At 51.3% G+C, this 71,848-nt stretch overlaps 2 protein-coding genes across 2 annotated transcripts; both read left to right on the top strand.

Annotated features, from left to right (window-relative positions):
• Window positions 1–10,986: 10,986 nt before the first annotated feature.
• Window positions 10,987–15,940, top strand: LOC122374780. The gene is made up of 2 exons (XM_043353758.1): window positions 10,987–11,772; window positions 12,342–15,940. Exon 2 carries the CDS (start codon window positions 13,954–13,956, stop codon window positions 15,484–15,486), a length of 1,533 nt encoding a protein of 510 aa, XP_043209693.1. The 5' UTR covers window positions 10,987–11,772; window positions 12,342–13,953; the 3' UTR covers window positions 15,487–15,940.
• An 18,903-nt stretch (window positions 15,941–34,843) lies between these two features.
• On the top strand, window positions 34,844–54,394 carry LOC122374778 (zinc finger protein Gfi-1b-like). Its single transcript, XM_043353757.1, has 5 exons — window positions 34,844–35,126; window positions 50,533–50,766; window positions 50,977–51,464; window positions 51,736–51,886; window positions 53,532–54,394. Exons 1-5 carry the CDS (start codon window positions 35,015–35,017, stop codon window positions 53,765–53,767), a joined length of 1,221 nt encoding a protein of 406 aa, XP_043209692.1. The 5' UTR covers window positions 34,844–35,014; the 3' UTR covers window positions 53,768–54,394.
• The last annotated feature ends 17,454 nt before the right edge of the window (window positions 54,395–71,848 follow it).

Here is a 71,848-nt window from a genome sequence, read left to right as displayed (position 1 = left end):
ACGCTTGGAAAAAGTGAATGAATTGGTGTCCAATCGTCGTTAGGTATCCACGCCACCTTTTATCACCAAATACTCACGTGAAAATAACGACCAATGATGATCGCCAAAAAATAAGGATGGAATAAGTACCATCCGAATGACAGTGGGAGTACGTTTCTCTGAGTTTGCTGTCGATTGACGACGGAATGCTGACAGGTAGAGGGGAGACGTGCCGTTGGCTGCCGCTCGCAGCCTGCCCTGCGTCGACACCTGCGGATATGTTGGCTGTTAGTGTTGGTTCCGTCCGGCGCCCGCCCAGTTCACGCCAGTCTCGGGAGGTGGCTGGCGGGCGGGCGTGGCGGACCGCTCGGTCAGTTACTGACGACACGGCGGGGTCGGAGCTGTCGGGACCAGGTGTCGGGCGGCCCGAGTCATCCGACGGCGTCACGGCAGACGCCGGTGACACACTCAACACTTCCGGAACAAACAATGGGCTGCTGGCAGCCGGGCCGTCGTCACCCTCTCCCTCGACGGGCGGCCGAGAGCCGTTACCGCCGGATAGCGGCCGCCAGACTCGGAGACAATCACCAGACCATCAGCCGACAATGATTGAGACACTCATCATCTCCGGCACGCCCACTGGCGGATCCAGGGGGGGGGCCACGGGGGCCATGGCCCCCCCCCCCCCCCAAAGGCCTAAAGTGGCCTGTTTGGCCCCCCCCCCCAAAACGTAAGAAAAATTGCTAAGAAAATATACCTTGATGGAGGTTTTTAGCCACTTGGTGAAGTAAAGCTTTCCACAGCATAATATGGAAGCAATATGGTAGCAGTGAGGGTCAGTCAAAAGTTGCGCGAGTGGAGTCGACCTTCAAAAAAGACTTGTTGGCACGTGTTTATGGCGCGGTAGCTGGGAGTTGGCGGTGTTTCGCGTGGTGTGCCATCACTGGCGGATCCGGGGGGGGGGGGGGGCACGGGAGCCTGAGGTGCCCCTGACAGACCCGTGGTGCCCTTGGTAGGTCTGTGGTGCCCCTGGACCCTGGCAGGCCTGTGGTGCCTCTGGCGGGCCTAGGGTGCCCCTGCTAGGCTGCTGATGCCCCTGGGACCTGACAGGACTGTGGTGCCCCTGACAAGCCTCAAGTGCCCCCAACAGGCCCGTGATGCCCCCGACAGGCCCAAGGTGCCCCTGCGTGATGCCGTGATGCCTGCGAGGCCGGTGGTGCCCCTGCGAGGTCGGTGGGGCCCCTGACAGGCCCATGGTGCCCCTGCGAGGCCGGTGGTGCCCCTGCTAGACCGGTGGTGCCCCTGGCAGGCCTGTGGTGCCCCTGCTAGGCCGCTGGTGCCCCTGGGCCCTGACAGGACTGTGGTGCCCCTGACAGGCCCAAGGTGCCCCTGTAAGGCCTGTGGTACACCTGCTAGGCCTCTGGTGCCCCTGACAGGCCCATGGTGCCCCTGCAAGGCCGGCGGCGCCCCTGGCAGGTCTCTGGTGTCCCTGACAGACCTGGGGTGCCCCTGACAAGCCTAGCCTGTGGGGCCCCTCACAGGCCCGTGGTGCCCTTGTTAGGCCTGTGGTGCCCCTGGCGGGCTGGTAGTGCCCCTGCTAGGCCGGTGGTGCCCCTGACAGGCCTGTGGTGCCCCCGGGCACCAAGGGGGGTCATGACCCATGTGGCCCCCCTTGGATCTGCCACTGGTACCTATTATATTGATTTGTAATGGCGTTATGGCTTATGCAATATGCAATTGCAGGCACTTTTGGTATCCCTCACTTATCCCTCATTGGGGGCTCTGGCGGGCTCCTGAGGGCCCACGTCTATCTCCGGGAGCCCTAGACAGGCTCCTTTGGGTCCTTTCAGTCCACTATAGCATAAGAGGTCTCCATGCGAGTCCTATACATCTGAGGACGTACCCTGACGTCTGAGGTACTCAACTGCAGCTCCAATGGTCTCTTACACTGGCGGATCCAGGGAGGGGGCATTTAGGGCCATGCCCCCTTCCCAGAGGCCTAAAGTGGCCCGTTTGCCCCCTCCCCCAAGCGATAATGAAGCACAGTTCAATCAGTGCCTGGCCCAGGAGCCGAGTTAGACCACCTCCCGTTTTACCACCTCCCGGCCCGCAAAGGGACCCAAGCACTGACTCGAAGCGGGTTAACTGGTCGACAAAAGCAATAGTAAGTGTTTACAAAGTAATATAAAGGCATGGGTCGGGTGGGCTACCATTTATATATTTTTTTTAGTTAAAAAAAAATATTCATAGTGTCAGGGCTGTGACGAAAAATAAGTGGCCTAAATCCGATGATAAAACAGGATTTGGGGGTACCCTAGGTTTGGCTCCTGCATGAGTTGGCCCCCCCCCAAAACGCAAGTCTGGATCCGCCAGTGGGCACGCCCTCAAACAAACCGCTGCCGGCCGCTAGCGGAGCGGCGCCGCGCGCCACTTTGGCCGCGTGTTGTCCATTACGGCGGCGTAAACAGCGCGGGATGACGCGGCGCGGCGGCGGCACTGACGGCGCACCTGGCGGCCGCCCTAAATCAGCCGCGATCGCCGCCGCCGCGCCGCGTCCGTCGACAATGCGCCGCGCGCCGCCTGCCAGCTGACTCCTGCGCGTGGCACGTGCCCTCGGTAATTAATATTTTCAGCATGACTGGGTCGGGCCGGGGCCGCAATGGCGGCCGATCGGGCGGCCGCGCAGAGCCACGGAGCTGTTTGCGGGGAGGATCCGAGCCGCACGCGCCGATTGGTGGGCGCCGGCGGTGACGTCAGCGGCGTGTCACCGGAGGGGGCCGCTGATGAGCTGATGGAGAGGGGTGAGGTCCGCTGAGTGACGCTCCCCGGCCCCCGCACAAATGATAGGATGAGAGGCGGCCGGGTGGTACCGTGAAGTGGCCCGCCGCGGCTAAACGGTGATTAGTCGGGCCGCTGCCGACCTCTGGTTACCGCTCCGGTGGTTTCTGGGATTAGGTGCCGCCAGCTAGACTCGGGTTAACCTGCGCCCTGGTGGGGTCTGTTTATAACGCGACCTGGTGGGGGGGGGGGGGCTATTTTTTGCCCCCCCCCCTCGTATCTCCGAAACTACTGGACGGATCCGCAAAATTCAAACGGCGTTCGAAAGGCCTGTCAAATTTGTCGAAGGAAACCAAATTTCATTGACCTCGGGGTCACCGATGACGTCACAGGTCAGGTCAAAGATGAAATGTTTCACCGTTCACGGGTCTTCTAGGGAATGCGCCTATAACACCGAGGAAAACGCATTTTGTCGAGAATCAGCGATAGGGCGTCAGTTGCCTAGTAGATATGTTGCTATTAGAGGTCACTGACAATACCAGGTCAGGTCACAGGTCAGGTCACATGAGCCCAACTTTAGGTACTAAGGTTGTGTGATGCATGTTTTATGGCCAATTTTTCATTTCCAACTCAATGGTGTTGGTTATAAGACTATCAGGTACGGCTTAGGTCACTTTCTGGTGAAGTGCAGGTCAAGGTCAGGTCAAGGTCAGGCCAAAAAAGGTCAAATTTTAAAGTTGATAGTTTTGCATAAAATGGGTATTGATTCGATGCAGCTCGTCACGGGGAGTCTAATGGTGGTCTTTGTTTTGCGCTACGGGGTCTAGAATCGCTAAAAATTGAGTTTGAAAATTTGACGTCATCAATTTTGAAGTTTTTTCGCTATAACTTCGCCAAAAAAAGAGGTATCAATCTCAAATTTGGTATGTGGATGGAAGGCGGTAAGGACTATCACATATATTCCGGTTTTTGCGAAATTCAAAAAACTTTTTGGATTTTTTAATTATTATATCCAAAAAATTATTTTTTGATTTTTGGGGTCAAAATCCAAAATTTTTAAAAATCCGAGATAGCAGTTTTGTAGCCCTGTTCATTCTACAGCTTTTATGTCTTTATCATTTTTCTGTAGGTATTTGCAAAGCTATAGACCTGACAGCTCTTCCCGCGAAACCCTTTTTTGGGTCGAAAACGGCAGAACATGACGTCACTCTGACGTTATTTCCGGCCAACCTATCATAGCCTTTGGAAAAAATTTTTGGTCACAATGTGTAAAATTGATGTCCGGGAGGGTACTGAAAGTTTGGTGACGATCGGCGCAGTGGTTCTGGAGATATATCGAAAGGTCTGGAGGGGGACAAAAAATAGCCCCCCCCCCCACCAGGTCGCGGGTTAACCTCACAGTGTGATGGGACGAACAAATTGACAAGGCCAACGCCGTGGACATGCGTCGAGCGACTGCTGAATCCATGCGCTTATAGCGTATAGAATCACTCGGAGCGACTTTACTGACCCCATCTATTGCTTGACTTACCGAATCGATGACTAAAGAAAGATGTTCCCATGTTGGTACGCAGACATGTGCATGGATCCGAGTGATGGATCTATGATCTCAGTGGATCTCGAAGCAAAGTACAGGTTGGGATCTATGATCCCACCGGATCCGGCGTGAAAAATACATCTTGGATCTATGATCTCATATGATCTGACGATAAATTAAGAACCTGAGTGAATCTCACCATGCACCACATTTAAATCATGTTTTATAGGGCTTCTATGCTAATAAGTGCCACAAAACTATGGATTATGACGTGCGATCACATAAAATCACTAAAACAGTATGTTTGTGAGTTGAAACAAGTGTTTTTTTTTTTTTGATATATGTGTTGACCAAAAATAAGTGAGGATCTATGATCTCACTGGATCTCAAGCAAAAAATGACACTCGGATCTGTGATCCCTACGGATCTCTCGATAAATTACAGAGCTGGATCTATGATCCCGTCGGATCCGAGATCAGGATCCGTGGGATCAGATCCCAGATCCATTTTCTCGGATCCATGCGGCATGCACATGGCTGTTGGTACGTGCCTTTTGTTTACATCTAACTTTATTTAACCGAATAACGCTGATGCCAAAATGTTTTGGATCGTCAAGTTCAGGACACAATACTATGGCGGCCCCAATTGACATTTGCAGCCGGGTTTCTTTCTAGTGCTGTCGTTGCTGTCGCTCGCTCGCAATTGACCGTGGTTAATCAATTGTTTTCAGTCTTCGCCCGCCTAACATAATTTATATAGCTATAGGTATATAAATTACAATATATAAACTATATAATGTTAATATAATTTATAGTGATAGTTAATTTATAGTTAATATATAGTGTTAATATGTTAATATTATAATATATAAACACTATAGTGTTCCCATTACGCCAATAAATACATCTGTCTGGGGCCAAATCCCTTGCTCAATACTCAGCATTCAGCATCAAAATAAGCCCATGCATTGCTGGATTCTGCCACTATCGTGGCTGTTTTCGTTCGCCAAAGGGCAGCAAACAGTCGATCGCCGAGGTATCGCTGGGCGGTCGTGCCGACCCATCTCCGCGAGTAAACCGGCCCAGGGGAGCCCTCCGGTGCCGCTGGGGCTGCCCGAAACAGGCCTGTTTGTGCCAATACTCCCCCTCCTCTCCCCACCCCACCCACAGCTCCCGAAAGGTGAGCCCACGGCGCGGGAAGGCTGAAACCGCGACCAGAATGGTAAATAAACTGATCGGTGGATGCGTTGTCGGAACAGGGTGACTGTAGCTGTTGTTTTTTCGTTTTGTGGTGTTGTTCTTAGATCGGTTGGCAGATGTGTGTCACATATGTATAACTGCACAAGTGTACGTATGTACATACAGGCCTACCTATAGTAGGTATCGCTGGAATGGGGGTGGCATGATGAAGTCGTGTCGAACAGCAGCTGCATCTGCGACAGGAATCGTTGGTTCAGGTGTCAGGCACCACTCCTCTACTCGTATTTTCCAAAGTCTTTCTATTTACCTGTAGTTCATACATGCTGGTAATGAGATCCAAATATTTGGAGAATGATGAGTAGTGATCCAGCTACGGTAGGTAGTCGGTTCGTCGCTGCACCAAAACCGGAGTGACTATGAAGCGGTTCATAGTCATGGTACGGTACCTACTTAAACCCGCGCCCCACTGGGGGGGGGGGGGGGCTTAGGGCTATTCATAGCCCCCCTCCCGTTTTTCTGCAATAACTTCCAAACCACTTGACCTATCGACGCCAAACTTTCAGTTCCTTCGGCTGCATTAATTTGACACCTTGTGTCAAAATTTGAACTTCGTACCTACCATAGGTCGGTCGGAAATGACGTCAGAGTGACGTCGTGTTCGGCCGATTTCGAAGCAAAACATTGAACCACGGCAATCGCTCCCAAGAGCTCAGTTTTTAAGCTAGATCCAATTTCTTTGCATGAGAGGACTCAGAATAGACTGCGCTAGCAAATTGCTATCTCGGATTTTCGAAATTTTGAAAATTTTATATAATAAAATTCAAAATTTATATTTTTACATTTTTTCAAAAACTTTTTGACTTTTCGATAAAACCGGCATATATGTGATAGAACGCATTATTATGACTAACTCTAGCAAGGTTTAGCTAAATATCTTTAAAAATGGCCAAGTTATACGCATTATTGCAAAAAATTCACAATTATTAATTTTTCAAATCAACTTTTCAGCACGCATTTGACATCGTACGCCAATATAAATAGCACCATCGTGCTCCTGAGCTCAAACTGCATCCAATAGACACCTTTTAATTGAAAAATTTTAACCTTAAAAATTGACCTTTTTTACCTGAAAGTGACCTGACCTAAGCTAAATTTGACTCAAAATGACCTCGAATGACACAGACGACATCAAATTTGAAATTGTTAACCCAAATGGACCATAAAACATGTGTCACGTGACCGACGCATGATATAATATATTCGTGACCTGTGATGACCTGACCTTGACCTGAAAATCAAAGTACTAGTTTGGTACCCTCAGGGTAGCTAGAGCAACTGTTCACGAGTGTGTAAACCAAAAATGAGCCTGATCTGACTTGTAAGACGGCGGCCAGAGCCCAAAACGTGAACAAGCCAAAATGCTAATAATTTTTACTTTGACCTGACCTGTGACGTCATCGGTGACCTCGAGGTCAATGAAATTAGTTTTCGTTCGACAGTTTTTCCGGGGCTATCAGACGCTATTTGAATTTTGACGATCGGCCTAGTAGTTTCGGAGTTAGGAGGGGGGCTATGAAGAGCCCCCCCCCCCCCCAGTAGGGCGTGTTATACGCAGACCCCAGTGGGGCGCGGGTTAAAGTAGGTACAGCGGCATGGTACCATGCCGCTGCCCCGTGCCCGACTAGGTATATCTGACTGCATGAGCAGAGAGCGCTGATATTTAACATTTTTTGTGTCTTTCTAGTAATTTCGTAAAAATTTAGGACTGAACTCTGTCACACTTCATTTGGCATGATCAATAAGTCACCACACCACCTTAACCTTCGCCCCAGTGGGGGGGGGGGGGGGACATAATGTTACCACCCTGCCGCGTTTTTTTTTTTTTTTGCGTGTGAATAAAGCCGCACCGCTTGGAGTAGCTTTTTTACATCAATTTTGGACAATGTGTGAAATTTTTGACCCCAGGTCATGTCAGGTTAGGTCATCAGGTCAAGTTAACTGACCAAGCCCAAAAAAGTTTGCAATCATGTCCAGCCTGCAGTGTTTGTCAGAGAGGTTTCAAACTTTTTGGATTGCATATTGTTATGGGCGCCTATAATTTGTATATCTCGGATTTTTTTTATATCCGTGACCTAAGGTCAGGTCAGTGGCGTGAGCTTTCCATTATAAGTCAATGGAGAAAAACGAAAATGCCTCTAAATCCGTGTGTACGCATAGGAACAGTCCAAATATTTCCAAATCACAATGATTTGGACCACTCGTGACGACCAAGGTGTCGTTTTTGCTGATAGCCTCTAGAAAGGTCATCCGAGGTCATTTGAGGCTACAAGCAGCTTTTTGCCAATAACTCTCGATTGGAAAGAGATAGAACGTTGGGGAGGGCCTCATTGTGTTTGTCTTGCCGAGACCCATCGACTGATATGCAACATGACCTTTTCCGGTCAGGTCATGACCTTGACCTGAGGTCAAATTTTCAAGTTGACCTTTCAAGGTCAAATTATAGTTCATTCGACGCGTCTCGGCGAGAGGAACACGAATCTGGAAATAGAAATGTCGTGGCTTTTTTTAGTCAAAAGTTATGGTCGAAAAACACTTTTCGTAAAAACAGCTATTTTTGGAGTTTTTGTCCTCTGGAGGCTAAACCGTTGACCTGAGGTCAATTTTGATGATATGACCTTATCAAAAGAAGAGTTCAAAAGCTATCGATTGCTTTTCCATGCGTTTTTCTAGCTATCATAGTTCCTGAGATAAATACATGTTTTCTAAAATAAATATAATGACATTTGGCAAATTTTGACCGTTGATGACCTCCAGTGACCCCAATGTTGCTCTAAGATGAAAAATGACCGAAATAATACTTTCAAGCGTACGCATTGAGAGCTATCGACTGCTTTTTACCCCGTCTTTCTAGTCCTCTTAGTTTTTTGAGTTAGAGGTGTGTGGTAACATAAGCCCCCCCCCCCCCCCACTAGGGCGAAGTTGGCCGAGACCTCCACTGGGGCGCGGGTTATCCCCTAAGATAAGATTAGATAAGATTAGATTAGATTAGATTATATATTATATATTATATTATATGATATATGTATATTATATTATATTATATTATATTATATTATATATTAGCGGGTATATATTAGAGTTCAGTGGTAAACCCTCCCATGTGTGTGTGTGTGGGGGGGGGGGGGGTCGGATGGACCCCCCATGGTTTTTTCGCAAATAACTTGCGCAAAACGCGGCCGATCGCGACGAAACTTTCAGTACCCTCGAGTTGATCAATTTTACACCTACTCTGAAAATTTCATGACCCTGACCAAGTGACCTTTGACCTGTGACCTATTTCTCGAGGCCATGTTTGGCCGGAATCGCGATTCGGCGTATGTCGGCTCGCATTAGCCGCGCGTTTGCAAGCTTCTCGTGGTTTCAAACGCTCAAACATGAGATTTGATGTTACTCCCATGCATTTGGGTGGATGTCAAGGTCACCTGAAGGTCAGGTCAGGTCATTGACCTTTGGTGACCTCGGTTCACTTTTTCGAGCTGTACATGTTTCTAGGCTATTTTTGGAGCTGAATTCGAATTTAGCAACCATTTGAACATTTACGGAGTAGTTTTGGTGCCTTCGTAGCATGTTACGAAGCTGTCAGAGGCGGTTGACACGTCCCAGCCAGCCTTCCCAAGTGGGGCCCACGTGGGCCCCAAGTGGGCACCAAACTGGGACCCATCTGGGCTGCCCACCTTGGACCCAGATGGGAATGTCATGGGCGTCCAACTGGGTCCCATCTGGGCACCCCAGACGGGGCCCATGTGGGACCCATCTGGGGCCCGTATTGAGCCCGCATATGGGCTTTCCCAGTTGGGACCCACATGGGCAGCCCAAGTGGGGCCCATATGGGACCCAGCTGGGATATATGCATATATTTGGGTCCCACACGGGCTTTCCCAGTTGGGACTCGTCTCACACGGACACATGCAAAAAGCGGACATGGAATTTAATTGGGATTTGGTACCTAGCTTATGCGTCCACTATTTCCGCGTGAATCCCAAAAAGCAATGTGGTCACACGTGGGAGAACCGCGTACCCTTTGCCTATCACTAGATCCCCAGAGATTCGAACTCAAGACCTATGAAACATGATGCGGGGACCCTAATCACTACACTACGCTACCACTGCAGGTTGGCGGCCGGCGGCCAGTAGAGAACGGAAGCGTGGATGCGTACCGATTGTAAAAAGGAGAAGAGTTTGTAACGATAGTGATAGAGGCCCGCGCGGTCCGTCAGCGCCGTATTGCGTCTATTTATAGTCACCAACTGCCGGCGCGGCCGCCCCGCGACCGCGCCACCACACAACCACGGTAGATAAAAATACTAGGTAACGCCGAGAATTTCCTTCAACATGGACCCTATTGGTTCACATTCCTGGCATTCCATTAGCAGCATTTACATTTTCAAAATCGATAACTACACTACAGAATTCGCCCAAACTGGCAAAAAAGCCGCATCTTTTGATTTCATTGGTGAATTATTTATTTCTTGCCCATCTAAATTTTACTTACGCAGAAAAGTAATTAAAATCAGGCACTTAAAAAGCCTTTTTGCCAGCGTCGATTTCGTGAAATCCAAAGATTGGGTTGATGATATTAGGACACTCGTAATTTCAAAATCGCTCAGAGATTTCAATAAGGTACAACAATCCCCTCAAATAAGATGTTAAGGTTAATTAAAATGCGGAAAACCCTGGGGCACCCTCAGCCATCACCTCCTATTTTCCAGTATTTCAGCTATTTTCTTCGCTAAAGAGGTCTTGCTTTGATGATTTTTTTACTTCCACAAAATCCTCAGTTATTAATTATTTCAGCTATATGGTCAGTAACCACTCAGTTAGATGTTATCGGCTATAACTGACCCTTTCTTACAAAAATTTTGCTATGAAAAAAATGATAAGTACTAAGGAATTCGCCCAGTTTCGAGACCATGGGCTTCCGTTTGATATTTTCTCAGCTGAATCTAAATAAAATACTAGAAACAATTTTAACTGCATTGACGTTTTACCAAAGTTTAGATGTTAAGGAATCACAAATTGGAAATAAAATATTATAGAATTTCGTCAGCCGTAGAGAAAGCATGCTCCTATTGTTTTGGAGCTGCGTCTCGTGCGTCTCGTGTGCGTCATTTCCGCCGCACCGCCAAAACATGAGAAGTGGGGAGGGGGTCACGAAGCTATCAATTATAATTAAATTAACTCGTTCAGGTGAGACAGAAGTTGAATTTCGTGTTTGAAATCAGATATGTATTCATATCAGTTAAACTTTGAAATATTTTTCCATTGGTTGTGGCAATTGTGCTTGCTGTTGCGTGAAATAATAGGTATGCCTGGTTACATCGCATTTTTGACTAGGCTTTAGCTTATTTATTTTGTGATAATTTCCATACAGTGATCTTCGCATATTTAGAGGGGATCATTCTGTAAATTGTTCAGCACCATTGCCATCTTTTGCAAGATAATGGATGAAGCCAACAAGGCCCTAAAAACAGATGGAGCTTGCAACGATCTCTATGTAAACACGGCTATTGTCCTTTTAGCAGCACAAAAAAAAACAAACAATACAAACAAAGAAGGCAAATGTAAAGATAAAGTCCTAAGAAGATTTCAAGGATAATGTTATTCATATTCTTACATTATTTAACATCCTGAATCCTAAAATGATACTTACGTGTCTCGCAAATAAAAGAAAAACAATCAAACCTGACCTTACCTTACCTACTTACCTATAACCTACCAACCTACAACCTACAACCTAACAACCTACAACCTAACAACCTAAAACATACAAATCTACAACCTAAACTAACCTAAAACCTGAAATTTCTGTTGTTGCATATCAACAGTGTCACAATTGTAGTTAGGACTTCATGTTGACAAATACCAGAAAGAAAATAATAGCCGACAATGTCCTACATTTTACCAGCTACAAGAATTAGAAATGATATTATTTTTGAGAAGTGCTTTAGCTTGTGATGTAATAACATCCAAATATAAATAGGTATGCGCCCCCATATGAGGGTGCATATTTGGCTTCACATGGCTCAGGCAACCTCTCCATAATGGCCATTCTTTGTATGACACCCACACTGAAAGTGCATCTTTGCTGTAGTTATTGCTGACATGCATTCTCATGTTTGCAGGACAATCTCCTATCATTTATGAAGAAACCAGGGTTATTTTGAAAATATATCACTCAGAAAAAGCAGCAAGCCTATAATTCTGGCCAGTTATCAATGGGTAAGTTTATTAATAAGCAAAGGTTTCCTCTCTTTCTTTCTTCAAACACATGAATGTCAGTGAGGTCAGCCTTCTGGTGGTACAAAAGGAAGCAGTCACTAAATATTTACAAACTTTTGGTTGTGCTTTGCATTGTTATCATTTTCATTTAGAAGCACATGTTCACATTGCTCATTGTCATCTCAGCAAATATGAATTGCTTTAAATCATCAAATTTGAGTCAGTTAGTTGTGCAATCAGCATAAAATGTTCATGCAGTTGAAAATATGAAAAATTGTTGACTTTCCTGGATATGGTTGAGTCATCAACAATGACTTGAGCCTGGAGTACTTGGGTGGCCAGTGGTGTTGGGTTGCTGTGAGCATGTGCTATTCTTTATTATTGCAAATAATACTGAATGTATACAATATATGTTGTATGGTGCTCCATTATTCTTATTAAGCCCAATGTTAACTTTTTTGTTCTGTGTGGAATCAATGCAGGTTGTATTTTTAGTCATGACAAGGTTCACTGGCAATTGACTTCAGTGTGCATACCTTTTGAAACCACTTTTGTTTGTTTGTTTTCAGATTAGAGAAATGAGCTTATCAAACAGCACGAATCCACGATGCTGGCGGTCTAGGCCAGTAGCCAGCTTCAGCTTCTGGCGATGGAAGGGGCCTTCGGCTGATGCAAGACAGCCCTGGCCCCTGCCAGCCTGCCCCGCCACTGGTGACGAGCGCTAGCGCGTCAGCGACCGCCCGAGCGACTCTGATCATCAAGCTGTGCAAGTAATGCTCTACCTGCTGATCTACCACCGAGGGCTCCGCGCCGGCCGCATCCGAAGGAGGATGCGCCATGTACTGCGCAGCCGAGGAGACCTACTGGCCACTCGTGAGGCCTACAATCTGCATGACCATCGAGTACGTCCGAGGCGCTCTTTCTCCCAAGCCACCTGGGTATGGACGGACGGGCCGGCTGACGCAAGAGTCCGCAGCGGAGGGGCCGGGGCCTTGGCCAGCTCTGCACCAGCTAGAGCGCGGAGATGGCTGCGCTCCGCTCAGCCATCAGCGCGACCACCTGTGGCACCTGAGCGCCCCGGTCGTCTTTTGCACAGGCTCCCAGGCGGCGCTCGCGACACTGAGGGAGGGCCCAGCCACACAGAAAACCTCGATGGGCGCCGCCGTGTGGACGGGGCTGGCAGTCTTGTTCCGCCAATTCCACCTGCAATTGATGCCGTCCCATTCCGGCATAGATGGTAACAAGGCGCCGACCAGGCCGCTAAGGAGCCTCGAGCGCGAGCCTCGAGCGCGGAGGCGGCCCCGCTCCCCCAGGCGACAGTCCCGGGGGATGTTGGCACTGCCCACCGCGCGGCCATCAGATTGGCCCGCCACTGTGCCACCGCCGCCTGGCCGGACAGTTGGTGCCAGTTTCTGATGGGGGGGGGGGGGCTGCCTGCCGCCGCTAGCGGTTGCGGAGTACCGAGCATCGGCTGCCGATCTCTACCGGCTTCGTACGGGCCAGTGGTTGGGCTTCCGCCAGTATCTTCACTGTATAGAACAGAACCCTACTGACGAACGCCGCCAGCGCTCCGACATCGACTCCCCCCCCCCCTCCCCCATCACCTATTCTTTCGGTGCCCAGCCCTCATATGACGGAGCCTCCGTCGATTCGGCACCGTCTTCCTGAGCCCCGAGGCGGTCCGTGAGCCGTGAGGACGAAGAGGTGGCGGCCCTGACGACCGCCGTGAGAAACCTCGAGAGCTGTACCATTACGCCGCGGTAGCGGCTGGAGGAAGCAACGACAACAACACTGAAGGTCACAGCCGCCGCGTGGTCCCGTGCGGTGGCGTGCTGGCTGATCGTAAAATGCCCACGCCGCGCGGCGGTCCTGGCAGTGGTGGACCGGGCTGTGGTCCAGTCGTAGCCCGACTAATGTTCAGATTGGCGAGGTCTGCTAAATGCCGCCGCGCGCCGTCCGTGCTCCGTGACCGGGACCTCGTCCGCCCACTCCCTCTCCGAGCTGACTGATACGCCGATGATACTGCCACCCTCAGCGCCGGCGCGACGATCCAGACAGCACTAGCTGCAGCTCAGCACTCGGCGGACCTCATGGTGGGGTGGGCGGCGCGCAACAAGATGACGATCGCCAGCCAGAAAACGCAGATAATGGTGTTGTCCCAATGGAGTCGGGACGCCAAAGATGCCGTCATCAAGGTATCGGACGTTCCTGTCCGTGCGACCTCCACCATCAAGCTGCTTGGGGTCACGTTTGTTTGACAGGCTGCTCCATTTTGGAGAGCACTGCACCAACCTCAAGAGGAAGGCTCGCCCTCGCACCACCCAGCTGCGCAAGCTCACAGGACACTCCTGGGGACTTCAGGAGCACCACCTACGCGCGGTGGCCAACGGCTACGTCCGCGGCGCCATCGAATATGCGGCGGCCGCGTGGCTCCCCGCAGCATCCCGCTCCCACCTGGAGCTGGTGGACCGGGAGCTGCGCGCAGCGGCCCGCGCCGTGACGGGGTGCCCCAGGTCAGCGCCGACCCACGCTCTCATGGCGGAGGCCGGCCTGCCCACCGCGGAAATGCGACGCGCCACCCTCGCGACGAGGTTGCTGGCGCGCGCATCCGCACTACCCGCCGGAGATCCGCTCCGGGAGCTCGCCGAAGCCTCACGTCCCTGCCGACTCCGCAACATCACAGGATGGCGCGACGAGGGCAGACGGACGCTGGACGCCCTGGGCGTCACCGCCTCCCAGGTGGAACCCATGGTCGTTGCACAGCTCCCACCGTGGACCTCAAGTGAGGGGATCACGATTTCCTGTGCCGTTCCGCCCGACTGCGTCCGTCGCCGCGCGGCAGTGGAGGCCATGCTGGCCGACCTCCCCGGAGCAGAGCGGGCGACGTGGGTGTGGTCTGACGGCTTGGCGGAGGGAGGCACCGTGCGAGGAGGGGGCGGCGCCCTGATCGTCCTCCCCGCCGGAGCCGAGTGGACGGTCAAGACCCCCGCCGGCGCCCTATGCTCCAGCACCAGAGCTGAGCTGGTGGCCCTCCGTGCTGCCCTGGAGGAGATTGCCGAATCAGACCTCACACCGGACCAGGACACTCACCCGGACACCATCATCGTCTGCCTCGACTCCAGGGCGGCACAACAGACAGTGGATGCGGGACCGGCGGCGCAGACGAGCCAGCTAGGCGACGCTATCTGGCGGCTCCTAATGCAGCTGGCCAACCGCGGTCGCCGTCTCCACCTCCAGTGGGTCCCGGCCCACTGTGGTCTGCCGGGCAACGAGCGGGCCGACATGCTGGCGATGGAGGCCGCCGAACTCGAGCAGACCAACGCCCCCCCCCCCCCCCCTGGATGTCAAGAGCATCACCCGCGCCGCCGCCAGGTCTGCGCGCCGATCATGGCAGGAGAGCCTGCCCGGCGGCTGGTACCGCTCTATCTTCCCGGATCGGACCCTGCCTGCACCGTTGCGACTCGACAGCAGAGAGGCAGCGGTGGATATTCACCAGCTACGGGCCGGCCACTGGAGCGTATCAACACAGTACCTCCACCGCATCGGCCGCCGGCCGACCCCCGACTGCCCCGGCTGCATGGACACCGCCTGCCCTGCCGCTCGGTGTCTAGTGTGCGGGGAGGAGGCGGACACCCCGCAGCACGTCTTGCTGCGCTGCCCGTGCCTGTGCGGGGCCCACCTGTGGCTGGCGCGATGTCTGCCCCGATATGCTGATTACTCGACGTGCCCCGCTCCTCGATGGAGCATGTATGGACTGCCTCATTGCCGACTACTGGCAATCCTTGAGTCCTAATTGTCCCCTAGACAGAGGGCTGCCGTTGGGGACCGGGGTCGCGTTATGCTCCTGCTGCTAAATTAACAGGCCACAGGGTTACTCTTAAAATGGAGTGGTTGCTGGATAGCGTAGGACATATCGGGCTTAAATAATATTTATGAGATCTGCGCTAGGAGCAACATTTTTACTCGTGCCAACAATCATTCAATGCGTCAGGTACAATTATGTTGTTGACTGAATTGAATGTGTGTAAGGATATGTATGAGTTGTACTCGTAATTTTATTGTGTCCTGTATTTGTTCATGAGTTGTGTGAGGGTCAGTGAACTCTCTCCTGCGTGGCCTTAGTGATCCGAACCGGGTTTTTGACGTTCAATAAACGACCGATGATCTATATCGATTTATTTCTACTTGTGAAACTGTGTCACATTACCTGCGTATAATAAATGCAGTGTGAAGAGACATGGTTTGCTCGAATGAGTATTAAACGGAGGCGTGGGTTGCGCTCGCTACCTTCAATCATTGGCTGACTGATCCTAGTTTGGTTATTGTGAGGACATTGCTTAAGACTTCCTGGATTTCTGAAACATTTCTGATTTCCCGATCGGAAAATGTAAATGTTTCGCCACTGGTTTCAATGGAGTATACACGAGTTCACAAATGGAGTTCGGGTACGCGGCGCTTCACCGTAGGAATCACAACAGTTTCCTTTTCGTCATATATTCTAAAATCGAAACCTTCCCAAGAATCAAACCGTTTGGAGTCATGGCGTAGCAATATTTTCGGGCTATGTATAGGTATTGTAGATGTTCTTCGTGACCGGTGCTTATCCAAACTCTGGCTTTCAATCAGAAATGAAGTTGCGAATGCACATCAAAATAGATAAAGGACTAAAATATCGACTCTTCTTATTATGAAAGTAATAATCTGTTACTTAATCTCAATAGTAAATAGTTCAAGCATTCGGATCCATTCTTGTGGCATGTGATGATAGTAGGTATTATTTACTAGCCACGACTAAACATGGAAAAAAGTGAACCAAGGCACCCCCAAAGTCTGATCTAAAATTATTTTTATTATTTTTATTCTTTTAGAATGTAGATAATAAAAATTGTAAATGTGGTGAAGTAAAAAGAAAATTATCTATATGTCAATTTAAATAAACAACTCAAGAAATCCAACACTTCTAACTCCATTTCCCAAAAATATAATTTACTAGCCACGACTTACTCCGTACAGTAAGAAAAACAAGGTGTACCCGTAGATGACGCAGTTCAAAAGCAGCAAACACATAATCAGTTGGCGCTGTTTTCCCGTTGAAAATGCTCACGGTGCCCGCCTGCACACAACGAATGCCGGCGACACAGTATTAGCGACCTCGCAGGGACGCGGGCAGGGGTGTGCCCAGGCAGTTGTCAGATCAGGAGTCTGATAGGGTAGCGGCACAGATCAGGCAGAGTAGCGGCACAGTGGAGGCGCTGGCCAAGTCCAGCACGTAAAGTTAGCACATCTAGCCCATCTGGGGCCCAGTTGGACGCCCATGACATACCCAGATGTAGCCCAGCCCACATTCGCCCAGATGCCCCACTTCCAGCCCATGTGGGCCCCATTTGGGATGGCTGGCTGGGGTACTACGCGAAGTCCCGTCACGACCCCTACTGGTTGACCTGACCTGACCTGACCCGACCTGGTCTAAATGCATGATGACATCATCTCTGATCAAAACTAACACGATATTCGTGATCAGCACCCCGAAAACCCCTTAGCAGCCACACTTTACGACTTTCTAACAGGTCCCGATTTTCCCGACTTTGGGTCATTGACCTGACCTGGAAGGTCAACCAATGATCTAAGACCTTAAAATTGGTTATCAGTGGCTTCCTCTCTTCACGGGCAACACGCTCGTTTTTTTTTTTCGCGAAGCTCTAGCTCGATCAGGGACCAAACGGCAAGGGGGGGGGGTCCAACCGACCCCCCCCCCCCTACACATTAGAAGCTGGCAAACGCCGCACACATGCGAGTATTAAGACACCCTTCTCGGTGCTATTGCCTAACTAAATTAGTATGAAACTTACTTTTTCGGCTGTCGGTGTCACCACTGACCGGCCATTGCCTGTTTGTGTGTGTTTGGACCTACAAGAGTGGCCGGTCGCCGGGTAGGCATGGAAGGCCACCGGTCACGTATACCGCGTGCGGGGCCACTTCCCACACAATTATTGGTGACATAGTGTCGCACAGGGTTCCGCTAACAAGCACCGCGGTGATATGCGCTCCAATTATGGTATTCGCTGATAAAATTACACGGCAGTCGGTGGCAGGCTGTCGCACATTCCGCCTGTCAATTGGCTATGTCAATGTATGTACCTAGGCATGTGTTAAGGCCGCCCCACACTGGAACTCGCATGCGGGTTGCGAGTTTTTGGGTTTTCGGGTTTATTCAAAATCAAATGATACAATCTAAGCTGAGTGACCCACACTACCATCTAACAAGCGAGTCTGCATGTTTTTAGCTTGCGAGCGACCTTGCATCGCATTCCAAAAGTTGATTTTGAGTCAACTTTCGATTTTCCTCGCTGCGAGGTCCACTGGCGGATCCAGGCTTGCGTTTTGGGGGGGGGGCCAACTCATGCAGGAGCCAAACCTAGGGTACCCCCAAATCCTGTTTTCTCATCGGATTTAGGCCACTTATTTTTCTTCACAGCCCTGACACTATGAATATTTTTTTTTTTAACTAAAAAGAAAAATATATAAATGGTAGCCCACCCGACCCATGCCTTTATATTACTTTGTAAGCACTTACCATTGCTTTTGTCGACCAGTTAACCCGCTTCGAGTCAGTGCTTGGCTCCATTTGCGGGCCGGAAGGTGGTAAAACACCCCCTGTCTAACTCGGCTCTTGGGCCTCGCACTGATTGAACTATGTTTCATTATCGTTTGGTGGAGGGGGCAAACGGGACACTTAAGGCCTCTGGGAAGGGGGCATGGCCCTAAATGCCCCCTCCCTGGATCCGCCAGTGTAAGAGACCATTGGAGCTGCAGTTGGGTACCTCAGACGTCAGGGTACGCCCTCAGATGTATAGGACTCGCATGGAGACCTCTTATGCTATAGTGGACTGAAAGGACCCAAAGGAGCCTGTCTAGGGCTCCCGGAGATAGACGTGGGCCCTCGGGAGTCCGCCAGAGCCCCCAATGAGGGATAAAAGAGGGATACCAAGTGCCTGCAATTGCATATTGCATAAGCCATAACGCCTTTACAAATCAATATACATTATGTATCAGTGGCAGATCCAAGGGGGGCCACATGGGTCATGACCCCCCTTGGTACGCCCGGGGGAACCACAGGCCTGTCAGGGGCATCACCAGCCCGCCAGGGGCACCACAGGCCTAGCAAGGGCACCACGGGCCTGTGAGGGGCCCCACAGGCTTGTCAGGGGCACCAGAGGCCTAGCAGGGGTACCACAGGCCTTACAGGGGCACCACCGGCCTTGCAGGGGCACCTTGGGCCTGTCAGGGGCACCACAGTCCTGTCAGAGCCCAGGGGCACCAGTGGCCTAGCAGGGGCACCACAGGCCTGCCAGGGGCACCACCGGCCTCGCAGGGGCACCATGGGCCTGTCAGGGGCCCCACCGGCCTCGCAGGGGCACCACCGGCCTGGCCTCGCAGGCATCACGGCATCACGCAGAGGCACCTTGGGCCTGTTGGGGGCAGCACGGGCCTGTTGGGGGCACTTTAGGCTTGTCAGGGGCACCACAGTCCTGTCAGGTCTCAGGGGCATCATCAGCCTAGCAGGGGCACCCTAGGCCCGCCAGAGGCACCACAGGCCTGCCAGGGTCCAGGGGCACCACAGGCCTAGCAAGGGCACCACGGGCCTGTAAGGGGCACCTCAGGCTCCCGTGCCCCCCCCCCCGGATCCGCCAGTGATGCCACACCACGCGAAACACCGCCAACTACCAGCTGCCGCGCCATAAACACGTGCCAACAACAGTCTTTTTTTGAAGGTCGACTCCGCTCGCGCAACTTTTGACTGATCCTCACTGCTACCATATTGCTTCCATATTATGCTGTGGAAAGCTTTACTTCACCAAGTGGCTAAAAACCTCTATCAAGGTATATTTTCTTAGCAATTTTTCCGACGTTTTGGGGGGGGGGCCAAACAGGCCACTTTAGGCCTTTGGGGGGGGCCATGGCCCCCGTGGCCCCCCCTGGATCCGCCAGTGGCGAGGTCTGCGAGGTCTGCGAGGTTTGCGGGTTTTTCGTTGGAGTCGAATTTTGGTTCGTTGCGATGGTATTGCGACTATATGTAATTTTCTGAAGGTGTACCGGCTTCATTGCATTCATAAAGTTACCATAAGGGAACGATCTAATCACTCTATGAATTAGTATTATGCCCGCAAACTCAAAACCCGCAAACTCGCAACCCGCATGCGAGGTCCAGTGTGGGGCGGCCTTTAGTGTTTCCCTGGACATTGTCACCAACACCCCGCGCCCTCTGCGTTGCTCTGCGTTGATGTAAATAAACTTATAACTTCATTGCATTCCGGTATTGCCATTGTTATTGCTCTCTCTCTCTCTCTCTCTCTCTCTCTCTCTCTCTCTCTCTCTCTCTCTCTCTCTCTCTCTCTCTCTCTCTCTCTCTCTCTCTCTCTCTCTCTCTCTCTCTCTCTCTCTCTCTCTCTCTCTCTCTCTCTCTCTCTCTCTCTCTCTCTCTCTCTGTCTCTCTCTCTCTCTCTCTCTCTCTCTCTCTCTCTCTCTCTCTCTCTCTCTCTCTCTCTCTCTCTCTCTCTCTCTCTCTCTCTCTCTCTCTCTCGAGTCGACACTATACCCCTCCTTCGAACTTCTCACACATGTCCTCTCACCCCAGCACCCTCCTAAAACAGCCTCATCTCCAGCGGCCCGTGCCACCATAGCCTGCATTTGCCGACGCGCTGTCACGAGACAGGGACGCTGCACGGGCACGAATCTCCCCGCTCGTGGCGGCACGTGGCGCGTGATCGGCGACTCGTGCGCGGCGGCCGTCACTTCCGGAACAATCATGGGGGGCACGTGCGGCGGGCCAGCCGTCATTAGCGGGGTAATTAATAGGGGGGTACGGCGGCGGCACGCTGGTGTTTGACCGGGTCGCCGGGGGAGGAGCGGCGGTCCACACGCAGCCCCGCGTCATATCACACACCGCGATGGGATGGTGAGCCCATCACGCGCCAACTCCCACACTGCGATGGGGTAGGAACTGGAACGGGTGATAAGGGGTGCTATCAGATAAGTCCCTCTGTGTATGGGACGTTTTACGCTCAAACCACTCTGGGTTGGAGTCAAAGGCTGTCGTTTGTGTCGGTATAAAATTGTGGTATGAGACGGCAGAGAAAAAATTGATGAATTTAATGGCAGATACTAGGAACCAATTTGTTTTTGAATGTTTTGAATTGTGATTTGTAATCTCTGCTGCGAGAGCTAATTCGCAGCGTATCGGTGCGATCGTAGGGCCCACGCCGTAATATGCGATCACCTTGTATATCCGCCTGGATTTATCATGACATACATAGTCCATGGTAATTGATAGGTAGGTACAAGTACCTACTTTATGTATGTGTGACGTCTGTATGATAAGATCGCTCCCAAGATAACACACACAGCAAAACATTTCATTATTACTCGTAAATCATTAACATCCGGAGAGTAAATGGTTACGAGAAGTACCTATGAAACATTTGCATTATATGTCTAGTGTCTGCTCTCCATGATAACTTGACTTCTCAAAACCTGGAGGCATGCCTTGAGCTTTCGTCATTAATTGTGGCTTCCCCTAAGACGCTTTGTTATATGCAGTAGCACGAAGCAAACAAAAAAAGATGTAGGTATCTTATACGTTCGCCTAGTCTCAAAAACTAGATTTCATCATCAATCATGCCAGAAAGGCAATTTATAACGTTCCATGTTTGTTTTATCACCTACATTACCTTCGTCCTATAGCCATGAGAAGAATTAACGGTCAATTACCCCTCGTGCTAACCGCACGCGTACCTGTTTATCCTATAAGCCTATCACTCAGCGTTAGTTCATTGAGTGGAAGTTGGGACCGCAGACAGATTATGGGGAGAGGTAGCCAAGATCATCACTCGGGTGACCGACCAGCTGCTCGCCCTCCCACCATCACTGGCCCCCGTCCCCCACCGGTTTCACGGTCACTCGGCCTGTCTGACACACACATTGCGTCAGGTCGGCCTGACCCCTGTGTGGACCGCTCGGGTCAGGTCGGCAGCTGCGGCTGAGCCGGGGCGATCCACTGTTCGAGTACTCAGCCGGGCGGCACTGAGGCGCTCGGCGTCACCGCTCGACTCGCTGCTCCTCTCGGTTTGGTGTGGGCGGGACGGAGGGAGACGGACGGGGCTGGTGGTCAGCCCGCCGCGCTACGGCGTGCTCTATCGCGGCGGGCGGGGAGCGGGCAGGTGCGGACACCCCCTCCGCGCCCGCCTGGCCACCGGCTGCCGCGCCGCCCGCGGCGTCTCCAGACAGTAGCACCTGGCCAGACCTCGGAGGTCGGCCAGATCACGGCCGCTGCACCACAGATAGAACGCACCGACGCCATAAAAAGGCAGCAATATGGTCAGATACAAATCGGATACTAATGTATCTGAGAATCAAATGCCTTCTTTTTGTTGGTATCGAACCCATTATCATCTAACTTTTTCCATTACGAATAACAAGTCATATATCAGCTCACTTGCTGTCAGTGTCTCCCATGGACACACAGCGCACTGTTCACCCATCTACTTCACCGGACACCTTCCCCAGTCCCTGCCGTACACCTTCCCCAGTCCCTGCCGTACACCTTCTCCAGTCCTTGCCGGACACCTTCCCCAGTCCCTGCCACCCCAAACAGCCACAGGTAGCGCGTGCCTTGGCCCGTTCGCTGCCGTAACAGGAGCTGCCGCTGCTACCGCGAGCCGAGCACGTAACTCTATCGGTGAAGCCGGCGGGAACACGCGCCGATCACCGGCTGCTTACGAACGATCCACGCGTATCGCTGAAACAACAGCCACTCAGCTGGGCTGACGCAGGCGGCACTACCGGGCTTCACGTCCATACGGGGCACGGGCCCACATACACGGCGGGACCAGCCTTATGGCGACTTGTGCTGCTGCTGAAATGCTAAGGTTCGCATACCAGACCAGGCTACCTCTCAGTTCGCAACCCGATGATAGAAACATGCTTATCCGTTCCTCTATCGATCTATCTCCCCCAGTCTTTCCGGATCCAATTATGGGATAATAAGAGTTGCAGTAGGTTATACATAACATATGTAACTAAGTAGGTAACTATGGTGTGCATATCTCCATCAGAACTGTACCTATATGTACCCAAAATATGCATGATATCAGAACTTTTATCAAATATTTTCACAACTCGTATAGGTAAAAAAAAATGTGATAACTCACATATATGCATTTAATAGATTTTATTACGCCGTAGCGGTTAACAAATCCTCCGTTAAAAAAAAAACAATATTTGACTGGGGAGCATTCAATAACTATGTGTGTGCGCTGTGAAGCATTCCGTTATTTTTTGCGGCCCTGCACGAATCTCTGATCAATGCTAGCAATCACTCAGCTTGGAAGGGTGCCATCTGTGCTGAATCCGTGATCGGAACTCCATCTGTGTCCGCTAGCCGTGAGCGCGCCTCATTTCTCTGCACGGCGCGGGGGCCCGGGCTGTCACCGTGTCAGCCTGCTGGCCTGTCATTCTGTCAGCTCTGCACCAGCTCCGCCGAGCTGAATCACGTCAGTCTCGGATGCTGCAGTGTCTCCTGTCCGGTTCTACCTCCCCAGTCTGCAGCCGAAGAGGGGACGGTTGTTCATGACACGTGAAGGCATGTAGGCACTGGCACATCAGAAAGTCAATTATGCGAAAGTGTTAACAGAGATACACCTGAGCGCACTGTGTTTTTTAAGGCAATACGCATTACATAGTTATATCAGTGAAATTGATAAGTATGCTGGATGACAGTTTTGGCTATTTCTCAAGAAAATATACTTGCTCTATCTGCATGCTGCATATTTCGTAAATAAGTAATATTCGCCGTTCATGCCCTCTGCCAACGTTTGCTTGCTAAACAAAAAGCCTCCTTTCCGTTACTTAGTATGCTAGTGCTCTAACTATATAACACCACTGCCGAAGCTTAGGTAAGAAGCATTCATGGTAAAATCTTTTATTTCAATATTAAATTATTTGCTAAATGGGGCGAGTGAGTGAGGGAACAAGAGTCAAGACACCTAAACCCCTTGAATCGCACCATCCCTTCTGAGATCGTTGAGTCTTTCATCGCGGCGTGCCATTGCTGAGTATGCTAAGTGCAGTACCTACTTTGTTATAGTTTCAATATTTCCACCGTGTCCCTGCCGCCTCCCTACCTTCTGCATATGACCTGCTATTGAGACACACTGGTACCCCGTCCGTCCGGCGCCATAAACCAGCCGGCTGACACGACCCCGGACACGGGGCGGCGTGTGCGGGTCACGGAGGCCGCCGCTGACCCGCGGGGCCCTCCGGGCGGTCGGCGGTGACCGGCGGGGACCCCCGGCCGGTCGGCGGTGACCCGCGGGGACCCCCGGCCGGCGGGCGCAGCTGAGCCGCACGGCGACCCCCGGGGAGCGACGGGCAACAGGTGGCGTCGCGACAGGCCACGGCGACGCTGCCCCACCGTGGGTACTAATGTGATGTGTGTGCTTGAAGCGATACGAGAGGTGAATTAAAACGCGAGGCGGCAACATGTGTACGCGTATGCAGCTTAATGCCGAGCGTCAGTAAAATACGACTGAGCCCATTAGTTTTCTGATAAATCACAATGCATGTGAACTGCTGCCTGCTAGGCACAGTGTCCAGTGTCCACAGGTAAAATAGGAAAACCACCGATAGTCCAGCCTCTTCTGGCCTTCATCAATAGCCGCCTGACAATATTGTGGATGACATGCACTATTCCGTGTCAGTTCCGCCCTACATAGGACCGCAGCGACCGCCGAGCGCCGTCCGCAGGAGAGGCCAGCGAGCCGTGCCAGCCTGCCGCCCCCCGCCGCGAGAGACACCTGGTGGCGACCCGCCGAGGCACCGTCCGCGCGCGCCCCCCGGCCGCGGCGCTGATATATGGCTGCCAGCGGTGACATGGCGCGGCGGGCGGCCGCCCGGTAGCAGCTCCGCGCTCCGGGTGCCCGTCGACCCCGGCTTCCGGCTCCGGGTCCGGCCCGGCCCGGCCCTGCCCAACTTCGGGGACGCTCAGACTCCTGCGTACTACTGCAGGCAGACTTCAGAATTGAAACAATGATTCTACACTCTACAGCATCATCTGACCTATGCAGTTATACCCGGTTATACCCTTCAGGACCAGAGCCCGAACTGCAAGCAGTCCGGCCCATCCAGTTTACCGGAGACTTGAACGAGCAGTTTCGACAGAACCGTTTTCGTCCCGGGTTTCGTTTGAGCGGCTGGCTGGCCTGTCCCTCTGACTCGTTCCAACGGGATGAGCTCAGCCGCTGCGGCACTCCCTGAGTCAGTGGCGGTCTCAGTTGAACGTCTGACCCTTTCCCTCGTCCCGCGATCCTAAAATGATTTAACTAGACCGAAACGGCCTATAATTCTGAACATAACCAAAACCCACATCATATGTTTGGCAATTTGCCGAGGGAAATTTTTTCAGTTAAAAGCAAAAACACAAGAAAGACCTCTAATTAATCTCCAATTCTCAAAGCGCAGTGGAACCTATATTTCGTGGACTATTTTGATGGCAGAGCTGCTGGCAAGCCAGCCAGCTCATTTGACAGTTGGACGTCAATGACAGATAGTGTCATGGTGTTATAAAGGTAGTTCGATTTAATTTTTCCTCCGCTTAAAGGAAATAGTTCACTTTTACCATGGGGTTTGGAACTGGAATAGCAGTTTTGTTGCTTGCGCTGAGACTAGCACAAATCAGAAGCTTTTACGGCCCAACGATCACCCTAGACGAAGATATTCCATTTTTCGTTCCGAAAAGAGTGCCTTGCAGAGGAATGCGTGCCTTGCTGAGGAATGCAGTCACATCATCGTCAGCCAATCAGAATGCTGCTTACAGCCGATGGGTTTGTCCTACGCAATATGATTGGTCAACGCGTAATAAGCTTCCGCGTCAAACATTATTTTATAGGTATAGAATATAGTTCTTCTTATACTAAAATACAGAAAATAATCCTTTTTACAAAAACGTTTTGTTTTATTTTCTGATCATTTTGAGCATAAAAAAACACAAATCCATAGCAAAATACTAATTTCAGGAAAGTGAGCTATTTCCTTTAAAGGGACTATCCCACCTTCTAAAATGTTGTTAAAACCAGTTAAATTGTGCCCGACTTTATAGATTGGATGACCAGGAACACGGTTCTGGCATTTATTTTTCATTAAACATCTTAGGCTTCCCATATTCCAAACACAAACTTTCAAATATGTGACGTCACAGCCCAAAATTACCTCCTTCCCCAGGCCACATTACTGTCATAAAGCTGATTCTTTTTACTCTGTAGGCACCACAACAAAGTTCAGACCAAGTTTTAAGCGATTTTTTCAACGAACAAACCCATTTAAATCAGAATGACTAAACTAGGTGACGTCACACTAACGGTCGCTCCATGTTGAAGATAGGGCCTTGCACAAGGCCCATTTTCAAATGAAGGGAACGAATTTCTTCAACACCAAGAGGCCGCGGGGGTTGCAACCTAGATAGATAGTGGTTTCTGAACCTCGCCGCAAACTTGGCTATCTCAACTCAAACCCCATGTTAAAGGTGGGATAGTCCCTTTAAAACGGGTTTGCTTGAATCGAAATTGAAACCCTGTTATTAAGTAAGATCAGACTTAATCTAAGCCTATACGGAAAAGTCCACTCAGTTAACCTCGTGTCTCGTTAGTGTACCAGTTAGTCTCGTGTAGCAGCCAATCAATTTGCAACGAGTGGCCGATATGTTATTTCGCGAGTAATACAAAGGCATATGAAGGTTACCTCAGTGTGACGCGCTGAATGGCCGTCAGCCCAACCTGGGACACGACGGATAGGTACTAACAGAATGATGCGACTTCATCAGTGGAGCTGCCGGTTCGCCTTATAAAGAGGACAAACACGATGGGAGCTCCTATGGCCAATGTGTGATATTGTTGTCCCACTTTTTACCGACATGACAACCTGTCGTGCGCTATTTACACGCTTGCCCTAATGCCCTGCTGCCGGCAGTGGCGGCAATACCATGCGCTATTGGCGCCGCACAGACAGTTGCTGCGCCGTTGTCCGCAGAGCATAACTGCGCAATGTTTGTCGCAGCCGTGAGAGCTGTCTTTTGTGCCCGCACGCAATTAGGTCCAATTGATTGTGGGCCCGCAGGCCGGCTCTGCGCGCCGCCAATGATTTACCGGCCACCCTTGAGGCAACAAAGAGTTGGCCTGTCAATACGCGAATCTCCCACATTGGCGTGGCGCACGCTCCTTACCGGCCGCTCACACAGAATAATTGCAACAATGAAATTCGACCTGGCCGAATCGTTACCAGGTGCGGGCTTCCCAGCGTCGGCACGGCATTCAGCGGGTGATTAATGCCGCACAGAAGTCAGCGGCATTGTGCCTCGCCCGGGCAGGATTGTATCATGACATGATAGATACGTGGCCGGCCGGCGCCTGGCGCGTCCGGGCCGCGGCGCGCCGCCGAAATGACACTTTGATGGCCTTGCATGTTGCAGCGCGAGCGTCGCGGCGGCCTGGGAACGGGGCCGGCGGCTGGCGCGACTCACGGCGCCGACTGGATTTTCACTCCAGTCGATCAGGTGAATCGGCGGAGTGGGCGTAAATTGGAGATACAGGTGTACGCTAAACACAGCCAGCGTCCGTAAATTTCTGTCAGCAGGCTCTGGGGAGCGTTCCAATATCCCGTAGTTTATATTGATATATGTACTTCGCTTCAAATACCTACGTATACCATACGTTAATGTTTGATGCGTAGTAGTTGGGAATATGTTGCATTATAATCGGCTACTACAAAGTGCGAAGCTCAAATAAATTGATCAAAATGCTTATTTTATTCGAGACTGTTACATTGATTGCTAGAAGGACTTACCAATTAACCCGCGCCCCGCTCGGGGGAGGGGCAGAATCTGCCCCCTCTCGTTTTTCGTTAACCTTCCAGGCGGTGGGGGGGGGGCATTTTTTTGCCCCCCCCCTTTAGTTTTTTCGATATATCTCGAGAACCGCTGCGCCGATCGTCACCAAACTTTCAGTACCCTACCGGGAGCAGCTAGCGCACATGGTGACCAAAAATTTTTCCAAAGGCTATGATAGGTTGGCCGCTAATGACGTCAAAATGACGTCATTTTTGCCGTTTTCGACCCAAAAAAAGGTTTCGCGGGAAGAGCTGTCAGGCCTACAGCTTTAGAGATACAGAAAAAATGTTTCAGACATAAAGGTGTGGAATTAAAAGGGCTACAAAACTGCTATTTCGGTTTTTCGAATCTTTTGGATTTCGACCCCCAAAAATAAAAAGATAGATTTTTTTAATATAATAGCCAAAAAATCCAAAAAGTTTTATGAATTTCGAAAAAAACCGGAATATATGTGATAGCCCCTACTGCCTTCTATCTACATACCAAATTTGAGATCGATACCTCTTTTTTTGGCCAACTTATAGCGAAAAAACTGTTCAAAATTGATGACGTCAAATTTTCAAACTTAATTTTTTAGCAATTCTAGACCTCGTAGCGCAAAACAAAGACCACCATTAGACTCCCCGTGACGAGCTGCATCGAATCGATACCCATTTTATGCAAAATATCAACTTTGAAATTTGACCTTTTTGACCTGACCTTGACCTGACCTCCACCAGAAAGTGACCTAAACCGTATCTGATGGTCTCATAACCAACACCATTGAGTTGGAAATGAAAAACTGGCCATAAAACATGCATCGCATAACCCTAGTTAAATTGGGCTCATGTGGTGACCCTTGGTGACCTTTGGTGACCTGACCTGTGACCTGACCTGGTATGACCAGTGACCTCTAATAGCAACATATGTACTAGACAACTGACGCCTTATCGCTGATTTTCGACAAAATGCGTTTTACTCGGTGTTATAGCGCTTTCCCTAGAAGCCCCGTGAACGGTGAAACATTTTATCTTTGACCTGACCTGTGACGTCATCGGTGACCCCGAGGTCAATGAAATTTGGTTTCCTTCGACAAATTTGACAGGGCTATCGAACGCCGTTTGAATTTTCCGGATCCGTCCAGTAGTTTCGGAGATACGGGGGGGGGGGCAAAAAAGTGCCCCCCCCCCACCGCGCGGAAGGTGGCTGGTAGGCCCACCGCCTGCCGGGTTAATAACTTCTAAACGCGTTACGCCAGCAACGTGAAACTTTCAGTACCTTATTATACATCAATTTAACAAGTTCCCTGAAAACTTGAGCGAAATCCGTCGGATTTTCTTTTTTAGGAAATGACGATTAAGTAACGTCATGTCACGCCATTTTCGCTTAAAAAACTGCAAAATTTCCAACACCGCTGACGTCTTCATTTTTAAAGGAACCAGGACGTAACAAAAAAGGTAATACGTGATTCTACTTTGTCTATCAAATGTCTATATCGTTTTTTTTTTTAAATGCTGGATTTTGACCCATTTTTTTCTAAAAAAAATACTTTTTTTGGGAAATTCAATACAAAATCCAAAATTTTGTGTTTATCGAAAAACCGGAAGGTTTGTTAGAGAAGTGGTCTATGTGCACCTACATACTAATATTTATAAGAATCGGTTCAAAAATATGTGAGTTATTGAAACTTTTATGACGTCACAACACACAAAATTTTCATTTTTTTGGAAATTCTAGACCTCATGCGGAAACCAAAATAGCACTATTCGATTCGCCGTGAAAAACTGCATCGGATAGACACCTTTTTAGGTCTTAAGAATTAATTTCAAAAATTGACCTCACTTGACCTGACCTTGACCTGGCCTCAACCTGCAATTCATCCAGATGTGGTCCATATCACTAATTGATTGTGCCCATTGAATTATATGAATAAAATAACCCATGAAACATGTGTCGCACATCCCCTCTTCTAAATTTCGTATTTGGTAACCTGACTTGACCTTGACCTTGACCTTTGCATGACATTGTATGCAACGAATCTTGTCTTGGTAGCCTGAGAACACGTTTTGGGCAATCAGTCTCAGTCCATTCTTAGGCAAATACGGTGCAAGGCTGATACTGTAGAAACTTGCATTTTGTGCCCTTGACCTGACCTTGACCTGACCTCTGACCTACTTAAGCAAAAAAAAAAAATCAGGCCTTAAGATCCGCCTTGTTGAGAGCTTTCGATTGCCGTTTTCCCCGTCTTTCTGCGACCATCGGTTCGGAAGTTAGACGGGGGGGCAGAATTTGCCCCCCCCCCCCAGCAGGGCGCGTATGGCTGAATAGCCCAACGGGGCGCGGGTTAACACTCGCATGCGTAGGGGGGAGGGCGGATGGACCCCCCATGGTTTTTCGCGAATAAATCGCGTAAAAAGCGCCCGATCGCGACGAAACTTTCAGTACCCTCGCATTGATTAATTTTACATCTACCCTGAAAATTTCATGACCCTGACCCCAATGACCTTTGACCTGTGACCTCTTTTCCGAGACCATGTTTGGCCGGAATCGCGATTCCGCGTATGTCGGCTTGCATTAGCCGCGCGTTTGCAAGCTTTTCGTGGTTTCAAACATTCAAACATATGATTTGATGTTGCTCCCATGCATTAGGGTGGGTGTCATGGTCACCTGAAGGTCAGGTCAGGTCAGTGACCTTTGGTGACCTCGGTTCACTTTTTCGAGTTTTACATGTGTCTAGGCTAGTTTTTGGAGCTGAATTCGAATTTAGCAACCATTTGAACATTTACGAAGTAGTTTTGGTGACTTCGTAATATGTTACGAAGCTGTCAGAGGCGGTTGACACGTACTACGAATACCTGTCACGACCCCTACTGGTTGACCTGACCTGACCTGACCCGACCTGGTCAAACTGCTTTAACCCGGCAGTTGCTGGGGTATTTCGCCACCCACCGTTTGCTGGGGGGGGGGGGGGGGCGTTAAACGCCCCCAGCCGATGACTCGAGAACCAATAGGCGCAGCGAAACGCACGAGGCGGCAAACGAAAGAGCGCGACGAGACGCTTCAGATGAGTACTTTAAAGTTGAATTTTGAGGTCACAGGTCGGGTCAAGGTCAGGTCAAACACCTGAAATCGGGCTTTCAGTAGCATGGACTTCAGGACTTCGCAATGGGCACCTCTCGCCATAAACTCTGTCAAAACGGTGCACAATCCATCTTATAAGGCCTACAAGAGTGTCAGCTCCATGTAGGGGTCAGTCAAGCATAGGTCAGGGTCAAGGTCAGGTCAACCGGGTAGGCACATATTCCCGAAAATCAAAACTGATATTCGCAGCCTGTGACACATGTTTTATAGGTAATTTGGGGCGCAAAACACGATGGTGACATTCATTTTATCATATGTGTACGTGTTTGGCTCAAAAAGTTCAATTTAATAAATTCATGTATCATGGTCGCGTGAAGTAGTCACGAAAAATTGCCAAGATTCAGTTCAAGATTATGGAAAATGCGGAACGATAATCAATAATCGAAGATAGCCATTTGATTGATCATGGTATTGGCAGTTTATTGGCGTTTATGGCATGTCTGTATGTCTATTCTGTGATTTTATATGATTTTTTGAACATATGCCGTTTTTGGTCGAAAACTCAGAAATCATGACGTCACTAAAACCTCGATATCTCAAAAATTTTCCGATCGATTTTTTTGAAACTTTGTCCCAATAAACTTCAATCAATTCCCTACAGGTACCCAAAATTTGGCGCGCCTGCGGCGCGCCGTTTTTATGCTATGGCACGGCGAAAAAAGTGGGGGCGTTTAACGCCCCCCCCCCAGCAACTCGCGGGTTAAGACATCATCTGTGATCAAAACTAACACGATATTCGTGATCAGCACCCCGAAAAACTCCTTAGCAGCCACACTTTACGACTTTCTAACAGGTCCCGATTTTCCCGACTTTGGGTCATTGACCTGACCTGGAAGGTCAACCAATGACCTAGGACCTTAAAATTGGGTATTATCGGCTTCCTCTCGTCACGGGCAACACACTCGTTTTTTTTCCGCGAAGCTCTAGCTCGATCAGGGGCCAAACGGCAAGGGGGGGGGGTCCAACCGACCTACACATTAGAAGCTGGCAAACGCCGCACACATGCGAGGGTTAAATATGCGTATCGCGATGTTAGCTTGCATCAATAGCACAGACAACAAGTTAGGTTCCATCATTTGCTTCAAAGCATTGTGTAAAGGCCGCCGTCCACTGTGCGGAACGCGTGCGGTCCGTACGGAATTTAACACAGAACCCTATGGGCGCATCCGGTCCGTACGGAAATCGTGTGCGCTCCGTCCGGACCGCATCCGAACGGCAATCAGCTGTTGATTTTCCGTCAGCTCTCCGCATGCGTTTCGGATGCGGTTGCTACGGAGACGGAAGAGTGATGTTCGACGCGTTGAACTTTTCCGCAACCGGAACGTCCGGAACAGACGTGGTTTGGGGCCGTATCGGAGGCAAACATTGTGAATTGTACGAAGAATTGGAACTCGATCATCATGAAGAAAGTAAAAATTATTTCCTTAGAATGGCAAGAGTATTCGCTGCTGGTTACTTGCAATATTTTATTTGGTAATAAGTGATAGGAAACATTTATTAGCTCTCCGCATCCGGACCGCATCCGGACCGCATCCGGACCGGATGCGGCCAGCGTGCGGCGACATTCCGGACGGACTCCGGACGGAATTCCGTCGCAGTGGACGGCGGCCTTTAAGGTCCTTCTACGACGGTGGTAACTGGTAACATTTAAATGAAGAGTAGAGAAAGGCTTACGTAACTCACGCCAAGCCAGTGCTCAGCTCCAACCGCACCGCCGGTTTTTGGGGTGGGAATGGGTTTGCTGGGCATGGGTTTTTGATCAAAGTGCAGCGACATGCACTATAAAGCGTCGTTTGAAAGATCGCAAAAAGACATGAAGAGGTTTAGCTTCGATCAATTTTTAGACATTGTCAAAGCTCAAGTCACCAAGACTCGGCACTCATTCATAGGTCAAATTTGGCCTATTTCTTCAACACGTTTTGACAAATCTACGCATAATTCAGGAACAAATAGAGGTCCAGCACCGCGAGAATGCTCATTCAATAGCTCTTTTAAAGGTCTTTTGAACAATCATCTTCTTATATTTGGCCTAAGGTCAACTTAGCCTCTAGAGGGGCAAAAGTGCTTAAAACTAACATTTTTATGGAAATTCTTTTGCTGCAATAACATTTGATGCGAAGTTTGCAATAGTCACTTTCAGATGGAATGAAATTGCTCCTTGTATATTTTTACCATTCAAAAACAAGTCTACTATCTCGATTCCATTTCGAATGTTAGCCCACTCCGTGCTGGAGTGGCGTTTTTACGCTCTCCTCAGGTTTCCGCGGATATCTAAAAAAAAAAAGAAACGGTGGCGTGCAGCGCCACTGTTTTTACTATACCTTATTACACATCTTTTCTGCACATGTGAACATCTCAGGCCCGGGCCGTTCAAGGTCAGGTCACCAGGTAACGTCAAGTGACCTTATCTCAGAAATAGTTCCAATGCTCGTCATAGCTACACCGACTGAACGATCAATTTAAAAATTTCAGTGAATTATTAGAGTAAACATCCTCAAGCATCGTTTTACAGGTAAAAATGACACACTGGATCGGAAAATTGCACCCGTGACCCCTCATACCCCTGAGGATGGGTCACTGGTTCCTCTTAAAACAGATTTTCGGGTTCTTTATAATCAATGAACATGTGGTGTCGCGATTTGGGCAAACAATCAGTCGAAAGCCGAATACTGCGATTGAACTGGAGCTTTAACTGGCATTGGTCATATACCTAGATGAATAGCTCATGGATTATATGATTATTTGACAGATGTGTACAAATGCAAGGCCACGAATGTTTCATGAAAAATGAAAATTTCGTGGCCGCTCGCCGAGCTTATGATTGACGAATATGATCGCCAAACAGTCGCCGAGTCACCGCTGACATATCGCTGCGTGCGTCAACTTGCTGCCGAAGTATCACCAACTATTCGCCACGATTCGCCATTAATTCGCGATGCTCGACGAATCATGGACCAAATTCGACCTGCGCACGATTAGGGGTGCCCCCCCCCCCCGTTTTCTGCAATATGGACTCTGTCGGCGAAGTGTTCGCCGATTTCCTACACTGCGTGATTCGGCGACAGGATCTTGGCCAATATTCGGCAGTGTAACTTTACTTTACTGCCTTTGCTGAAAGCCTGAAACACCTATAATCTACAGTCTACGAGTACCTACCTACCTACCTACACGGCGGAAAACATAGAGAACCTTAATTCTTACAAGGACATTCCTACCACGAAAGAAAACATTCAGCATCAGCTATGATAATCTTCACATATGTGAAGTCAGTAAGTGCCTTCCTATTTGTGTTTTAGTTGGACGCCATACCTTCTGATCATGCCTGTTCTGTCCCGCCCACCGTTGCTTGTCGTCCGTTGCCCAATGAATACCGGGCCGCTGTTGGTGAGCTCCAGCTTTGTTCCCCTCTGTCTGTGCCCCCCCCCCCTAATTAAACCTCATCTCAATTAAGCCATTATTCCCCCTGTGAAAGCGTCCACGTGTTGGCTTGACCAACGAAACGCAGTCAATTTCCCCTCCCCACTGACCGTCTGCCACCGGCCAGAGGCGCCACTACACAGAAGGCAGACGCAAAGCGCCCGAGCCCAGCGCAGCGCACCGACATTTAAACTTATCTTTCTCCGGAGGACTTTAAAGAAGTGACAGATTGCAGGCGCGCCGATTCAAACCTAGGGAACAGATTGTCCATGGGGAGGATTTAAACGGGGCCGGACGCTGGGCCCAGGACGGCCAAGTCATTAGCGATTTAAACGGCACGCGCGCGGCGCGCGCGCCCCGCTGCTGCAGCGGCCGCCGCGCTGGCCACATGGCGCGGAGCGTGCCAGCCGGCCGCCGCCGGCCGCTCCCCCGCCCCCGCCCGCTCCCCAGCCGCAGCACGTGCGCAATGTGATTGGGCAAGACGGTCACGGCCTCGGCCGAGCGCCGACCAATCAGCGCGCGAGCTATCACGGCAATCCGGGCGAATCCGGCCGCCGATTGGCTGAAATCATTGATTGCCGCTCGAGCCCTGGCCGGCTCGCGATTTGGCGTAGGTCGATTCTGAAGCGGCGGCAAAGTCGAATCTTGGCCAAAGCTGGCTAGAGGTGCAAGGTGGGCCGGCCCAGATTGAGCGGACTGACAGCGGACTGTTGTATCTCCGGGAGCCGACTGCCGAGGGCGCCCGCTCGGTGGTCGCACCAGACAGGGGACATGGCGAGTCCGCCCAGTCGGCGACCTCTCGACCCGCTGCAGGCCTCCGAGGCCGGAAGGAGGAGCAGCGCCTTCACGGCCGTGGCGCCGCATATCACCAGCCCGATCAAAGGTAAGCCGCCCCCGCCCCCCTTCCGGTCCAGACAGATGACCGAGACGTGAATAAACTTGAATCCGGCTTGGAATCTCGCCGCACGCGCATGTACGGCTCTCTCGAGATTAAGCGGTAGGTTTTGCACTTTTGCATTTCCGGTTATGTCTCAGAAACTAATCGATCTACGATGAAGCCATTTTACACGATCATGGCCGGCTTGTTACCAAACAAGTCGACCGCATCTTCAACACTTAAAGATTAAGATGACGAAGATATAGCCTGAAGTACACTAAATTTTCTAGGTGCAAAACCTACCGCTAAAACCCGCGAGACCTATACGACATGGGTGCGTTTACAATGCGAAAAACGCTGAGCGTTCTGTGTCTGGCAGTGGCGACTAGCGGTTATGAGAGGGTGAGTCTGTTTTGGTGCGCGGGAGAAGATGGAGCGAACCTGGTACACTGAATGTGAGTACATGCCCATTTGGTGATCGAGTTTCCGTTGATTACTTTCATCTGCATTTGCGGAGCTTAGTAGTGCACTACTTTAAACCAACTACCCTGAAATTGAGGAGGAAATAGTTGTCAAAGTCAAGACGCATTATGTGTATGTATCTGCTAATTGCCGCTTTTATAGGGGAGTTCTTTTCCCGACTGCATGCATGCAGGCATTAGGGTGTGCCTGCATTTTGTGCCGCATAACATTTCAGGCATAGACGACTTTGGGTACGTAAGTACTATGATCTTTTCTCAACAAGATGCAAAAGTTATTGCTTATTTCTACAAATGGTGGGTACCTACCTGCAAGTGCGCATCTACATGTGTATTTATTGTTACCTTCAAGAAGCCGCGAATACTTTCTATGCATTACAAGTCTGAAGTACAAGTTCTATGCATTACAAGTCTGTAATTAGTTGAATCGATTATTGTGAAGTAAAAGGAATATTCTAGACCATTTTGGTATTCATGATGGGTAGTCTTACCTAATTCTTCAATATGCTCGCTGCTGCTTACAATGTGACTTTAGTTTTATCGTGATATCGATATATATATCAAGAGGAAGTAGGTATCTTAGCCTTCGCTGTCTCTTATTTCATTACCTACCTAAGAACATCTGTCACCTCGTAAAATGAATAAATTATGCCTTGTGCAATCCTAAGGACAAAATCATCGCTAGCTTTGGAATCCAACCGTACTTGAAGCTTACCAGAGCACAACTTTTTTCACCAAGGCAATCACGGATAATGTGACTATTAGTGGAAAGATCAGCCAGAGCAGCCTGCTAAGCTGGTTGCTGGACAATGTAAAGATGCTTACGAAGCACTTATTTGACGGATGAAACAACAGTTTGGGTTGTCTAGCATTAATTTGTTCTAAAGAAAGGATTAGCTATAAACTTGTTTAGTATATATCCAAAATTGTACCCCATATGACATCCTAAACCCTAATAAGTCTTTAATATCCATCTATAGGCTTCGATAAATAGGTAACAAAATCACTACGACACGTCTTAATCGATTTAAAGAAATTTCACGCCTTTTTTTCTCGGATACCATTCATCTTATGCAAAAATGAACGAATATATCGCTTTAGCTAGCAACTAATCCTATATTTCCAATTTTAAATGATGTCTAAATGACATGATGGAGAAAAAGCTTTTTGTAAAGTCGGCTTAACTTGTGCCATGAAAACGTAGTACCTAAATGTGTCCGTAACATTTTTAAAGCATGCGTTATGAACGATGTAAATAGATAATGAAACGGGCATATTAAGTATTTCAACAAGGTTGTGTGAACGCCTGTGCCAAAAGGATAAACCATAAGCGTTTACTTTTAACATCGTGACATTTGTTAACGTTTGTTATCATGATTCGATGCTAGGGATGTAGATATGCAATTTGCGAATTAGGTATTTATGATCTGAAGTGGACGTTACTGTAGGTATTAGGGGAGCCCGACGGCTGGCATGTTTATCAAAAATAACTATGCCTATGCAAAGTGCCGTCTTTCAATGAAAGCTGAGTTAAATCAATTGGTAGTATAGGTTATGGTTTTGGTTGTCCTCTTTTTCATAATAAGGGACCGTTACCTAATTGATATTTAAGCCGTTTTATTGATTTTTTTTTCAGCAAATGCAGCTAATCGTTCCTTATGCCTATATATTTATAGCATGTAACGATGTCATTGCAGCTGACATAAGCGTGATGCGCCATTGGTGGCCAAACGGGACCATTGTTATATTGATAGAGACATGCACTATTTGGGACCATTGGTGGCCATGTCGAGGCCGTTAGATATTGCCAAAACTTAAAAAAAAAAAATGGTAGGGATGAATTAAAGCGTAAACTGCAGACGTTGAGTTACATTTATATGAACCAGTATAACGCCTTTTGGGGCGACTAACGGAGCGAGCGAGAGGGTGAGCCTTGCACGTGCGAAATTTCGAAGGGGTACCTCCAACTGACTTGGGCACGGCACTCTACTAACCGGTCTCTAGCGATGTGCCAAATTTGAGCACAATTGGCCCAGCCGTTCTCGAGATCTGGAAGCGGCACCCTGCACGTGCGCACGTGCAAAATGGGTCCCAAGTGACTTGTGCACGGCACCCGACTAACTGGTCCCCCACCGTGTACCAAATTTGAGCGCCATCGGTCCAGCCGTTCTCGAGATCTGGAAACGACCCCTGCACGTGCGCACGTGCAGCAGCACCCCAACTCTGGCACATGGATATGCAGTGCCTAGTGGGGGCCTACCTACATGCCAACTTTCAGCGCAATCGGCCAAGTAGTTACCGAGATATTGCAACAATTACAAAACTGACACCTCTTCGTTTTGCACGTGGCACGTGTATAAGGGGTCACCTACATGCATCGGGAATAGTCCAATACTTGGTAGAAGGAATGAAGCTACCCTACACAAAATACCGCATGTAAATCGGTCAAGTGGTTGCTGAGATATAAGCCTCGCAAAAGCGTCCGCACGGCCGCTCATACTCAGAAATTTCCGTTAATCTAAGGAAAGACTACGCTCGCTTCGCTCGCTCCGTAATAAGGTAGCAGTGTCTTGTGAACAAATCAAGCTGTAAGATAGTTGTCTGTTTTGCGCAAAAATTTGCCAAGCTGTGATTTTTGGACTTGGCGGTAATCGACGCATTCTGACGCTGTTGTGACGTAATGATTTAAAGTGCATTTCTGAACCGTGGAAGCAAACATGTGCATGGATCCGAGGAAATGATCTGGATTCTGATCCCACGGATCCTGATCTCGGCTCCGACGGGATCATGGTCCAGTTGTTTACTTATCAACAGATCCAATGGATCATACGAACGCATCTATTTTCTTTTCTTCTTTCTTTTTGTACTTTAGATCCACTGAGATGACAGTTCTCACTTGTTCTTTGATAGCACAACAGTCCTAAAGATGCACTTGCTGCAACTCACAAAAGTTCTGTTTTTGTAATTTATGCGATTGCACGTAATAATTCATAGTTAGTTTCGTGACACTTATTGACATAGAAACGCTTGGGAACATTTCAAATGTTCTGCATGATGGGCGTCACTCGGAGCGTAAATCCGTGTCCTTGATCTGTCGTCAGATCCTATAAGATCATAGATCCATATTTTTTTCACGCGGGATCCGGTGGGATCATAGATCCTAACATGCAGCTTGCTTCGAGATCCACTGTGGTTATAGATCCATCATTCAAATACATGCACATGTCTGCGAGGAAGGGCAGTGTCCAAAGTATGTATATTCCCATTGTAATTAATTTTAGAACCTTTCGCAATCGTTGAGCATAAGGTTGTCCTAAGATATAGTAAAATACCTAGTAAGAGAGGGTAAAAGAATGAAAATTGATTACTTGATCTGCGCAGCCGCTGGAGATGAGCTATGGCTCGCTAGTCGCTTGAGCTTTATTAAAAAAATATGATGTAGAAAATGATTTTATGCTCATGTACAGGAAAACCTATACCTAATAGAGAAATAACAAAATATTGTTGGTAAATTTCATCTTGCGTCGTCTTCGGAATGTGCATTTTCGGGATAGTCGACGAGAAACTTCACATCTCTTCAAAAAAGCAACATTTTTGTGAGATCTGTGGTTAAAGTTTGTTATCCAAAGATCTCACAAAAATGTTGCGCACTATTTTGAAAGGATTCGAGTTTGCTCCCCGACAAGTCCGAAAATGTACATTCCGAAGACGACTCAAATCGAAATATATCAATAATATTTTTGATTGGCTCAGCTTGGAAGTTACGTTTTGCTTTATCCCATCGGCCATCGAAATCTTCATTTGTGCAGCTCCCTCCCTCATAAAAAGGTAAAATGTAAAGGTTTCTCATATGCCTACTACATTGCGATCGGCATCCGTACAGTTCAAATTAGTTCTACAGAAGCTTTATGCTGCATTTACCAGCACTATTTTTGTGGGTACTGCGACACACATATGCCCCGCATACACACATACACACACCAACAGATGCACGTGCCGCCGAGTAAACAGCGAGTGCTGCTGCGGCGCGAGCGGCCCGATTTGTGCACACATCGCTCACGCTCCGTCTGCACAGTGCACACGGCCCGACGGCCCAACACCCCTTGCGCCGGTCCCGTCGATAATTTGCATGCGTCGTGTGTGTTTGCCCACGGGACCGGGGCGGGGCGGGGATGACAGTCTCTGTGCGGTCGCGCCCGACGGACCCGGGGCGACGGCCGACAATGAACGGATGGTCGATCGACCGACGATCGGTATCGATAGGCGTTATCACAAGTGTATTCGCGGCCATTGGGGCGACGTAAGAAAAGAAGAAAACAACTGGCCCCAAGAACTTTAAATTATCAGTTAGCTTGCACCTTTTCCTTGATGTGTAGAGAATTTACCATTAATTGTTAGAGAAAATTGCATTTAAGATCTTCCATTTATGCTTTTTTCATCGTTTGCACAATATGTTCTTTTACTAAGCTAGAAACACTAATTAGAAATAGTTCCCGCATCATCGTCAAGAACAATAGGGAAGGCTTGAAGTTAATACAATAATCTAAACGGTGTTGTAATCTATGTGAAGACACTTCTAAAATTGCCTGTAGAAATATTGAAGGCAAAAGTTCAACTTTTTCACAAGACTGATGTCTATAAACCTATTCAACGCGTGACAGCTCAGCCAGTATTTCGTCGCCTACAGCCCAGCTTTCCCAAGTGACCGATAGAGGCGCTGCTATCGATGTCCGCCCGTACCGCCTAACGATATCGGCTCGGAGCGGGTGCCCGCTGGATGCCCGTGAATCGGGCACACACCTCCCCTGCTATAGGCCGGAGCCAAGTTGGAAACCTAACCGATAGTTGGGCCGCTCCGTTCGCCTAAAGAGCGGCCGAGTAATGCGTGTGTAGGTAGGTACACCAGGCGCAGAGTGTGGCTATTGGGCACTCGTGATGACTTAATGGGCTGCCGGTATTTTGATGAGTTATATTATATTAGAAGTGCAAGCTCGTCACCTGGGATGCTACTACATGTGTCATATCGTGACGTATTCGATCGCCTCCGTCATCTGAAGTTTTATAGATTGGCTTGTGGCTTATGTCATGTTCTAGGAACAGGTTAATCGCGCACGCTGCTGACATTTCGCGCAGAGCACGTAGGTAGGTGCCCGCAGTGTGTAGCCTCCGCACCGGGCTGCCGCAGTCGCCAGACCAGCCACCTTTCACTAGCTAGTAGCTGCGGCTCAGTGGCTCCTATTTACCCGCCCCACACCAAAAACCGCCCCTCGGGCCATGGGTCGGGCAGGACAATTTGAATACCCTGTCCATCACACGGCGTCAGCGCGAGCGTGATCGGCGACAAACGCGGCGCGAGCGGCGCCACGTGGCGCATGTCGGCGACGTGGCGACTGGGGGGGGGGGGGGGGGGGAGCTCAGTCAGTGGCGTCCGACAACTGTTCACCTGCCAATCTCACCAGAGCTGGGCGCTGCTGACGGCTCGGTGCAGCGCCTGATTTGGCGGCCAGTCTCGGCCAGATCCACTGAAAAGCTCGACGGCAGCTCGGGATGCACGAACCGCGGCTGACTATGAATTTGCAATGCAGCGCTCAACACGGATTGTTCGTGACGGAGGTTGCATGAGCTCGGGTGGTAGCCCTTCCTCGGCCTAAATGTATTTAATTGCTGGATGGCACGGCTTTGTGGGGCGGCGTTTTGTCATTATGAAATTGCACCGGTATCAAGTATCCATTAATATTTGATTCCAGTTTAATGTTCCGAGACTTACGGCAGCCTGGTAGGGTTACATTACGCGGTAAGAAGCCGTATCACTAATCAGGGGCTTGATACATTTATCCGATATACTCTTACATACACTCATGTGACGGGCTTCCCGTATAAGAAGCACCTCGACTATATCGGTAAACCTAATTGGGATTATTTTGTGCTGAATTCTTGCTATGACCCGGCTGATCGGGCCCAGTTGGGCCTGGCCGGGAGAAGCCCTCCAGCCTCCAGCGGCCGGCTGGCTCCTGCAGCAGCCGCTGTACTGACTCGTCCAGCGGCCGCGGCACTCCCCGCTGACTCATCCGATCAGGGCTAATCACCCACTCAAGTGGTCTCAACTGCCTTAAATAGACGGCCCGCATGCAAGCACCGTTAGCTTTTTATACCTCTGAAGCGCCGAGCTCGTTGCGGCGCACCCACACCCCATTCGTCGGCGCCGTCACCAATCATCGTTTGGGGTCGTCGCCGGCGTCTCATCCGAGCCGTCAGGGGGCTGTCGGCGCCGCCCGGGGGTATGGGGAGGGGGCGCCGCTGGACGGTGTGATCTCTCCCAGCGACGGCGCGATCAAATTAACCTGGCTGTCTCGCCGCGCTGACGGATGATGGTCCGTTCGGACATTCTTGCTGCCATCGGTCTCGCTGATACCCAGCAGCCATCGCTGCCCCCTCCTCCCCTCGGGCGGGGGGGGGGGCGGTGATAGTCCGGAGATCGCATGCCTCTCATCCGAGCCGAGCCGATGATGTGACCGGCATCACCATTTGCCGGCTGCACGCAGCAATAAAGTCAGCGGCGCCGCCGGATCCACCGCCTCTGCGCCATTTCCGCCGCTATAGTGACGGAGGTCGGTGGAGGGCGGGTAAAGGAGAGGAGGGCAGGGATAAGGGAGAATGCGCGACCTACCACACCCACCTGCTTGGTGGATTGGTCAGAAAAAGCTCAGTGTCGTTGAATGATCATTTGATGAATATTTTTAGCCTTCTCAAAATGACTTGCCTTAAACTGTAGAATACCTAAATAATGCTGGAGAGCGTGGCACTGACATCACTTTCTTTCTCGGTTAGTCAACTATATCCCCCGCAACTCCTACTTGTTGCAATAATTACAATATTCTTCCCTGAAATGTTTTACAACCCGCCAAATCTGTAGCGGGCGCCGTCGCGTTAGCTGCAGTGTGCTGATTGCCGACCCGTAAACCACCGCCACTAGCATGCACCTCCAACAACAATCAGGTAACGAGGCGGCCTCCTGTCTAATTTCCCCACCGCATCGGCACATGACAAAAGCCGGGAATGCGTCGTTCACGTGTCACCGGCCGATACCATCGCCGCGCCGCCGCCGACGCCATCGCGTCCGTATGCAAATCGGCTCCGTATCGACGCCGCATCAGCGCCGATGACGGCCGGCCGCCGCTCGGAGGTGATTTGCGGATGGCCCGCCGCCGGAGCCGCGTCACAATTTATGACGTCATCGGTGGCAATCGCGCCCTGGGGACGGCGGCGCTCGGTCGCCGTAATTGCGGCCTCCGCGCCGCGCTGCAACAGGTCGACGTGCATACGACCGACGCCGACGGCAGTCATTATCGCATATCGGCGGCGACGGCGGCCGGCCGCAAAGTGTGATTTGCTGCATCGGCCGCGACGCTGTGACCGCCGGCGGCGGGGGCGTCGCAGCCGCTGGCAGCCGGTGGTTAGGGCTCGGAACGGGCGCCAGTTTCCTGCGGGTATCTGTGTAAGGCAATGGGTGAACCGCGCTGTCCAAATCTGAGACGGTGATGGGTGTTTTCGGCGTTTCAGGCGGTGGTTGCAGTCAGAGAAGCCAATAACTGCATTGGCCATTCGCCTGGATTGATAGGGCCGAGCACAGCCCACCACTCAATTCACCGCCTTTCCGGATCGTGTGATTTAGACAAAAGCTCGGAGTGTTTCACTTTCCCGCCCGACGTACCTTTGACTTCCAGCCTTCCCACCCATCCCCGGTGTCGTTTCCCCAGATTCCAGCACCGCTACCCGTCCCCTCGGCCGCGTCCCGGGCCGAGCACGCGCCGACACCTGTTGTGGAAGGGGCAGCAGTTGGCTCCCCCCGCCTATTAACCCCTCCCGGCCCGCTGCCGGCCGTCGTTATTGTAATGGGAGTGAGCGCGTGGCGAGGGGACGGCTCGGCCCGTGTATGGGATGGTCCAGATGCTCCGGCACGCCCGAAATTGAACCGTAATGGGACGAGGGGAGGGCCGCAGCGCGGGCCCCGAACGTGTGTGCAGCGCAACTCCTTTCCCATCGCAGCTCGTGTGTCTTGTATGACACGTGGCAGGTGTCTGTTGTCTGAAGATAATGTTATCAACGCTTTAAATAGTTCAAGCAATCATGTAGCACCGGGCGAAGCAGCTTAACTGCATCATTCGTCATGCAACAAGAACGGGGTCCATCGATAAGAGGCGGCCGCTGTTCGCAGCTGTCGGCAATCATATCCTCTTGACAGTCTCATAAGGCGCTGCCTTCATACCTCTCGCTAATTTCAGGTGAACAAAGAAACGGTCGGCACCGATTTCGATCACACCTGGATCGGTAGCTAGCCCCCGGCCCGGCAACACCCTTCGACCGCCGTATTTTAACAGCGTGAATACGGCACAAGACACCGCGGCCCATTGAAATTAATTGCCGGCTAATTTGCAAACGGTCCGTCCCGAGTGGGCGTTCATCACTTTGACATGGTGGTCGCTGCCTTCGCCGCTGCCGTTCGAAGCATATGCATTACCTCGCCCACTTCCATTTAAAGCGAGTCAATAAAGTCAATCCAATTACCGGCGCGGCGGCGGCGGTGGCGGCGCGGCGGCGGCGGTGGCGGCGCGGCGAAAGAGTCCGGATATCCCTCCGGACGCAAGGCTCGCTCCAGCAGCGAGGACGGCGGTTAGGCAGGGCGGATATCGGCACTACACACCACATTTTGAGCCACAGCGGCGGCCGGGGCTGCTGGAGCCCTGGCCAGCTGCGTAAAACATCAGATAACTGGAATTCTTATCTTAGGAGACCTTCGGTAGACTGAAATAACAACTATCTGATAATCTGTAACCTCCCAGCGAACGAGGATCGCGGGGAATCATATCCGACTGTCCGCAATCCACGGCTGACGGCGGCACGTGCCGGCCGGCCGCCTGATCACCGTCCCCGCGCTATCACCGCGTGCCGTGGTCTATCACCGCGAGATCGAGCTCGGTGGCTTCATCTCGCCACCTCGGCTCGGCGAGAGGAGCAGAGTCCCGGGCAGGGTCGAGGTCAGCAGCGCCAGGTGATGGCCCTCAGTGACCCGCGCTGTGACCCGTCACTGGCTCAGACGCCAGGTGATCGCGCCTGTATCGACATCTCTTGGAGACGTGACCCGCCTCTGAAAACCTCCCAGCTGCCCTTTATGTCACAATGGTCCTCGGTGGTTAGAACATTAGTCGTGATAAGGTGAATTGTGGACAATAGTTGTCTTAAGTTAAACCACTAAAAGCGCAAAATATTTTTGAAAATAATTTCAGCAACTTGTTTGCCTACATGATAATCAGTCCTTATAAATCTGAGGACCAAGACAGATTTTCCAATTTGCTTTGGTCGCCCACAATATACGTAACGACTGGCTCTTGTTTTGTCCGTCCGGCTCCGCCCCTCTGCTCCTCCCCAGCAGTTTGTGGTTCACATCCCGCCCCTCACCGCGGAGCCGCGGTGCACCACCGGTCCTCTGAGACGGCCGTTGGGTGCCGCCGCTCCCCTGCTGGTGACCGGGCACCACCCCGACCCCTCACCCGACCTCCTCCGCCCCGCCAGCCACCTGGCAACCGGCTCCAATCTCGGCGCGACTGCCCGCAATCTGGCGCACGGCGGGCTCGCGCGCCGCCGCCGCCGCCGCCGCCGCGTCGCTAGTCACCTGTCTCTCCGGGAGGACCTCGGTCGCTCGCCCTGGGCGGCTCGGCGGCCCGGGAAGAGTCTGTTGTGATCGGAACGGCTGCCTGCCGGCTGGGCGGCGATAGGTTTCACCATCGACAGGCACGACAGCGGCGCTCCTAATCCGAGCAGCTGTCGATGCTTAGGCAAATGCGCTGGTTAATTGGTGGTGAAATTTGGTTAATTGGCAGTTTGGTCTGATGCGGTTGGCTGTGAAGTTTTGTTCGAACTTCCATTGGCCCAATTTTTAGTAGTCACTGAATCGATAAGTGTTTATGGCTAAGACGTCAGAGATCAGGCACGTACATTTTATCTTCTGGTGTTCCCCATTTATTTTCTTTCATGACCACACATGATAGATCGTGACCATCCCACTTCTACCTACTCCTTCAAATCCGGATAAGATTTGCGCAACATCCCTTCCACCCCTAACTTTTCGGCGGCTGTTCCGCTCGGCCAGTTAGCCCGCGCCCCGTAGGGGGGGGGGCCGAAACGGCCCCCCCTGTCAATTTCGGTCGATATCTCCTAAACGGCTGGAGATATCGCCACCAAACTTTCAAGACCCCTCCGGGCATCAATTTTACACATTGTGACCAAAAATTTTTCCAAAGGCTATGATAGGTTGGCCACAAATGACGTCAGAGTGACGTCATGTTCTGTCATTTTCGACCGAAAAAAGACCTTCGCGAGAAGACCTGTCAGGACTACAGCTTTGAAGATACAGAAAAATGATCAAGACATAAAAGGTGTAGAATTGACAGGGCTACAAAACTGCTATCTCGAATTTTTGAAATTTTTGAGTTTTGACCCCCAAAAATCAAAAAAGCATTTTTTTGGATATATTCGCCAAAAAATCCAAAAAGTTTTTTGAGTTTCGAAAAAACCGGAATATATGTGATAGTGCCTACCGTCTACTATCTACATACCAAATTTCAGATCGATACCTCATTTTTTGGCCAAGTTATAGCGAAAAAACTGTTCAAAAATGATGACGTCAAATTTTCAAACTCAATTTTTGGCAATTCTAGAACTCGTAGAGCAAAACGAAGACCACCATTAGACTCCCCGTGACGAGCTGCATCGAATCGATACCCATTTTATGCAAAAATATCAACTTTGAAATTTGACCTAATTTGACCTGACCTTGACCTGACCTTCACAAAAACGTGACCTAGGCTGGCCCCAAAGGCTGCCTAACCCACATAATCGCATTTGTCATGTAAAATGGACCATAAAACATGTATCACCCGACACATTCATATTGTGACCCCCGGTGACCTGACCTCGCTGTGACCTGACCTGGTATCAGTGACCTCAGATAGCAAAGTATGTGTTTGACGAACAATGTACCATCGATGGTTTTAAATAAATTACCAATTTACTCGCTTTCACAGCACATTTCTTGAATTGCCTGTGAACGGTGAAAATCTGACCTTTGACCTGACCTGTGACGTCATCGGTTTGACCTAGGTCAATGAAATTTAGTCACAAGGTAGTTCCCGGGTGGGGCTATCGAACGCCGTTTGAATTTTGAAAATCGGCCGGTAACTTTCCGAGATCTTAGGGGGGGGCCGAAACGGCCCCCCCCCTACGGGTGGTAGGGTCCGCCGGTAGCCCTACGGGGCGCGGGTTAGCACTCGAACTCTGAGAGCTGGGCAGCTGCGCTCGCCGGCGTCGCCTTTCCACTTGGAGCGAATTCCCTTTGTGCGACGTGCGGAAGTCGTCCGGAATTGTTTGCTGGCGGCGCTGCGGCCGGCCGCCTGTTATTCCGAATTGCTTCATCCGGCCAATCTCCCCGGGGCCAAGGAGGCACGCCGCCGCCGCCGCCGCCGCCGCCGCTGCCGCTGCGTGTGTCTGTCTGTGTCCGCTCTGCGTGTCAGCGGCGCGCCGGCGGCGGCTGCGGCGGCCCTCGGGCCCGCACGCGCGCGGCCCGCGCTCGCAGGCTGTCTCATTACGCGAGCTATTACACCCGCGGCGCGGCGGTGGACGCGCCGCCAAGCCGAGCGGAACTGCCTAGCGCGTCGCCGGTAGCCATGGGTAGCCATAAGGGCCAGTTTGGCCACCGAGCGGCCGGCCGGCAGCCCTTGTTGGTCGTGTCATCTGGCCGGCGGCAGCGGCCCCGGGCGGCATCACCTGCGGCTACCCACCGGGCGGCGGCGGTGGCGGCGGCGGCAGCGCGCGGTGCAGAGACGCCCGTGCCGCCCGGCCGTGGCGGCGGCGGACGATGGTCCACCGTAACGATTCTCATGAATAATTGAGGCTGGCCTAACACGGTTGGCGACAGATATCTGGGCGGAGAATAGAGATGTCTGGCTGGGACGCCCCCCCCCCCCAACCCGACTCTTCCGCCGGTGCTTTCGTTGGTACTGCTAGCGGATGAGTGCGATAACGGTACGTAGACAATTAAGAAATCTTGAGCACATTTATGAAGGCTTAGGCATGCAGAAACACTTGCCCAAGGGGACATCCCAAATGATTCATGGCGGCGCAAATGGTGGTAGCGTGAGCGTAAATATGCACTGAGCTGACAGCAGCGGGACTGTAGCAGTACGTGTTGATTAAATTCTGGTTGGGATAATTTAATTAACGGCGCCGCAACTCTGCTGTTGCAATAGTGTGACCCTAATCCGAGCTAGCCGGGGAACGTGGCACGTCTAAGTGTTGTCCAGGCCAATATCAACCATGCTCCAGGTCTGCCCCACCTATCGATCTTTTTCACCGTACTGGGGAGAGATAACAAATCACATGCTACATACCATCCTAATCTTTGTCATTCCACGCATTCACAGCGGTGGCAAGTGGCACGTGACTCCGCCGCTAACAAACGCTGCACACCTGGCCGGATTCCACCCGCGGCACTCTCACACTCTCTCACACTCACTCACTCACACACCGCGCTAGATCGAGCCGCGGCGCGTGCCCGGCACGGGGGTGCTGCAGCCTGCAGGGAAAAGGACAGGGGCGAAAGGAGGGGGCGAAAGGGCTCAGTATGCCGGGAGCGGGTACACCAGGCAGGCCAGACACTAGACAGCGTGTGGGACATCGTGTGTTTTTAGTAGCTTGGTAGAGCCTCTGTCACAGCGTGTTTACATCAGGATGTCGGTTGATGAACTAACCGAGCGAGGAAATTGTCTGAATTAATAACAGGGCGACAGATAATAAGTAAATTTTCTGACTGCAGTAACGTAGATACAACTTACCTATCGCCGTTTTCTCAAACATTCGTACAAATGCGGCCACAAATCTGAAACATCGTAGTTATGACGCATACACCAAGCACAAGTGTCTGAGTGTCCAAAAGGCCACAAAAAGACGCGCGTCAGTCCGTGACCGATCGTCGTTTCTGTGTATCTACATACGATCGACAGTGATCTGATATGTCAGGTGTTCAGCAGAGTCGTGTGCACTCCTTGCAGTCTGTGCAGTCTGGTGCGCATCAACCGAGACTCGTCAGCTCAGTGACGCTCACAAAACAGCTGTGTGGGCTTCTGCCGTCTCTGAGCCGTCGTGCTTAGCGTGCTGCAGCGTTACGTACCGGTACCGGTATCGGTAAGCGTACCGCATGTTTCGACCCATTCAGTTCGCACTTACCGTACCGCGTGCCGTACGGTACCGCATGCTCTCATCGCCCGTCCTGGCCGGGCTGAGGGCTCGGCCAGTCCCCATCGATGCTGCCCCAAACACAATTATGATTTCATATCCAATTGAACTTTACGAGGAGCGAAATCAAGCAGATGTCAGGATTGAGTGGACACTTTTGAATTGTGAGGGTCACTGGCTAAACATGCGCCGTTCAGGGGAGGGTCGGTCGCGGTCTAGTGTTTGTAGCGCTGGGGAGCGTGTAGTGGGGGGGGGGGGGCAGGTAAGGGCGCTAGAGGTCGGGGGGGGGGGGGGGGCGGACGGAGGGTACCGGGAGCAGAGGCAGCTGCCGGGAGCGGGGAGTGGCAGAGGTTAGCTCTCTGTGCGGTCAGCCGGGCGGTCCCTCTGAGTCGACAGCTGCCCGTCCCCCAGCCCCCTCCCCCGCGCCGTGACAGGTGTGACGGTCGGGCGGAGCGTCACGGCCCGTGACGCGGCCGCCGTGACGACTGCGCGCGCGCCCGATTATTGGACTCATCACGAGCGTCCCGTAATGGTGATGGATCACTGGCGATTGGTCGGCCGAGGATGACCGCTGTTTTTACAGCCCCGCTCTGCCATTAAAACTCGGCGGGATGTTAATATTTCAGTGCGGCACAGGTGATGCGGTCGCTCTGCTCGCACGGGATAGAGGCGGGGCCGCCAAAAACGGCCGCTCGTGCTGCACTGACTCAACGCGCGCCCGTTTTTGAAATCGCACATGTGTGCGAACCGACCAGTTGGTGTTGCTCGGTGCAGGCGTGAGGCGCACCTGGCTGAGCCGAACCGGGCTATTATGGGGACCAACAGCTCGCCCCGGAAACCATCCTCGGCTCTAACCTCGGTGCTGACGGGCACCGCCGGCCGTATGAGTTTTCACGCAGTTGCAGAACCGTAACGACCAGCTGGTGCAAAACTCGCCGGCAGGATCATCGATGATTCAGCGAGCCTGAAATGGTATATCGTGATTTCTGTCCGGCCGGTTAGCGAGATTGGCGGCCACCGGTCTCCAGAGACACGGTGCGTCACATTTCGTGACGGAGCGTTACATTGGCAGCCGCACGCACCCGCCGCAGTCGATACTCGGCTAAATCGAACGCCCTATCTGAACACACACACGGAATCCATCGCCCCCGGTGTGATTTGTTCTTGTGTGCCGGTGTAAACGGGCCTCACCGGCTCCGCGGCTATTAGCCGGCAATGCCGTATAATTACGATCAGCGGCGACGTGATCTTATCTGCCGCGTACTTCATACACGGCTGATGGGTCTGTAGAAATACAGTGAACACCTGAGTCGACCATGTGTCATCAGTGGTTTACACGAGTGTAATCAGTGCGGTACAAGGCCCTCGTTTGTCGACGGTAATTGATTATTCAAACTCATCAATGCGCTGCCAAGCCCAGCCCATCCACACGTCGTCTCTCATTATCATTTCAGAGTGTAACTATACAATCCTGACAGCCGACATGACAGGAGGGACGTGAAGCTCATGTACCCATGCTGAGGTGCGCAGAGCCATACTGACGCATAGCTTCTTGCTGGACAGAGTCGTGCAGACTAGAGCCTCACCGCCTCCTCGCGGCCTCCCCAGCACCCAGTCTCACGGCTCGCGCGCCCCTCCTCCGGCAGATCCGAGCAGCCCGTCGTATGGGCAGACGCTGCCGCCGCTGTTGCCGCTGACGATGCTGTACCCGGGCTGCCTGCTGCACGCCTACCCGCACTACCAGCGCTGGTACTCGTCTGACGCCAAGGCGCCGCTGCTGCCGCCCTCGGCGCCCTACTCGGAGATGGCCAGGCAGTTGGAGGCCGTCCGCCTCTGGGGCTCGCTGGCCAGACGCGAGATGACCAGCCCGGCCAACAACGGTGAGCCGGGAGCCCGAAAATGGAGGACATTGCACTTTCTTGAGCATTGGGATATAGATGCTTATCGTGATGTAATTTGAAAGGTTGAACGCATGCTTTGATTCGTCTGATAACCTGTGACCACATGAGTGAAGCAGGCAGCTGCATTTTATTCATCACAACGAAACCCGTTACATTTACTGACGGCTGCTCACGGCTCGTTCTCTGCAGAGCCGCGGACGCCGACGTGGACGGGCTCGCCGTCCTCGGCCGAGGAGGAGCCGGCCGACGCGCCGCTGAACCTGTCGACCAGCTCGGCGCGGCGGGCCATCTGGTCGCCGGCGGCGGCTGTCGAGCAGGAGGCCGAGCGGCGGCGCTGCTCGTCCGAGCTGAGCCCGCCGCCGGCCAGCGAGCCGGCCAGCCCTCCGGCGGCGGCGCCGCTGGCGGCCTCCTACCCGCCCTACCGGCTGGTGCTGCCCGGTTGGACGGCCGCCGCCGCCGCCGCCGCCGCCGCCGCCCGCCACCTGGGCCGGCCCGTGCCGCCCAGCCGGCTGCCCGCCATGGAAGGCCAGCACATCAGCTGCCCCGCCTGCAAGAGGGTATTTGGCTCGCCTGCCGCGCTGGAAGCGCACGTGAAGCGGTGTGCGGCCACCCTCTCGCCGCGCTCCGTGCCGGGAGGTCAGACCAACACCAAAACAGCGCACGAGAGGTCGTTTGAGGTAAGCACTCCGGAACAGGCTCATGGATAAATGAGGGGTGGATATGGAACTGCAATTTTGGTGGCAAATGGTTGTAACTGATGACAAAGTTTTTTTTAATTCCTTTCCGACGTTTGCTGTAAAAGGTGAGCTGCAGTTATTCACGTTATATATATATATATATATATATATATATATATATATATATATATATATATATATGTATATGTATATATATATATGTGTTTATCGGCTCAATACACTAAATACACCACTCGTGTTTTATTTGCAGTGCAAGGAGTGTAAGAAGACGTTCAAGCGTTCCTCGACGCTGTCAACACATCTTCTAATCCACTCGGACACCCGGCCCTACCCATGTCCGTACTGCAACAAGCGCTTCCACCAGAAGTCGGACATGAAGAAGCACACCTACATCCACACCGGTGAGTCCTGAAGCGGAAAATCGGCCAAATCGCCGACCAAGAAAATTGCACGATTGAGTGGCCATAAACCCACGATTATGCCGCCCTCCTCAGTGTCATGTTGCCACGGCTGATCAGCGGCCCTGTATATCACCGCCAACTGCCTCGATTCACCGAAGCAGTATGATGTTATGGTTACACATAACCCGCTCCAAATTGCTCCCTTTAAATAAAACAGATCATCACTCTTGAACTTTCCCATGCCTTCCAATCTACAATATGGAATCAATTTGTCGCTGATTTATGTGTGTTCCCTAGGGTGGCGTCCCCTCTCCATAAAAGTTATCGACGAGGAGGCGGCCGCACCCCGCGTCCAAATTGGTTTTATCATGAGTCGCTCTCCGGTTCACGAGTGATTGCCTTCGGGCATGAAATCAGGGCCGTCATTGTGACTGGGGGTGATACGCGTGCGTCTGCTCTGTGCGCTGATAATGGCCCGTTCCGGGCAGCCAGATGGCCGCCGATCTGGACAGAGATCAGCGCTCACTGATCGCTGATCAGCTGGGCGATGGACCGGCCGCTCGCCAGCCGACCAGGCGCGATGACGCGTGCCACCAGCGTATAGAGAGCCGGGTCCCATCGCCGCCGCTCCGGCATCGGGGCACACAAATCACGCGGCCCCTCGGGCCAACGTTCGTTTGAATATTAATCTGATATCGGGCCGGGCGGCCGGCCGGGGCGGTGGCGGGGGCGGGGGCGGCTGAGAGGAACCAGACACGGCGGCGGCGGCGGCGGCGGCTGACGGCCCGGCTGATGTATGGAGGCGGGGTGTGACCGAGCACTGCCCGCCCGGCTGGACGGGTGCTGCAGGCTGTGTATGAGATGCAACGCCTGTACGATCGATGAGCGCCAAGGCGCTATGGATGCTGGATAGCCATGTGGCCAGGCCGGGAATAAGAGACTGATACAGTGCTGCCGATCGTCAGCTGCTGCCAGTAAGCACACATAAGACGGCGCTTAGTGCGGCCAAGAAGTCAGCGAGAGCAGAATTGGGTGGTGTCATATTTCTTTGTGGAACGCATTCCGGGTATAGCCTGTAGCCTTACACTAAATCATTTTGCATTGCCTTGGATGAGATATGGTATAAACTAATTGAGCAAACCAGCGCATATATAATTTTTGGTCGTAGCCCTTGGTGCCAAAGCAAACATCGTTTGAAAATGCTCCGAACCACTTCAATCATGAGCGCCATTGCTTTAATAATTCACGGTATTTGAACTCCATAAAGGCCCGATGTCCCGGCGCGAGGCGGCCCACTTCGGGCCGGACAGTGGCGCGTCGTGCCGCGCCGGGATCGATCTTGGATTGGATGGGCTCTATGCACTCTGTGACAGTGTTCAAACACCAAGAGCCATTCTTCCCGGTTAAAAGCAATGATTCTGCAGCGTCGGCATTCAGCTGAGTCATTCAATTTGACCTGTCCATGTTTTGTGAGGCACTATTGCGTTCAGTTGGTCTGGTTTCACTCTTGCCTGACCTCTGTCATACCCCTGTTGTATAGCTCTGTCGTATCCTGTCATGTCCCCTGCCTAATGTCCAAAGCTGTCCGAGCCCTGTCTGACCCTATGCAGCCCCTTTCTGACCATGAACTTTCTCCCGTTTTCAGGTGAAAAGCCGCACAAATGCTCGGTCTGTGGCAAGGCGTTCTCGCAATCTTCCAACCTGATCACACACATGCGGAAACACACCGGATACAAGCCGTTCGCGTGCGGCCTCTGCGAGAAGGCGTTCCAGCGGAAGGTGGATCTGCGCCGTCACCGGGAGAGCCAGCACCCGGACCTGGCGCACGTGCCGCCGCCGCCGCCGGCGCCGGTGCCGGCCGCCCTGCCGGCCGCGGACTGACGGGCCGTGGTGCGGGCCGGGCCGCCGGCACTCTGAGCGCCCCTGAGCAGCCCACCGGCGTGACACTGCGGCAGCTCAGAAGCTATTGATTGTTCTCACTGACCGATGTAACCCGAATCTCCGCCAAATGGACCGCTTTTGAGCCGGCGACGTCGACTTCAAAGCAGCCCGTATGACCATTACTTACGTCAACAAATTAAAAATCTTCGACCGTCTCGCTGAATAGCGGCGCCCTCTTCAGAGTGCCGCCCTCAAACAAAGCACTTAGGCGGCGTTTTCCATTGATTTCGGCGGCGCCGGCCGGTAGCGGAGGTAACATTGTTGTCCGTAGTGTGCACACAGAGTTGTTCAAACATTTAACGAATTCATTGCGTCTGTATCAGCGTCGATGAGCGGCTGCGAGGGTCCGTTTGACACGGCACCGACAAACGGCAGTCGGACACAAAACGGCCGCCCCCGGCCGGCCGAGCGGCCAGGGTGCGTGCGGGGGGGACTGATAGACGGCATCGCACGGACTAATGATTCGAGCCAACGGCCACCATTGAGCTAAATGGACGGGAGCGCACGGCCAATTATTGAGCTTTCTAGTCAGCTTGTATATAAAAAGATATGAGGATGAGTGACTGGAACGCTTGTGCATGGGCGGCGCCACCGGGGGGGACGGGGGGGACAGGTCCCCCGCTATCGAAAGTTAGGGGGGTACAGTACCCCCCTATCGGCGAGGCCCGTTCAATAGTTGATAATAATGCATTATAGAGCTACCCGTCGCATTTAATGCATGGTTGGTTAATCAAGGCAGGTTCTGAATAAAGATTGCTGTTGGAATGCATCGCAGGGGGTCCTGGCCATCTGCAAAAGGTGTGGAGCTGTGATGCCTGTAGTTATAAGGTGATCGGCAGGGCCTCGGGGATCGTGCCCCCTTTTTGGGGCGCCAGGCAGGTTTATTACTTATTACCTCCCCACCCCACTGCCAGACCCCATTGCCGATAAAACCAAGTTCACTGAAATTCCATAGATTTCCGTTACTATATGAAAATTTTCCATTCCTAATTAGTCAAATTCAAGCATGGCAGTTCTACCACAGGAACCATTTGAAATCTATGCCATTGAACCCCAGCACTTGTGGGGAGAAGTGTTCGGATAGATCACAGGCAGGACCAAAAAAGCACGCAGTAGCCCAAGACCTTATAATTGGATCGGCTCCCTCTCGTCAAGGGGTTCGATAGCACTCGTTTTTTTTTTTCTGCAAAACTAAGTTCGGTCGGCGGCCGAACGGCTGGGGGTCTAATCGAGCCCCCCATCCCTCCCCTTCTTACGTCAGCGGCTGTGAAAATGCCATTACCAGCTGTTGAAACATGGCAGTTGCTTTTGCATGAGTGCACGAAAGGGTTTTAGGTCCGTGATACGTGAAAGGTTCTACATGAAAATTGAGATACACCAGCTTATCAAATTGTGCTCACTGTGGTGCGCTCGGTTTTACCTTGACTAGTCTTTGAATTCTGGGGTGAAACAGACCAGTCAAGAAACCTGTTCCATAAGGAGAGCCACTAATGCTAAAGAGATATGGGATGAGGTTTCCAGAGACCTTCATTACCTCCCAAAGGGGGTGCCGGCCGCCATTTGCCAATCCCTGCTGTAGTTGTTACGATTGGAGGGTGAATATGAGAACGATGCAGGTCGTGCCAGCTCGATCATGACGAACACAATGGTGCCGACATCACAGCTCTACTGCCATTTTTGACGAAGTTAATCAACAAGGACCGGAATCCTACCCTGGGACATTTCACCTGCAGAGGTCGCCGGACCTGAGACCCTTTCACTCAATTTTTTCAACGGTGCATGCGCTCGTTTTTCCCGCGAAGCTCTTGGCAAGTAAAATTCATCAGAAAGTGTGATCAAATAACGGCTGGTGAGCTTCCATGACCTAGCATGGCCTTTTGAGTGACCACCGATGACATGACCACTGACGGCTAGCCATTAGCTGCACCCTGCCCGATGCATATGGATTGCAGGTAGTGATGTCATGATTCTGAAATTATATTGCAGTTTTGGCGCACTTGTCAGAGCAGAAGACATTCCCACTTTCCCTCCATGACTATATGATGGTGAAGCCCTGAAGCTGACCAGACGTAAGATCGAAAATTTGAAAGTCCGAAACGTAAGAATAGCTGGCACTGCTACTCATACCTAAGCAATTCGCAGCTTGTAGGAAACCAGCTTTGAGTTGGCAAGACTGCAAATTTTGATTTAGAGGCAAGGATGCTTGAAAAGGTGATCGATCTTAGGTGTCCTAGGATAAGTTTGGAAACGGGATGCACCATTCGATGTGTTTTGGGCCTTGCCAAGTTTCGCGGCGTTACGAACCTCGTTTTTTTTTTTGCATACACGATCAGTATCTACTTTTGGGATTTTCGATTTTCGGTCCCCGTCCCCCCCTATCGAAAACCCGTGGCGCCGCCCCTGCGCTTGTGATTCAAAAATCGGATAAATGTACGGCTTTCAGGTGATTTTGGAGCTAAGTGCTCGTATCTTGCGTTGGCATGACTTGTTTGGGGAGTAGAGCTCATGGGTGTGATTGTGCAACCGTCGGACAATTCTGTGTATTGTTAGAACTGTTTTAACTAGAATGCATACAGGGATGCATTGACGTTCGCAAATAGCTGTTGTCCGGGAAAACGTTCCGGTCCGACTGTACGCAATTGTGTTTTATCTTTTTGTTTTATCTTTTTATGTAAAGGCACTTTTAGTTTTGATACTTGATCAGACTCAGCGGCACTTTTAACATGCTGACTGTTGCAGCAGTGCAGTGCAGTTTATTCGAATGTTCGGACAGATAAGAGAGAGCTAATCTCGCTGAAATTGTTCAGTCGTTTACTGAAACGATGTTCGTGGGGCAACGCTATGTCATATAGCCAGGATCGCATCTTTGTCTTCTGGTTCAGGGGTTCAGATCTTGTTATCTTGCCAGCGTTTCAAGTGCACAAATTTCATGATAGGTACTTTTACTACTACTACTACTACTGTATTCCTCTGGTGCGCGTTAAAGGGGATTTCAAGCACTGTACAAACTTGCACACGAAACTGGTAACTCGTACACTCTTCGTGCCTTTTTCAGCGCCATCCAGCGACTCTAGTTAGAGCCATTATCAGATTTTAGCCGCATATTATCGGTGTTTGGGCGCTGTCGGGGCGCCGTGTGTGTACGGATGTGGACTTTGTTGACGGGCGCCGGCTCTGTGGGGCGCCGGCGCCCACCGGCGCCCCCGCCGAGCGAGCTGTGATGCCACCAGACCGTGTGACCAGGCAGCACTGCGGTGGCGTTCGTTGCATGTTACTCGCGTCCTTAAATAAATTGCTGTTATCATATGAGGCACTCGGTGTTTTATCGTGTTCTTTTGGGTACACGATGGGCTGATTGCGAAAAAAATCGCAGCCGAAGAAGTGAAGAAGCTGACAAAGACGGGTGACTGGCAGAAAGTATTCCCGTGTGGTTTTGAGGTTTAAATAATGTGTTTACATTGGCAATCCCTTACACTTGCCATCCCAGAAACATCACGGGAAGTTATCAGGGTCAATGGTATCGTTTTACGTTTTCGGCCTAAACTCGTTTAAATCGGCTCCAGATTCCCAGGGAATATAAATAATAACCTTGCGCCGTCTCCAAAAAGTTTTTGTTACATTGAAAACGATCGTTCAATTACAGACGTTATAAGTTTACATAATTGTTAAAGGGAAAGTAAACTTCAAGCCTATCTAAATAACGCCAAACCGACTAGTATTCAAACTGTACCTAATCTGACATACCTATGTCATTTGACAAGTTTGCAAAACAGATGCATTCGAGATATTCCGACGTGAAATGACTTAGCTGTATTAGATATAATAAACATGCCTTCCTAGAGAAGGTAATTAGTGGGTTACCCTTTCTTCAGGTGTAAAGCTTTAATAAATAATACCTAATAAGAGATATTAACCTTACTCTCATATTAGCCAAAAGATATAAAATTTCAAAAAGACAAAATACAGTTTCGGGAGCTTTCGGCTTTGCGGCTTGCGCCTTTATCAACCGTTATCATTACGGTTGATAAAGGCGCAAAGCCGAAAGCTCCCGAAACTGTATTTTGTCTTTTTGAAATTTTATATCTTTTGGCTAATATGAGAGTAAGGTTAATATCTCTTATTATATTCATAATGTCTCTCAAAACTGTGCTAAAAACCATTCAAAATATTAACTACCTAATATAAAATAAACGGCAAAGGTGGTTCAATCGGGCCATTTTTTTGTGATGGCATCAAAAAATGAATAGTTGAGCAGTGCTGGTGATGGCTTTTGACGAAATGTAAGACGTTTTATTAGTTTGTTTTCGTTTGTATACCTACAAATGATGCATTTTTGGTTTATTTATTTCAATATTTTCCCCTATGCCCGAAATTTATCATTTACCTTCTATCTTCGTCTTTAGAAACGCAACGCTATTGTGCTTCACAAGGCATCACAGATTTCTCAATCTATTCAAACATTGTCCAGTCGTTCCGCAGAAGTCGCTCAAAATAGCCGATCGTGGTGCTTTTCTCCTGTCACTCGAATTTCTCTCTTCCTCTCTCTCTCTCTCTCTCTCTCTCTCTCTCTCTCTCTCTCTCTCTCTCTCTCTCTCTCTCTCTCTCTCTCTCTCTCTCTCTCTCTCTCTTTCCCTCTCTCTCATCGCCTCCATCCCTGTGTCAAATTGGCGTCGGCCGAGCGGCGCGTGGCGGGCGGCCCGCAGCGCGCGTGCGCCTGATTAGAGAGGTCAGCCGCCCGTGACCGCACGCGCCGCCCCCCTCCCCTCCCCGCCGGCTCCTTTGACGCCGCCGCTCCGCTCGGCCGCTCGGCCACAACAATGGCGGCCGAGCGTAGGAGCCGCCGCTTCTGCTGCGGCTGCCGAGCGCCGAGACATCCCTGGAGAGACAGCGTGCGAAGTGGGATATGGGCAGAGGAGCGAACGATGACTGAAATTGAAGCAGTTGATGCGTCTGGAATCGAGGTTAGGATATTAAGCGGGTGCTCTACCTGTACCTTATAAACAGACTGTTCTGTACACGTAATTTTATCGTGTGAGTTTGAGTTCGGACTGTGTTAGGCTTTGGTTTCCAGCTATCAACCATTAGAAGTTATGAGTGCTATATTGGTCGACTTAGCGATTATCCGGTGCAGGAGAGGCGATGCAAAGTAAACAGTAAATTAGAACAGCTAGAGGAGAGAGTGTTTCAAGGCAAGCACTGACCTGTAAAATATCGATTCAGTCACACGATTACATGGTGCGTTTTATAAATGAACGCACTAAATAAAGACAAAGTAATGCAAACGTACAAAATCAACATGTCACAAGCATGTAGCATTTATCCTCATTATCGCTGTACAGGGAAGAGGCAACCGTTCAGCGCATTTTCTCCTTTTTTTCATTGGCAATAATAAGAACAATTACAGGAGACCCACTGGCGGTCGCAGCCGCTAGCAAAAGGGGGGGCCAAAGTCACACTCGCGGGACATAACATTTATCCGTCACCGGGAGCTAGGGGGGGGGGGGTGATCGGCTACTTTTTTACGTCCACGAGGCGCCGCACAGTTGGCATTACTTTTGCTTCATCCATCTCATTCTTGCGTGAAATATTTGAGCTCAATTTAAGGCAAAATCACCAGTTCCATTTACCGTCTCACGGTGTGCCCACCGGTCGGGCCGCTGCACCGTCCATGACGACGGATCGGTGTAGCATAGGTATACTGGAAGGTCAGGCACGCGGATTCATGACCTTACCACTATAAAGCAATTCGGAAAAGTACAGATACATCTTGCTAAAAAGTACAGATACCTCTTGCTTTGAACAAGCATGTGAAACCCAGAGAGCATTTTTAGACTATGACATTTACACATATAGGTACCTAGTTGTGTGGCGGCGGGAGAGAGTAGGTACACCGGCCTCTGGAGACCCCCACAGGTTCCGAGCTTTCAGAATTGGCATCTGAGGGCCGCGCGCGACTCCTGCGGGGCTTCGCAACGGCTCTGTTGGGGCTCACTCAACCTGCCTAGTCCTACTGCTAAAAAGACTGGCCCTGAGCCCTAAGGACTTCATCAGTCTCTGCCAGCCCCAGGACCCACACCGGCTCATGGGGTCCCGACCTCGAAATATGAGGGAATCAGCGCGGGACCATCAGGACGTAAAGCAATCTCGATCAGGACCAACGTAAGGCTGTGCCGGAGACTGCGTGAGCCCTCTGATCTTCAGAAACCCACCCATGTATGTTTTCATGTAGAGGCTAGTTTAGGGCCCTCAGAGTACAGGGCCTGCAAACTATAAAGGCCAGTAGTTTGAGACCATCAGAGACCGAGTTGGGCTCTCAGAGGCTAATGTGGGTCCTTACTCATTACAGGCCAGCATGGGCCCTCAGAGGTCAGCGTGGGGCCCTAAAAGACCGGTTTGAGCCGTCGTTGGACCCCAGAGGCCAGCAGAGGGCCCTCAAAGGCCAAGATGGGCCCTCCTCAGAGGCCAATGCAGACCCTTAGAGGCCGGCATCGGGTCTTCAGCAGCCAGTGCGGGGCTCTTATTGGCACCTAAAGGTTCATCTTGGGACACCAGAGACAAAAATAAGGCCACCAGAGACCGGTGTGAGACCCTCAGACGCCGGTTGGGACCCCTGAGGCCGGTTAGGGGCCCTCATAGGCCAGATGTGGGGCCTCAGAGGTTGATGTAGGCTCTTAGCGGTTAACGTGGGCGCTTGACCGCCACTGAAGTTCCCTCAGAGGTCAGTGTAGGACGTTCAAGGACCGGTGTGGGAGCTATATTAATAGCTGGGCGTGGTTTTTTTTAGCCTCGTGACGATCGAATAATTGCCAGGGCCCCATACACCTATATGGGGGCCCATTGGTTGTTTGAGGGGGGGGGGCAAATGATATGATGGCCCCCTTTATTGACCTTTGGGGGCATGGCCCTGATGCCCCCCCCCGGCCCCCGCGACCGCCACTGTGTACACATTACACACATGCCTCTGAGATTACATACTAGTTCATGCAAACTCTATGCAGGCCCCGGAGGTCCCACGCTAATCCTTAAGAAACCAAGCCGGCATACGGCGTCACCACCGGGCTTCTGAGGTGCACAACACCAACCCATGAGGTCATGCCAGAGGTCATGCTCATGCCAGCCATTGCTGAATGCTGGGCCTACGAGAGCCTCAAGTAAACCCACGCTGATATTCCATATAAGATCCGGCCATACTCGTGAACCGGTGCCAGCGACGCTGACCGCCAAATTGACAGAATGCGAAACTGAGCCCACTCATGAGTGAAATTTACGTCCTTTGATGGCGCAAGAAAGAAAATGAAACATACGAAAAGCTTTTCTAGGACTTTTGTTCGATCTGAAAGGTGGGGCCAAAAGATAGTATGGCCCCACCTTTCAGCACCAAAGGGGGGGCCATGGCCCCCGTGGCCCCCCCCCCCCCTGCGACCGCCACTGAGGAGACCTTTGTCAAGTGATCATACAAACGAACATTCAATATCAGCTGAATTTATATTTCAACGTTCGATTTGGATACGATAAACATAAGTCGTTCGCAGGGCACTAGGTCGTTCGTATGAAAGCGTGCTCTAAATGTAAGCCACGGACCGCAATCGAAGACACTTCTGAAGCCTTCTTGCTGCTGTACCACTCCCAATACATTCTCGCCGTCGGCGTTTCTTTTGCAGGGCAGGTGGTCCGGGAGTGGGAGCCTGGTGTGCTGTTCGGGCTGCGGGACAGGCGCTGTGTGACATGTCCCGGGAGCCATGTGGTTACCGGTGCCGGTGAGCCGCTCTAATGAGTCATCATTAGCCACCGTTTGGCCACATATTGACAGCCGCCGAGCGGTCGGCCGGGTCGCGGCAGGCTGTCCCACACCGGCACCTGGACCATCTCCCGTCAGTGGCCGCCGCGCCGCGCCGCCGGACTCCCCCGAGAGGGCGACGGGCATCAGGTGTCGGTCGGCGCGCCGCCCGCTGCCAGCGGCGTCCCTCGCCGCCCCGGGTCGCCCAGAGCAGGTGCTACGTGCGCCATTAATGTCACATAACCTCATTACATGTAATTGTTCCCATTACGGCGCAGCTAAGCGCGCGTAAACGACGCAGCGCAGATGACTCGAAGGCAGCGATTACGACAGAGCGGAGTAATTGGGATTTTGTGGGTTTAGTCGCGCGACGTACGCACAGCGTCGCCTCCGTTACGCTCCGGCTCCCGGCCCGTCGGGACGCAGCTAGCTCCCGGACCGGTGACGGGGCGCGCGTCCAGGGCTGCCGGCGGCCGTGGGCGGTGGGCTGTGGGCTGCGGGCGGCGGGCGGCAGGCGGCAGGCGCCGCTGTAGCGCCGGCGGCACTTCTGAGCAGCTCACTTCCGATGGTGATGTCCGGTGCACGCGCAGAGACGACCGGCGAGTCCCGGCTGACGGCACGGAGGAACTTGGCTGAATGTTTTGATGGGCACAGATCAGAGTGGAGTGAAGTGGACCTCTAAAGACTGGTGCTCTGCTCGCCACTGCTTACATGTATGTCAGTCTAATTTGGTGTGACATGTTTCTTTGTATTGTTTGTCTGCTTCATTTACCGAAACACTGCAATATTTTCAACATTACCTACGTACAATAAGGGTACGGACAATAAGGATGATGCTATTGCATTTGGTTATTCAACCGTAAAGTATTATCTGACACGCTTTGCAAATGAAGCAATTTGTTGAATCAAACGACCACCCGAAAATGCCCTCTCCGGTGTCACTGGCCACAGGTTTGGAGAAATACTGCAAGGCATTTCCACTCACCCTGAGCCTATTAAACTAATCGGCAATAGCCGCATTCAACTACCACGGGATAGCGCTTAAGCTTTACAAATTAATTACTCTGGCTTAAACAACACAACGGCTGGCAGCATTTTCGGAATGAAATTAGCTTTATGTGTGGCCGAAGGCCGATACAGCTTGATCAGGTAATACTGACTGAGCCTGTCGGCCTGGGTGGGTGAACTCGCCCTGGCGCTGCAGTAGGTATGTATGTACGATGGATGGCTGGGCGCCGCGCCGCTGACCTAATTTGGATCGTCCACTGAGTGGGAGTAGCATGCATTACCCGTAATGAGTCCCCGACCATCAACTATCGCCTCAACAAAAACCGATCGCTTCGTTATTGCAATGGCCCCAAAAACCGCGCCGCAGTGGCCGGGACTCACAAACAGGCACGCAGAATACACTTCTGGCGCAATTACGGCTAATTGTGCTCCAATCAATAGCTCGGCACCTCGTGCAGTGGTGGTGGCTTTCAGCACCGCGCTCACTCTGTGAGTAGTGGGGGGGGGGGACATTGGCGCCCCGGGAGCCCGGCGACAATCGGCGCAATGAATGTTTTATGCTCGGTTATTCATGAAAAACGGATTGTTCTGCCGTCGGACGAGGCATCGGGGAGAGGCCGCTCGGTCGATCGACGGCGCCGATAAATAACGGCGCCGGCTAATCACCGGCCGCTGAGGGATTTCGGCATGATTAGGGATTTCTGATAATAATTAAAGCTGTAATTTATTGATGAGAGTGTGATGCGATCGCCACCGGCGTAGCGGGAAATGCTGATTCTGTCTCTCCCTGAAGAGATGGAATCTCGTAAATGGATTTGTTTGTGACTATTGCAGCAATCCGCCCAAGCGGATTGCAAAACACCACATTAACGGCAAGTGTTTCACGTTGATACTTGTTGCCTTCAGTGTGCAATGCATTAGCTACACGTGAAGCGCTTTTCTGCACCCCACGGGCAAAAAGTGAGACAACGTTTGTCAGTTTCGGTCTCGCCCCCTCTCGTCTCCTCTGGCCAGATCTCCCTTGCAGTCCAGGGGATGGGGAGGTGACAACACTGTCACCACACTGCGTCCTCCTGAGTTCTGACGCCCTCACGGCACGCCCTCAGTGTCCTTAGCATGCCGTCCCACCACGCCCCCCGAGTCCCAGGCGATGTTACCATCAGCGATCCGAGGCGACTCATTAGCGTGCCTTGTTTGCCTGCTGACTGCATTGGACTCGGCACCTCTGGGAGCCGACCGAATCCCCGGCAATCTCCCGGGCGCTGTACCAGGGGGCGCACCGCCAGCGGTAGCGGTAGCGGAATAGACACATACCGACACACGCAATGTGAGCGACAGCGACTGTTACAGTGATGGCAGGCAGAGGCTATAGATGACGTAAAACAACGACGTAGGCGCTACTTCGGAAAATAAATTCAAAGTTGATACCTTCAGGTAATTTATTACTTCTTCACACTGAATTTTGCTCATTGACAGTACGTCATTATTAGATGATAGTTGTGTTGACGGGTAACTTCAAACCTCGCCGGACCTATTGATTTTCTACATACGCGCCGGCCAAGGGGGGGGGGTACGACCCCCTCGCCGTTTCGCCCTTGATGGAGCTAGGGCCTCTCGCCGAAAAAAGTGGTACTCGACTTTAAGGTCTCAGGTCAACCGGTGACCTCTCAGGTCAGGTCAGGTGGTCCAAGGCACCGGTTCGGTTTTTGGTAAATAACTTCACAAAAAGAAACGGCCGCAGAGCCTCGATTTTGCCATCGCCGTGGTGCATTGCACACACACATACAGACGTACTCGATGGTGCCGTGGTTCCAGCACGTTCACCCAGCTCCTCAGTCCATGAAAGCGTCGCGCCATCGGCCGTCGATAAATCCATGCGGCACAATACCGCTCCCCGGCCCGGCTGAATGCCACTGTCTGGCGCCCACTCAAAGGCGTGTCAACAAGCCACCGATTCCGAGGTGTTTACTAAAGGTGATATAACGACGCACCGAGCACTTCCATTATGACGCTTAATAGCGCAAGATTACAGCCGCGGCAAATATTGCTGCGCTAATTGGAATATCGGATTTTCTATCAGGCCCCAGATGGATGGGCTCCACATTAGAGGCGATTGGCCCGGCGCACGCGGCGGTCCCCGGCGGCGGCGCGACGCTCCGTCGTCATCGCCGGCCGTCGCCACCGCCACCGGAGGTCGCAGGTGGCGTCGGTCTCGGCGGCGGTGGCGGCGCCTGTTTGCGGTCTTTGCCCGGGAATCGGCGGGGAAGTCGGCGGAGTCGGCCAAGGGTGGCGGCCGGGACAGTTGGCAGGCGGGCTCGCGTGAGGGCCGCGCCGGGACAGGTGGGGTCAGCGCAGGTGAGCCGGGTCAGGCCGGCCTACCCCTCGGGAGATTTACTCCTTGGCCGTGGCGGTAGTTCCGGCCAGCTGCCGCAGATGCGCCGCAGAAAGGGCCGCCGCCGCGCGCGCCCACAGACGCGCTCATTACGCCGTTACCGAGTCGGCCGATAATCCTTCCGACCACAATAGGGGGTCGCTGGCACCCGGTGGGCCACGCTGGGACCCAGCGCACCTTGCGCCTTCATTACCGGACGGCGGGCGGCCACCCTGCGCTTTCTGGCTTTTCATTGTGTCCCATACGCTACACGGGTGTCTTTTATGACATACCAGGTGCTCGAGGTAGACTAGCCGATTCCGAATCTCTCCAAAGTCGGGTAGTCGCTGATTTCAAACCTGCACACGCACCATTCCCCTCACACCGTGCACCAAATGATAGTCTCCCTCGTCCACCGCCCAGCGGCGTCCAAGAGGCGCTCGGTTCAAACGGCGCTCGCCAACAAATTGGCGGCGCGTTCGTTACAGTTCCACCTCCCATCTGTCTGTACTGGCTTCCGCTCAGCGTCCAGGTAATCATTACCGGGCCGAGAATTCATTTACCAACACAGTAAATCTGGGTAATCTTGGCTGGCTCGGGTCGGAGCTCCAGCGTGGCTAGGGCTACCAACTGTTGTACGGGCGGTTCGGCCACCCTCACCTCCACCTCCACACCTCAGCGCGTCGTGACGCGTGGCGCCCGAGTGCGTTTTAAATCCCTGACCCGAGGCGCGCGCTGGCCAGCTGACACGGTCACGACGCCAGCGAGGGGCGTCGGCACCCCTGTACCTGCCCCCCCCTCCCTCCCCGCCGCGCGTGGCCCCAGCCCTAATGAGGCCATCTGGTTCGGCCCCAGTGATGAGCAGCGCTGTTTACCAAACGACAAAGGGCGGACGGCCTACCTGCCGTCTGTCACCAGCTACAACAGCTCCAGGGGAGGGGAGGGAGGGGATGGAAAGGACCTGTGGGAGGGGAGAGAGGTGGAAAGCGACCGGTGGGGAGGACGAGCGGGATGGCAATGGACCGGTGGGTGTGGGGTATGATAGGATGGGCGCAGATAAGTTGGGATAGGAGGAATCAAGTCCAATGGCCCGTTATCAGCTCAGAGAGCCCAGACACGTGCTCAATGCCCCCACAGTTTCTCATATGCTCATTTAACCCGCGCCCTGGTGGGGTCTGTTTATAACGCGACCTGGTGGGGGGGGGGGCTATTTTTTGCCCCCCCCCCTCGTATCTCCGAAACTACTGGACAGATCCGAAAAATTCAAACGGCGTTCGAAAGGCCTGTCAAATTTGTCGAGGGAAACCAAATTTTATTGACCTCGGGGTCACCGATGACGTCACAGGTCAGGTCAAAGATGAAATGTTTCACCGTTCACGGGTCTTCTAGGGAATGCGCTATAACACCGAGGAAAACGCATTTTGTCGGGAATCAGCGATAGGGCGTCAGTTGCCTAGTAGATATGTTGCTGTTAGAGGTCACTGGTCATACCAGGTCAGGTCACAGGTCAGGTCACCAAAGGTCACCAAGGGTCACCACATGAACCCAACTTTACTAAGGTTATGCGATGCATGTTTTATGGCCAGTTTTTCATTTCCAACTCAATGGTGTTGGTTATAAGACCATCAGGTACGGTTTAGGTCACTTTCTGGTGGAGGTCAGGTCAAGGTCAGGTCAAAAAAGGTCAAATTTCAAAGTTGATATTTTTGCATAAAATGGGTATTGATTCGATGCAGCTCGTCACGGGGAGTCTAATGGTGGTCTTTGTTTTGCGCTACGAGGTCTAGAATTGCTGAAAATTGAGTTTGAAAATTTGACGTCATCAATTTTGAACAGTTTTTTCGCTATAACTTGGCCAAAAAAAGAGGTATCGATCTCAAATGTGGTATGTAGATAGAAGGCGGTAAGGACTATCACATATATTCCGGTTTTTTCGAAATTCAAATTTTTTTTTGGATTTTTTGGCTATTATATTCAAAAAATCTATTTTTTGATTTTTGGGGGTCAAAATCCAAAAATTTCAAAAATCCGAGATAACAGTTTTGTAGCCCTGTCCATTCTACAGCTTTTATGTCTGTATCATTTTTCTGTATTTGCAAAGCTATAGGCCTGACAGCTCTTCCCGCGAAACCCTTTTTTGGGTCGAAAACGGCAGAACATGACGTCACTCTGACGTCATTTCCGGCCAACCTATCATAGCCTTTGGAAAAATTTTTGGTCACAATGTGTAAAATTGATGTCCGGGAGGGTACTGAAAGTTTGGTGACGATCGGCGCAGTGGTTCTGGAGATATATCGAAAAGTCTGGAGGGGGGGGGGCAAAAAATAGCCCCCCCCACCAGGTCGCGGGTTAAGGTCTCAGGGGCACCTCGTTAGCAATTCAGAGACCCCTTGAAAGAACAGAGGGCCAGCTAATGCAGCTCAGGGCCCTCGGTACTCAATCTCGGGAGGCCCTTGGAAAGCTCGGGGGCCCGTTTTGCACTCAAAGGCCCCCGGATTGCTTTGGGAGATCCCTGGCACCGCAAAGTGCCCCTTGGTGCTTCAGAGAGTTTAGTGCGCCCTTTTGATGCCGCAGAGAATGTAACAAAGCGGCCTTTTTTAAAATGACCATCCCACCTTAACATCAGTTTTGAATTGATATAGCCAAATTGGGTCCCGGGCTTGCAATTACCGGTTTGGACGCTCACAACATCCAGAAATACTTTAATTCTGAGATATTTGATTTCAAAATCCCGCTTGTCTCTATCTTGCTTCGTTCTCGAGATCTCAGGGGGGGGGGGGGCGATCAACCTTCCCCCGTCGGTTCTAAGCTGGCAGACGCTCGACGGCGTGCGGGTTAACTTTTTGAAGGTGGGAGGGAAAGTCCCTTTAATATTTTTAGCTAGTTGAAACTTGCCAAATGTTAAAAAAACATCAACAAATAAGCAATTTACAATGTTTAATGTTTCCCATGTGAACTTCAATTGAAACCGTCTGCATTTTTTCATTTCAAATCTTCCGACAAGCCGTGCTCCCTCACCATTCTCTCCTGTGTGGTCCCAATCACTCCCCCTGCCACCCCTTCTCGGCCCCGGTCTGGCGCGGCTCATCAGCTCATGGTCCGAGGAATGTGCCGAACAGAAGGTGACCAGGCCGGTGCCGTTTTTAAATGCCCTCCCGCTGCGCGCTGGCTGCTGGGTGACGACGCCGAGCGGCCGCGGCACGTGCCAGTTGGTGAGCGCGCGCCACCCTCTTCCAACGGTCGGAGACGCGCCACTCGGCGACAGCAGGCCGCCTAAGTGGCCACCACTGAGGATTTATCGCCGCCACAGACGGCCGCCGGGACGGAAGGACGGCCGAGTTCCGCAGCCCGCGGCTCCCCGGCCGGCCCTTTAACCGGGCGTCAGTCGCGCGCCGGCTGACCTCTTCACATTGACCATCTGACTTCCGCACGCCGCCCGCGAGACGCCGCACGCCCACAATGGAACGCCACCCGTTCCGCGCGCTTTAAATGTCGGCGGTAGAATGCCATCTGTTGCTGGAAGGGTCGGTTGGAAATTCCTAAGGGTGGCGTTCCTAGAGTCGTGCTATTACATCTGAAACGTTGAAGCCCACACACCTACAGGTCGGATTTTTATGATGACCCCAACGAGTGAGGCTGCGTGCAATCATGTGCCGTCGAAGGATGCTGGATAGTGAATGCCGGCGAGAGGAAGGCTGCGCTCCTGGAGCTAATGCCGAACCCATGCCAGAAATTGGAGGGGGAGGGACAATTTGTCCCCCTACCTAGCTATCCTCGAAACAAACCACCTTCGACCCATTATCTAAATTCAAACGGCATTCGATGGTATCATCAAAGTTCTAACATGAGAAACACTCGGCTATATTGACCTCAGTGCTACTGCTAGTGATGGCGTTATCTATCGGGTCAAAGTAAGCTTTTGCCATTCACAGCACTGCAAACCAATTTTAAGGCCTGGCTACATATGCGTTTTCTGCGTGCGTTTTTTTTTGCGGGATTGCGTTTTTTGCGTAACATCGTTCTAGAAAAAAGTTATAAATAATATAATTTTACACAAGTTGTGCATTTGTTATGCGGTAAAAAGCAGTCGACAGCTCTCGACGAGTACGTTTGAAAGTATTTCAGTCATTTTTCATCTTAGAACAATATTGGGGTTACCAGAAGTTATCAAACATCAAAAGTTGCGAATTGTCATCATATTTTTCAGAAAACATGCCATTATCTCAGGAACTATGATAGCTAGAAAAACGCTTGGAAAAGCAATCGATAGCTTTTGAGCTCTTCTTTTGATAAAGTCAATATCAAAAATGACTTCAGGTCAGTGGTTTAGCCTCCAGAGGGCAAAAAAACTCCAAATATAGCTGTTTTTACGAAAAGTGTTTTTCGCCAATAACTTTTGAATAAAAACCACCACGACATTTCTCTTGCCAGAATCGTGTTCCTCTCACCGAGCTGCGTCGAATGAACTATAATTTGACCTTGAAAGGTCAACTTGAAAATTTGACCTCAGGTCAAGGTCATGACCTGACCGGAAAAGGTCATGTTGCATATCAGTCGATGCGTTCCGGCAAGACAAACACAATGAGGCCATTCCCAGCGTTCTATCTCTTTCCAATCGAGAGTTATTGGCAAAAATCTGTTTGTAGCCTCAAATGACCTCGGATGACCTCTCTATAGGCTATCAGCAAAAAAGACACCTTGGTCGTCACGGGTGGTCCAAATAATTGTGATTCTTAAATCAGTTGGACTGTTCCTATGCGTACACACTACACACGGATCTAGAGGCATTTTCGTTTTTCTCCATTGACTTGTAATGGAAAGGTCACGCTACTGACCTGACCTTAGGTCACGGATATAAAAAATCCGAGATATACAAATTGTAGGCGCCCATAACATCATGCAATCCATCAGAAGAACGGTTGCGGTTGGTATAAAAAAACCAGCTTGAATGAAAGGTCAATATGCCAAGTTTCAGCTCTCTATCGCCGGCGTGTCCTAAGCTATCGCGAAAAAAATCCTCCTGGGCGGGGGGGGGGGGGGCGTCACCCGCCCCCATCCCCTCGGTCGGCGAGGGTTAAATTGCAGCTCTCTATCCCAATGGTGTTCCGAGCTATCGCGTAAAAGAACGTAGGTATAGCGGGCGGCAATGTCATACGCTTTTTCATCTTTAAAATTTAATGTAACCCCCTCTGGCCGACCTTAACCCTCGCCGGCCGAGGGGGGCGGGGGCGGGTGCCGCCCCCCATATAGGTTTTTTTTTCGCGATAGCTCCGAGCACACTGGCGACAGAGAGCTGAAACTTAGCATACCTGATCTTTGATTCAAGCCGGATCTTTTGACACCAACCGCATTTTTGGGTCAGGTCAGGTCACTGACCTATGACGTCATAAGTGAACCTCTGCACGGTCTTCAGGTGTCGCAACTTCGCAACGCCCTCACTGCCAGAGGAGATGTCACAGGGAAATGAAACTTGCAGGATCTAGTATCCATTATGCGTCTCAAAACTTGTATATCTCGGATTTTTCCTAAAGGTCATATGAGGTCAGGTCATTTTCGTGACCTCACCATTATAAGTGAGATGAGATGAGATGAGAGATGATTTATTTGAGCATCCATATTTACACTTGTCGAAACATTACGATTGGCGTAGAAGCGCTATGGCGCTTAAAACGAGACGCCGCTCGAAACACGTAGAAAGCAGACAATACTTCCTTGGCCGAAGGAAGTATTGTCTTCTAATCGAACACTACTAATCGAACACTACTAATCACTACTGATCTTAATCAAAATGTCAATATTAACATAGCGAAGTCGACCCTGCCTTGGCCGAAGCGCCTGTCCCCGCCCCTACTCGCGCCATTGCTCTGTATGCCGAGATGGAAGTGCTGCTCCTAGTTCTAGCAGGCAAATCTCCGCGTTTTGAGTATATAGCTCTGGACGGCCATGGCGGTGTCATGGCGGGTAACCTTCATAACTCGCGAAGGCCCATTTAGCAGTGTTTCTATTTTCTTTTTCCGAGGAATGTTTTGAAAGTTCTCACTGAGAATTTCAGTTAACCTTTCGAACAATTCTTCTCGTTCTGTGCGAAAGAGTGGACAGATTAGGAGGAAATGTTCGTTGTTTTCTGTAGCAGCACCACAACTGCACTTGGCTGAATCACTTTTCCCTAATTTGAATCTGTGGTCTTTAAGATCTGATGAATTAAGCCTGAGTCGGGTGTGAAGCCGGTTTCCAATTTTGGAACCTGTGCTTAGGTAGGAGCTAGGTGACATGTTTATACCGGCATATGCATACAGCCTCTTTTTGAAGAATTTTTGGCTGTGTTCGGCTCGTAAGTCGTTGGGTAGTTCGTTCCAGATTCTTGTTGTTGTTGGGATGATAGATCTCGCGTAGGAAGCTGAGCGGACTGCTGGGATGGTGCGTTGAGTGGACTGTGTGCATCGCAGATTTCTCTCTATCTCTAGGTTTCTCGTTTTGGGTATGATGTCTTTTATAAAGTCCGGAACACGATCATCTAATGCTATCTTGTGATAGAGTTGCACTTTGTGGGCGCGACGTCTGTCTACTAGTGAGGTCCAGCCCAGCTCTTTCCGGAGGCCCGCTGTAGACGTCCTTCGAGGTCAATGGGGAAAAATACAAACTGCTATTCTGGCGCCGGGAACGATCTCCAACTACCTCAAGCACACAGAATCGTGATTTTATGCACTCCTTGCAAGGTAAAATGCGTCACTTTTGCAATGTTGACCTTGCGTGACGTCATTTATGACGTCATCAAGGTCATATTAGTTTTTCGTCAATAACTCTTGATCAAATTGAGCTAGCGAGTCGGGAAAGCCACCAATGGACTCAGGAAGACCTGCCGAAT

The sequence above is a fragment of the Amphibalanus amphitrite genome, unplaced genomic scaffold (assembly GCF_019059575.1).
Source record: "Amphibalanus amphitrite isolate SeventyFive unplaced genomic scaffold, NRLGWU_Aamphi_draft 001711F_arrow, whole genome shotgun sequence".
NCBI classification, from domain to species: Eukaryota; Metazoa; Arthropoda; class Thecostraca; order Balanomorpha; family Balanidae; genus Amphibalanus; species Amphibalanus amphitrite.
The sequence above is the reverse complement of the archived record's forward strand: the minus strand, read 5'-3'. Positions and strand labels throughout refer to the sequence as shown.

Bases quoted from the DNA above. Each gene is read 5' to 3' on its own strand.
- LOC122374780 (XM_043353758.1), top strand. From the start codon at position 13,954: ATGCCGTCATCAAGGTATCGGACGTTCCTGTCCGTGCGACCTCCACCA.
- LOC122374778 (XM_043353757.1), top strand. From the start codon at position 35,015: ATGGCGAGTCCGCCCAGTCGGCGACCTCTCGACCCGCTGCAGGCCTCC. The intron at 35,127-50,532 runs GTAAGCCGCCCC...CTCCTCCGGCAG, and splicing joins TATCACCAGCCCGATCAAAG to ATCCGAGCAGCCCGTCGTAT. The intron at 51,465-51,735 runs GTAAGCACTCCG...TTTTATTTGCAG, and splicing joins CGCACGAGAGGTCGTTTGAG to TGCAAGGAGTGTAAGAAGAC.